General features: G+C 49.2%; 1 protein-coding gene and 1 pseudogene across 1 annotated transcript; one reads left to right on the top strand and one right to left on the bottom strand.

Moving 5' to 3' along the window:
* Positions 1-9864: 9864 nt before the first annotated feature.
* Positions 9865-11140, bottom strand: LOC110130642 (methylosome protein WDR77 pseudogene; annotated as a pseudogene).
* A 9129-nt stretch (positions 11141-20269) lies between these two features.
* On the top strand, positions 20270-36430 carry SERINC2 (serine incorporator 2). Its single transcript, XM_020882762.2, has 10 exons — positions 20270-20351; positions 28170-28331; positions 29431-29621; positions 30070-30149; positions 30483-30620; positions 31232-31401; positions 33127-33217; positions 33508-33649; positions 34486-34704; positions 35846-36430. Exons 1-10 carry the CDS (start codon positions 20313-20315, stop codon positions 35979-35981), a joined length of 1368 nt encoding a protein of 455 aa, XP_020738421.2. The 5' UTR covers positions 20270-20312; the 3' UTR covers positions 35982-36430.
* The last annotated feature ends 30380 nt before the right edge of the window (positions 36431-66810 follow it).

Genomic DNA, 66810 nt, shown 5'->3' on the forward strand with positions numbered 1-66810 from the left:
CTGGGCATCCAGCTCGCCTCCTTAAATATCACTAAGAGTCTGCACAGCCTCGGCTCACCCTCTCCACTCAGTGTGGCCCTCGAGGCCCGGTCTGAATCCTTGGCCCCGCCCATCCATACCCCTGGCCTTGACTGATTGGTCCAGGAATGCCTACACACTCCAAGCCAGCCAATCAGATCCTTTGAGAATTGTGGCCCCGCCTGTCAACCCACTCAGGATGATCTCTGACCTAAGAACAGGTAAACTTGTAGACTGTAAACCAGCTGCCTTCACCTTCACTGCTGTTTGCACAAAAGAAAAGATGCAGGAAGCTGTGTACAGGGGGAGAGAAGGATGACGTAGCCTCCAAGGGATGAGTGGAGGGAAAGGGGAGCTTCCCCTTCTGCTAATGGCTGTAATTTCTCTAACCTACATTCATCCTTAGGACAATTCCTGCTGTCTAGTCAGTTAGCTTGAGAAATGGCTGTTACGTGCAGTCAAATAGCCTTATTTACGTTTAAGCTGGAAAATGGCAAAGTACCACAAACCCCTGAACGTGTTGGTCTTATTGTCGTTGTTGAAGAGGACAGATCCCAAAGTCACAGAGCTACCCTATGTCCTGGGAGTGTCCCCAATGGAAGCATGAAGTCATCTGTCTTTTGTCTTGAAAATGCTTCCGATTGTGGAGAGGGCTTCCCCAAGTGAAAATGAAGCCACGTTCCCTTACCGAGTTTATGATTAATCTCTCTATCCAAAACTTTATTCCCTTTCTTGTTACCTCTGACCTCAATCCTGTGCTAATTGAACACTCAACAACCAGAGTCAGATGACTAAAACTGCTGTCGTCAATAACATTTTGTTAATGTACTACAGTTCCCATTACAAGATATGCTCATTAATGTATAAATTTAGGTTGTTTTTCCAGGGTAAGATGAGTCAACTGACCCCTACCTCCACCCCAGCTGTGGATCACCTGGTCAAATAATCATAAACTGGAGACATCTTGGCTTCCAAAACCACAATTAATTAAGAAATGCTACAGGACCATCACTGAAAGTGAGAGTCACTCTGTCATGTCCGACTTTTGCAATCTCATGGACTATACAGTCTATGGAATTCTCCAGGCTAGAATACTGGAGTGGGTAGCCTTTCCCTTCTCCAGAGGATCGTCCCAACCCAGAAATCCAACCCAGGTCTCCCACACTGGAGGTGGATTCTTTACCAGTTGAGCCACAAAGAACCTTCACTAGGCCATGATTAATCCCAGCCTTTGTTCTTCCGCTTTAAAAAGAATCCCTAACTCAAAGACCATGTTGGGGTGGATCTGAGTCTTGTCTCCCCCTCCTTCTTGTTGCCCTGAAATAAACCCTCACTTTGCAGCAGACTTCCTCTGTCAGAGTTTGTCTTTCTGCATTGCTGGCACACGAGCCCTTTGCTTAGTTTCAGAAATGTGCTTTGCAAAGGACTTTATTAAACTTGGGCTGTCCAAGGGTGTGCCAGCAAATATTTGACAACTGGTTCTTCAGAAATCCAAATGTATACATTGTATACATGTACACTTATGTTTATTATAAATTTTACTGATAAAATGGAGGTGCAGAACACAATGTACAAATAACAGCACAGTGTAGAAACTCTTGATTGTAAATTCCATGTAGTTAATTGATTCTTCAAGTTTTAATTTTTGCTGAACTCTCATATGTCTAGTTAACCTGTAGTTGCAATTCAACCACAGTTTGAAATGGAGCTGCATTCTAGTCTGCTGGGCTAACTGTCCTCCCAATAAATTTATTGTCATTAAATCTGATATGTGATCTACTGTTATACTATTCTCTCTCTCTCAGTCCCCTCTAAATACATTCATTAAACCGAGACTTCTTTCAGCTTCAGCACTTTTGTTAATATTTTGTCCATCACTTTCTTTAATCTAGAAAGTCAACAAAACAGCAAATCAAGTCCCAATTTGTAACATTTGCCAATTCCCACTGTGGCCAACTTCAAGTTACCAACGTAATGAATCACCAAGCCGACTTGGAAAGAGGTGTGCGAAAATACATCTTTATGCTAGAGTTCCGCTATTCAGCTACAGTGGATGCAGATAACCTTAAAAGAACAGTAAAGTGTAGTAAAATCATTAGGAAGTCATGAGTTTTGAGTATTATCTTTATTTTAACATTTCTTCTTTTTAACTGAATTGTAGTTGATTTACCATGTGTTAATTTCTGTCATGCTGCAAAGTGATTCAATTATATATATATACATTCTTTTTCATTGTGGTTTATCCCAGGATATGGAATATAGCTCCCTTTGCTATACAATAGGACCTTGTTGTTTATCTGTATTTTAATATCTCTTAATTGTAAATTCATATCATTTAATTTTTTAAAAAATGACTCTTCAACAACCTGAAATTGCAAAATTCCCAAATCTCTAGCAGCTGACTCCTGTGAGCCTGGTGTGAGCTGGTTTGGTGTACTGCTTTTCTTGTCTCATCCAAACACATCCCATGGGACATTGCCAACAAAAGAGGCCCCATGACTAGACAGACTGTGGTGAAGCTGTTTACCCTGGAAAATCTGAGCTGGTTTGTGCCTTGGAGCAGAGGAAGAAACTTGAAGCAATGACTCTCTCAAATTCAAGGCCACACACACGCAGCTAGTTTGGCTTGGCCATTTTGAGTCCTTCAAATCAAAATATGAGGTTTCTCTTTTATTGTTAAGGCTCACCAGACATCTCTGACCCTTGACCTCAGCCCCTATCTGCATCCCACTCTGTGTCTTAGACTCACTTCACTTGTCACCGTCTGTTGATGCCTATTTTCAACTTAGGCACCCAGAGAAGAAGCCCTTTTTGTTTGTTAGATTTTTCTGTCTCCATCAACAACTTGCTTGTCCCTCTTTCCCAGGGAAAAGCAGAATTTTCACTAAGATCGCTATCTTTGCACAAGCCGATGTGACAGGAAAAATTGTTTAATTTTAGAATTCAGCACCTGTTTTACTCATCCTCACCTTTCAAAACCCTGCTCACATGTCACCTCCCTTCTGATGTTTCATTTTCCAACACTGCTATGGCTATGACTTGTCCATAATCTTATGGTCCCTGTTCAGACAAGAGTGTGAATGTTTGCTTACTAATCAGTGCCCCTGACTTGGCTGTGAAATTTTCCTCAAGCGCAAGGATTGTGTCTGTCTTGTATGCTATCGTGTGACCAGTGACCAGTACAGGATCTGGTCCTAGGTGAGAGTTTTTTCAGTAAATATGTCAGATTAAAAAAAACCTGATGGAGTAGGAAATGGCAACCCACTCCAGTCTTCTTGCCTGGAGAATTCCATGGACAGAGGATCCTGGTGGGCTACAGTCCATGGGGTCGCAAAGAGTTGGAGACGACTGAGTGAATAAACCTTTGAAATAAGCAAAAAAATAAAATAAAATAAAATAAAAAAAACCTGAATATATATTCAATGCCATGTGACCCTCTATAAGCCCTGGGAGATAATTTTTACCTAGTCCTTCCTTCTAGGAAGCTCTCCTCGGGGCCCCTTGCACCTCCTTTTAATCTCCCTAAACACGTGTTTCCCACTCAAATCCCTAAATGTCAGAGCCAGAGAGGTCCTGAGACCATTGGTCCCATCAGCTTGTTGTGGAGATGGGGAAACTGAAGCCCAGGGAAGTGCAGGAAATTGCCTGAGCTCACATGGCTCATTAAGAGTTTCCCAGGCGGTGCTAGTGCTCAAGAGCCCGCCTGCCAATGCAGGAGACATAAGAGACACGGATTCGATAGGGTTCAATACCTGGGTCAGGAAAACCCCTGGAAGAGGCCGTGGCAACCCACTCCAGTATTCCAGCCTGGGGAATCCCATATACAGAGGGGCCTGGTGGGCTATGGTCCATAGGGTCGCAAAGAGTCAGACACGACTGAAGTGACTTAGTACACACACACACACACACACACACACACACACACACACACACATACACACACAGCTCCTTAGAAGGATGGAAACCAAGCCTTATGCTTCCCAAATCAGGCTTCATCCTGTAACTCCCGTCCTTAGAGATAGAGAAGCAGGTCTAGAGAGAGGAAAGTGAGCACAAGCTCACACAGCGATTCAGGAGCAGAACCAGGGCCTGGGAATTCTCCTGCCCCATCCAGATCTCCTTGGGACCTTTGCCTTCCTCTGAGGCTTGACAGTGAGACTTGTGGGTGCCGCCTCTACCTACTCAGGGTCAGGGATCAAGACTGGGGAGGGGCGATTCTGCAGGTTCTCACCTGGGAACTGGCGGAAGCATGCGTCAGTTTGTCCACCAGGGGGCAATAGAGAGCCCAACTAGGAGAGCGGCCAGCTCACTGAGCCTCCCGCCAAGGTTCTTGCGTACTTGAGCCGGGTGGGAAAACTTGCAGAGGTCACTCTGAGCGCCAGAGGCAGAGCTGGCACTTGACCCGGCCTTCCTGAGACCAGTCAGGTGCCTTCCCTGGGCAGCTGACTGGGGCCTGGAGGGGGCGAGGCTTCTCTGCCCTTTTGCTGACCACTCAGACCAGGCTGGGCCGCGCCACACGCCCAAGCGGCAGACAGCGCACGTCTCCCTGCAGCTCACCGGCCAGGGCTGAGTCACACTCCGCTCCTTTCCTGCTCTGCACGGGGCCACCCCACCCCCCCGCTGCCTCCTGTCCCTAGCACAGGTCTTTGTGGTTTAGAAAACATTGTCACTCTCTGCTTACCCAGGGTGGGCCTGGGGTTAGGTGAGGCGGATTCCAGTCAAACCAGCCCCTCCACCCCCACACCAGGTTTGTTTTGTTACAAGTCTTTTTGGGCCTTAGTTCCCTTATCTGTCAGGTGGAGAATATAGTAGTTCTTATCTCTCAGGAGTTTTGAGAGGCTTAAATGAGATAGCACATAAAGTTCTTACACACTTTTTATCAAGCCTAGAAACTGAATAGCATCTGGGAGAAACTGCCTCCCCCTTACAGACGACAGACTGAGACCCAGAGAGGTCAGTGAGCCGCAGTGATGCAACTTCCTAGCTGACGGCCAGGTACGGTTGCCAGGCCAGGACTCAGGGTGTGAGAAGTAGAACTTTCTCTTTCGTTAGCCCAGGGTTGTGTCTGAGTTGGTGTTGGGGAGAGGAATGTACATAGTGCTAAGGCTTGGATAGGCCTGTGGGTCTCCCAGCCATGAGTCTGCATGGGTCACCTTGGTGACACCACTGTCCTTTTTTGCTTTGAATGGCCTTCGGGGGCCAGCATCCCTCTCCACTTTTTCTGTGGAGGGCACAAGAATCGTTCTGCTGAGTTGGGGTCACACTGTGGTCTGGGGGTCATTCTGGTAGGTCCTCCTTTGGGCTCTGGCTGCCACCTGCAGGGACCTCTCAGCACCCACGATGTCTCTGCTCTTGTCACTGTCCATCCTTCCTCTCATTCTAGCCTTGGGAGGCCTTTAGTCTGCTTAACAGCCTCTCTTGCATGGGGAGTGGGGAGAATAGGAAAAGGGAAAAATATTAAGAGAGAAACAAAGAGATCAGTTACATCAAAACCTATTGCTGAAGTGGCTTTTCTGTACCAAGCACTCTTCTGGGCCCTGGGGTTGCAGCTATGAGCAAGCCAGACACAGGCTGTCCTCTCAGGGGGAGTTGGGGCATGTAGACGGTGATGGTCACAATAGCTACCATTTAGGGAATCCTACTATGTGCCTGTGTGTCTCACTTACTCCTTCCAACAACATAATGACATAAGTGTTATTATTGTCCCCATTTTATAGATGAAGAAATAGAAGCAGAGAGGTTCAGTAACTTGCCCCAGCTAGTAGATAATAGGGGGTAGGATTCTGAGCCTGGCAGTCTGAAAATTAAACAAGTCATGGAGTGGAGAAGGTCTGGCCATGTGTCCAGCTGGACTGGACCCTTCCAGAGTTCCTGAGTGAGGAGGTGGTGTTTGAGGCAAGACCCCACTAATGATAAGAAGCAGGCAAGCTTGGATCTGGGGGATCCAGAACATTCCAGACAGAGAGAACAGCAAGTGCAAAGGCTCTGAGGCGAGAATGAACTTGACTCATCAAGGGCCGGAAAGAAAGCCACGGTGGCTGCGAGGTCTGGAGGTGAGGGGAGGAGCAGACGGACCCAGGTTGGCAATATTAAACTCCGTGGGACGGAAGTGGGTTGCAGCCTTCTGGGCCTCTTCTCTTGAGCTTGGCAGGGCCAAGTTCTATGCCCATAAACCCCAAGAGGTCATTATCTCCTGCCCCTGCAGGCAGCTGGGGCCCCCTGCCGAGGCTTATTCTAACCTCTCACTAGTCCTGGGACCCTGAGGACTATCTAGCTGCCAAGGGTGGGCTGGACTGGGGGACCCAGGGCCCCAAGAAGCCTTATTGCTTCTAGGGCACCAGGCAAGAGGTGCAGAGCCCTGAGTCAAAGCCCTGAGGTTGTCCCAGTGGTGGCAAAGGCATTTCCATTGGAGTCATTAAGATCACTGAGCCTTGATGGCCTAGATTTGAGCTGCCCTGGACTTCCTGGCCTGACCTCTCCAACCACCCATGACAGGAGAGGTCCCTCCGGAGGCACTATTTAGCACCCCTCTTCTGGATTCCAGGGCTTTCTCCCTGCCCCCAGTCAGGGAAAGAGCTTCTTTCAGAGAGCAGCCATTGCCTCCCCCTCTCCCCGCCATCCCGGAATCCTGGGATTCAGCTGAGGCCAGTGCAACCACATTTCCCAGGGCCTCCTGGTCCTTCCTGCCCTCCGGGAATTTTCACCCATGGGTGCCTTTGCCCACACTGTCCCCTCGCTTGGAATGTTCTTTCGACTTCTGTTTACACTGAAAATTCCTCCTACCTTATTCCTCGAGGTATAACAGATGAATTCCTTTCTTTCTTCGTTCGTTCCTTCCTTCCTTCCATGCCTTCTCTCTTCCTCTTTTTCTTTCCCCCTTCTTTCCTTTCTTCCCGTGATTCTTTCATTTTATTCGTGCACTTTGAGTAGTCATTCATTCAGCTTCCACCAGGCACTAGGGCACGAGAGGGTAGGGCAGATTCTGAGGTCAAGGAGTGTGTTAACTTGCATTAGAAGCGGAAGGTAAACAAGCCAGACAGACTACATAATGGACAGGTCCCGGTGCCAAATAAACACATGAGACCCTTTGTTAAAAAAAATCATTCAGAATTTCAAAGTGGGGACATCAGAGCATTAAACCAATTGAGGGGCCCTTCCTAACCAGGGGTTCTTCTTCAGAGGTTGTGTGCCCAGGAAGGTGGCCCCGAGAACTAGTGATTCCCTCAGACTGTGACGGAATTCACAGATTCCATCAGTGAATCCATCAGTGAGTCCATGCAGTGGCAGGTGAGCCTGGGCGTCATCCAGGAGGAGGTGTTGTCCACAAATGGCCAAAAGCAGGAGAGAAATGGAAGGACTCTTGGGCACAAGATTTCTTTTTGGGGGTGCTGAAAATGTTCTGGGATTAAATAGTGGTGGTGATTGTACAACCCTGTGATTGTACTAAAACCCACTGATTTGTCACTTTAAAACAAGTGGATTTTATGGTATATGGAATATATTTCAATAAAGCTGTTTTTTAAAATCATGAATATATTAGAGTGAAGAGTTAGGGTGACCAGCTGTCTCAGTTTGCCCAGAACTAAAGGTTTTCCTGGGACATGAGCCTTTTAGTGCTAAAAACCAGAAAAGCCCCAGGCAAAACAGGACAAGTTGGTCACTCTGTATAGAATGCAAACATTACATTTATTTGAATGATCAAATGTGAGAATTTAAAGACATTTCCTGAGAGGTAAATCAGGGGAAAGTTTAAGGCGCACTGACCTAAATGTCTAACAACAGGAGGTAAATTCATTCATTCGTCCAATTCATTCATCCGGTTCATTCATCCTTTCATTCATTCATTCCCCAGTGACATGTAAAGGTTTTTGTCTGTTTTATTCACTGCTGTGCTCTGAGGAACTAGGACTCAGCCTGGCACACAGTCCATGAATGTTTGATAAGGGGAGCTGCATGCTAGCTGCCAGCGGTCCATTAGTTCCTCTTGTCCTGGGGCTTAAACTGCATCATGGCTAGTTTTATAAGCAGGCAAACAAGACACAAGTGAAGGGGACTTCCCTGGTGGTCCAGCGGCTAAGACTCCAAGCTCCCAATGTAGGGGGCCTGGGTTTGATCCCAGGTCAGGGAACTAGATCCCACACGCTGCAACTAAGACCAGGTGAGCCAAATAAATAGATAGATAGATACATTAAATGCATTTAAAAAGGACACTAGGGGACAGATAAGGGACTAAGAGAGTTTTAGATAGTAATACACGTCATGAAGAAAATAAAGTGATTGAGTAAAGGGCCACTTTAAGCTGAGTGATCCCAGGAGCCTTGCTGAGAAGGTGACTTCTGAGTGAAGGAAACCCACAGACAGAGTCACTCTCGGTGCTGTTAAAAAAACATCCTTTCTTTGAAAAACAAAAAACAACAAATCGACTTTTTATTTCACTGACCAGAACTTCAGATTCTCTCTGGTGCTGCATTTAAAATCTTCAGAGTCCCCCCAGATAGCATCCAGGCTTCCTGTATCCAGAGGCAGAGGCCCAGAGGCAAAGAGGATCAGGGCCCAGGCAGTGGCAGACATTCCTGAGCAAGTCTGTGTCCGTTTTTAACTGAAATGCCCTTAAGCTCTCCATCCTGAGACTTTTCTCAATGGCATCTGTGGCAGAAATACACTTATCTCTTTTGAGGGTATACACAACTCCATGGGAGTAAGGGGTGGACATTTCACAGGTGCCAGCCAAACTTCTTATTTAGCCAGAAACTAGGCTTCTGGCTCAGTTTAACAGCAGGAAGATGAGCAAAACTGTGGTGAGTGTCCTGGCTCTTCTGCAAGGTGAGCCGGGCTGAATGTGAATGGAAGTACTGCCTGTAATAGAGCTGAATTCGACTCTATAAAAAAAAAATAAAGTTGCTCCTATCTCTATGAGTAGTCTATGAGCTGCTTCCAAGAACCCAGGCATGCCCACATCTCATACTCCATCCAGACATGGCCAGTTCCTCATGCATAGCTACATATGAAGCAAAGAAACCTTCTGTTGAGACTTCCCTGGTGCTCCAGTGGTTGAGACTCTGTGCTTCCAACACCGGGTGCATGGGTTCAATTCCTGGGTAGGGAGCTGAGATCCCACATGCTGCACGGTGTGCCAGAACAAACAAACAAAAAAAGGTCTGAATTAAAAAAAATCTTTTTATTTAGCAAAACAAAACCCTTTTTGCTGACTTTGGGGGGTGGGGTGGGAATTGGGTCTGGGAGAGATGCAGGATGGATTTTTTTATTTCCCCTGCCAAAAAAACCTATGTATCTACCCATACACATACATATCCATGTTCAAGGATGTCTTTCTTCTGTGACTACAGGACCCCAGAATCTAGCCCTCCCCCAGTCTGAGAGATGACGCCTATTAACTGCACAGATCTGGCATATGAACATACTGTGTAGGGCTTCCCTGGTGGCTCAGTGGTAAAGAATCCGCCGGCCAGTGCAGGGGACACAGGTTCAATCCCTGGTCCAGGAAAATCCCACATGTGGCAGGGTAACTAAGCCCATGAACCACAACTGTGCTCTAGAGCCTTGGGGCCGCAACTTCTGAGCCCACATGCCACAACTACTGAAGCACGTGTGCCCGAGAGCCCATGCTCTGAAACAGAAGAAATCATTGCAATGAGAAGCCTGGGCACTGAAACTAGTGAGTAGCTCACAGCAACTGGAGAAGGCCCACACACAGCAATGAAGACCCCGGAATGAAGACTCAGCCATAAGTAAATAAATCATAAAACAAAACCAAAAATCACGTACTATATAAGGCTCTTGTGTTGTCTCACAAGCTGAGAGGACAGGGGCAAAGGGAGTGGATACTCATGGGGGATTTGCTTTCTGTCTAAAATCCAGTCTACCTGGCAACACTCTTAGGAGGGGTTCTGTGGGCAGGATATGGTGGGTGACCTGATGGTCCCAGCCCACTGCAGTAAGAAGGGAGTGACTGAGCAGGGACCAAGTAGCACTGCTCATGAAGTCTCTGTGGGCTCAGCTTCTAAACACCTTGGAAAGGTGAGCAGTCTGGGTGAGCAGGCTTCACTGACAGAGGCCAGGAAGGGGGCCCTGTGTGGGGAGAATGCCAGCCCTGTGATGCCCTGGGAGTGTGCACCTGTGCTGGGGACCAGCTTACACTCTTCGTGTCCACAAGGGAAACAATTGCTTCTTATCACCGGAGACAAAGACTTCTCTCTGCCAAGGATATCAAGCCAGGGAGGTAGGAAGGTAGGCTGATGCTGCCTTGGGACAGGGGTATCCCCAGTAAAATTCTACTGTCCTCACTGCATGAAAGAAACACGGAGTCCCTTGCTAGAGTAAAGGGAAATATGAAAGTTACTATGTATCATGAATACACTAAGAGTTCTCTCTGTAATAGCTCAAAACTGATCTATGGCCAAAATTAAAACCACAGTGAGCATATCATAAATCTCAACTATTATTGGGTTGGCTTCTAATTCTGCTTGAAACAAGGCTTCAAATGCTATTCAGAATGATGTGAGTTACCAATAAATGAAAAATAGTTAAAAGAAAAGAAATATGGAGTCCTTGTGGGGAGAGGCCGCAACACAAGTGACCTGCCCAGAGTGAACTCGGTCTGGATTCAGAACCATCTGCTGAGCAGGGTTCCAGATCTTGATGCAGAAGTCTTTGTTTCCTCTGACAGCGTGTGTGCCACAGCCCAGGACCCTGTAGACACGAGGTCATCTGCTCATACTTGTAGAACTTGCTGCCAATGAATGTCTCATTCTTATCCAGTGCCCACAACTCAACAGCACCTGAGCTGGAAGCCGCTAGCATACCTCTGACTCTGATGGTATCAAGTGAGTCAGCTACTCTGGCCTCTGTCTGGACTCCAGTGGAGTAGAAATCTTCCTTGGGGGCAGCACAAGGGTCCATAAATGGCCAGAGGGAGCCAGCTCAGCAGCTGGCTGCTCAAGTTAGAAACTCAAGCTGGAAACTGTAACAGGAACACCCGACCCGACCAGTACCTCCCAGCCTCCAATGGATGCTCCATACAGGCAGACACGTTAAGGGGAAGGTTCCACTCCCAGGCCGCCAGGGGCACAAGGCGGGGTCAAGTTTCCTTCTGCAGCTCCATAGTTCCAACCTAGCCCCCAACTGGAGGACTGCCAGAAATTCAGCTTCCACCAGACCCCACGTGGTCTCTCCCCAAGAAAACATCTTAATGACCAGGAAAATGCTCATGGTGAAATGGTACATGAAAAAGTCAGGACACAAAACTATTCATGTAGTGAGTGCTGATCTTTCTTTAAAATTGTGTTTAAGTGTTAATAGCGCTTAGAATAAGATATATTACATTAAAACAGATACATGCATCCTTATGTTCAATGCGGCACTATTCACAATAGCCAAGACATGGAAACAGCCTTAATGCCCATCCACAGAAGAATGGATAGAGAAGATGTGGAACATACATACAATAGAATACTACTCAACCATAAAAAGAATGAAACGACGTCATTTGCAGCAACACGGATTCAGCTAGAGGTTATAATACTAAGCCAAGTGAGTCAGAAAGAGAAAGACAAATATCTTATGGTATCACTCATCTGTGGATTCTAAAATATGACGCAAATGAGCTTATCTATGAAACAGAAATAGACTCACAGACACACAGAATACACTTGTTGCCAAGGAGGAAGGGGATGGGAGAGGAATGCATTGGGAGTTTGGGATTAGCAGATGCAACCTAGTATATATAGAATGGATAAGAAACAAGATCCTACTGTATAGTATAGCTCCTCTGTCCATGGGATTCTCCAGGCAAGAATACTGGAGTGGGTTGCCATACCCTCCTCCAGGAGATCTTCCCCACCCAGGGATCGAACTCATGTCTCTTAAGTCTCATGAATTGGCAGGCAGGTTCTTTACCACTAGCGCCACCTGGGAAGCCTGTATAGTATCAGGAACTATATTCAATGTCCTGTGATAAACCATAATGGAAAAGAAAGTGGAAAAGAATGTGTCTGTATATATATAACTGGATCACTTTGCTGTGCAACAGAAATTAACACAACATTGTAAATCAACTATACTTCAATAAGATAAATTTAAAGAAAGAATAAGATACATTAAAGCATGTTGAAGGTGGGAGACCACAGGTGATTTCTTTTTTAAAAAGTACTCCTGTATTTTCCCAATTTCCTAAAATTCATGTGTTCAACCTGGGTCATGTCCTGCCTGATGCGAATCTGGGAGATGGGATCCTGGGGTGAAACAAACAGATGAGGTCCCTCTTTCCTGTGGGACAGGAATATTTTATAACTGGGAGGAAAAAACCTGGAGTAAAGGAGGAAAGTTTTTTTTTTTTTAAAGATGGAAGAAATTGCACTGGAAGGGGTGCCAAAGAGCCAGCTGGAAGCTGCAGTCAGGTTTAGGAGTTGGAATGGGCAGCTGGGGGTAGGGGTGGGGGTGAGAGTGGGGCTTGCCTGGGAAGGAACAGAAAGTTAGGGGGCGTCTCTCAACACTCACCCTTTGTGTGCATGCGTGTAAGTTCCTTCCACATCTCAGCCTTGGTTTCCCCACTTGTTAAATAAGAGCAGACACTAGATGTGTTTTTTTGTTTGTTTTAAATAACTCTTCATTGCCCTCTCTCCCCAGCCCCTGGAAGCTCCCATTTTATTTTATGTCTTTATGACTTTGACTATTCAAAGGACCTCATATAAGTGGAATCATATACTCTTTGTCCTATGTGTCTATTTCATTTAGCATGATGTCCTCAAGGTTCATCCATGTTGTGGCATGTGTCAGAATTTCCCTCCTTTTAGAGACAATAAAATCGCACTGTATGTATTTCTATACATTATGTGGTTCTGAGTTTCCTTCAGCTCCAACATCACAGGATTCCCAGTTCCAAGCGCCCGTCCTTGCTGAAGCTGATGGCTGCCTGGTGGGGTGAGGCCCCTGGCTTCAGGCAGACTTTCCCCACTGCCTGTGTCCCTAGGCAGCTGGGAGACGGCCCTGAGAATGAAGGGCTTTGACTAAATACCTGTCGCCTTCTCTCTGGGGTTTCAGGAGCCGGGTCAGGGCCTGGGGCAAGGGAGGGGAGCTAATGATGGCCTCCCGGAGGCTTGGTCGTCTGGATGAACCAGACCCTGCTCCATGGCCCGTCCTGATTACAGGGTGTCCTCCGCTTCCCCTCCCCAGGGCCAGGCCTGGCCTCAAAGCAGCCTCTGCTGTTCCCGAGCAGATGCAGAGACAGGCAGGCTGAGGAATCTGGGGTAGCAGCTGCAAAATGCCCTGGCTTTGGGGCCAGAACAACAGATACAACTCACGGAGAAGCCAGCTGGTTTATGCGTGGTTCTCATCTGGGGGTGACTAGTAGTAACAGCCATTGTTGCCTGAAGTTTTTTTTTTTTGTGTCTGTGTGTGTAATTTTGGCCGCACACTAGGTCTTCACTGCGGCGCACAGGCTCTTCATTGTGGCATGCAGGGGCTTCTTTAGTTGTGGGGTGCGGGATCTAGGTGCTCGGGCTTAGTTGACCCATGGCACGTGGGATCTTAGTTCCCCAACCAGGGATTGAACCCACATCCCCTGCCTTGGAAGGCGGATTCTTAACCACTGGACCACCGGGGAAGTCCCTGCCTGAAGTTTTCATCTGTTCTTCACGTGTCAAGCACTGGCTGTGCCTTATTTCATTTAACTTCACACAGTCCTAGGAGGTTGACACTGTTTAAGCCCCTTTCACAGAGGAGCAAGCTGAGGCTTGGAGAGACGTGCACAGCTGGTAAAGGGCCCAGCCTTGTTCTGTGCCGGAGCCTGATCTCTTAACCCTGGTTCTGCGATTGGGTGGGGCTTCCTTTAGCTCCTCGGTGGAGGGGAAATGAGGGGGTCCACGGGTTGGATACTTATTTGCCATCCCTGCATATTGATTGGGGCAGCAACTCACTTTGCTGCTTGAGGTTCTGCTTCCAAATAAGTGAAAGCCACTGCCGTAGTTCACCTAGAGCAGTTTACAGGAGAAACTGAGGCCCTGGGAGGGGTAGGGAGCTGTCCAAGGCCATTTTGACAGGGTCTATGGCAGAGCTGGGCTTAGCACTCAAGTCCAGCCTCCCAGTCAGGCTGTCTCTGGTACCCACGTGGCCTCCTGGATCCTGTATGTGATCCACACAGGCAGAGGGGCGTTCTAGGGCCTTCCATGCTGGGCCTGGACCCCCACCTACAGTGACTGCCCCTCCCCTCTCCCCCTCCGGAAGGTGGGACACGCGGAGGTGGCCGGCAGTGGCGCAGACAGGACACAGGCTGGAGCTCAGCTCTGACTCTGCTGCTACCTTCCTGTGTGGCCTGGGCCGCTCTGCTCCCTCCAGGCCTCAGTCTCCCCTTCTGTGCAATGGGAGCTGCTGACCGTTTGAGCCACAGGCGCTGCGCAGCGGAGGAAGAGCGGTTGGACAGGAGGCAACAAGAGTGTGGGGAGGAAGGGAGGCGCCCCGGGGCCGACGGACACCCTGCCTCGCCCCGCTCTCCCGGGGAAATGCCTCAGCTTCAGCCGCCCACACTCCTACTACTGGCCAGGGGACGCCGCTTGGCCTGAGCGTTTCCAAGCCTTAGATGACAGAGTTCTCGGTCCCCAAGGCTGCCCTGGGGCTGGTGGTTGCCCTTCCCTTCTCCCGGAACAGTGTTGGCTTCATGGGGGTTTCGAGGAGGCTGAGCTCCTGGGTGGGTGCCCCCGTGGGCATTAGCCTCACCCACCCACGTGCACTCACACCCCTACATGTGCTGGTATGCACACGCACACGTAAGCCCACACGCACACGCCACACAGCAGGGACTCTCACAGGCTAAGAGAGGCCCGAGCCTGACGTTTGAGGCTCTTGGGTAGTTAAAAATGAAGACATACTGAAACAGGTTGGCCACAGTCGTAATGTGCTACACACGTTTTTATTTAATAAATTAATATCTTTAACATGCACAAACACACAAATCCAATGCAACTGAGAGATTCACAAGATAATTGCAAGAGTTATAAAAGATGAGTTCACAGTGCTGTGTGGTCTGGCGATGGGAAACAGTTTCAAATTGTACGATGAGAGTCCTCTTCTTTCCATCTTGTGCACAAGTCCCTGGAACTCGACATCCAGCCTTCTTGGTGTGTACATTGTTTTCTAACATTCTATTATGAAGAATTTCAAGCATCCAGAAAGATTGAAACCACTGTACAGTGAACACCAATATCCTCCCCTTCTGAAATCTACAATGAACATTTTGCAATCTTTGCTTCATCACAAATCTATCTCCCTTTCCATTCACCCATCAGTCTGTCTGAATCCATCCACCCATCTGTCCATCATCTCTCTCCCCGTCCACCCACCCATCTTTTTTTGATGTATTTTGAGGCTCATGAATGTGAGCCTGGGTCGAATGACACTCTTTTCCCTCCTCCTTCTCCCTGACAGTAATAGACCTTGCTGTCCACACACTCACGTACACTCACACACACACCCCTACATGCGAAACCCATATACACACACCACATACGATTCTCCCATGTTCTCTGATTCAAGCATGTCCTCTCCTTACTGACATGAACTCGCATATAGAAATATCACACATAACCACCTGTGCACACACACACACACACACACACAGTGCCTCCATGTGCATTGTGGCAGACTTTTGATATCTGTGAGGGAAGCATCCAGAGACTTTTCAGACTTGTAACCCTCGGAGAGTCCCTTACCTCTGGCCAGTGTCAGGGGGTCCCCAGTAGCTCCTCGCCCGGAATGTCCTGCTTTTCTGCTTTCCCCCCAGTCTTGTCCCTTACCTTCCAGCCACATCCCATGAAGAAGACCTCCCACAAAGTCTCCTTCTTCAGTGTTGCCAAATTTGGGTACAAAGCCACCAGACTGTCGCTACAGGAGGGCATGGACTGTGTTGACCACACCACATGCCCTGACCTGTTACGCAGCAGGCCCCCTGGTCAACTGGAAAAGGAACAACAGTGGCAGAACAGTGCATCTCCGGGCAACCTCAGGGGCATCTGTGTCACACACACTCACTGCCAGGCACACACAACACATTCTACCTGCATCCACACCCTCTAGACTCACAGGTACACTGTGTGTGTGGGTGTGTGAATACACACTGTGTCTCACACCTGTCTCCTTGTCTTCCCATTATCCAGATGGAGTTACTTCCAGCACCTGAGCCCTTTTCTAAAGCCTTGGTGATTGAAGGCTTGGTCACTGAAGACCACTGTGAGCACATTTGCTGGAATGTGAGGTCCAGGTGTGGCCCCATGACCATGTGCTCCTGAGCTTGGCCCCAAGCATATGTGTGGCACATGTTAAGAGTACCAGTTCTGGAGTCTGACAAAACCTGGATTCCATCCTTGCTCTGCATGTAATCACTGTGCATGTTTCACATATGACTTATGTGAGTGTTACTTCTTGGAGCATCGATTTCCTTATCTGTTAAATGGGAAAATAATTCCCATCTTTAAAGCGTCTTATAGGAGATACCCTTAGTGGGGTGCCTGGTATGTTGTAAGCACTTAAAAATGGTTGCTGTGGATATTATTATTGTGGTTACTTCAATCTTTGCCTCAAACTCCCAAGCACCCGTTGGGAGGGAGGGCAGTCTTGACAGGGGGCTGTGTGTGGGGACAGTAGGTGGATGGTGTCTCGTTAATGCCTCTCCCCAGATCCTAAGCCCTCATTACCTACATGAATATTCATAAGGGATAGCTTCAGCCTTCCTCTGTAAATGGGTCAGAAGCAGGAAGTGGAGGCCAGTGCAGACAGCGAAGGCAAGGGGACAGGAGGCTCAAAGCCAGAGTGCATCTGAGTCCCCATGGACGGGAGGATGGTGAGAGAGATGGGAAGGATGGTTGGGAGGATACTAGGGGGCACCAGGGCTTGATCAGGGGATTATGCCCATGTTGCACATTTGAAAACTGAGCCCCAGTGAGATCAGATAAGAGAACTCTTGGGGTGAGTGGCCCAAGAAGCCAGAGCCTGCTTCCTTGGAATCTGGAGAGTTTAGCATCTGTCTCGGCTGGGTGATGGGCACAGGGGGATGGACCAACTGATCACTGCAGTTTTCTCTCAATGGACATAGTTTACATGGCATTATATGGTTGGAAGAGCTGTAGTGATCCTGAATCCCAACCCTCCAGTGAGGCTCCAAGAGAATGGGTGATTTGCCAGAATCACACAGCTGCTGACTCCAATCTTGCCCTTGGTGGGGTGGGTGGGTTGGTCAGGATACCGAGGAATGAAGCCTCTTTATCCACCTCCTCACTAGTCCCCTGAGATAACTGCAGCAGAAACAATTATCTCCATTTTACAGATGAGAAGGATGAGGCTGACAGAGGAGGAGGCACCAGGACAAAGCAACACAGTGAGTTTATTGCACAGGGTGGGGAGGGGTCTGCGCCTCTGTGCAGGGCAACTCAGGGATGTCAGAGCCCAGTTTGCCTCCCTTGTGGGTAGGGTCAGGGCACGGCCTCTGTTTTTCCTGTTCTGCAAAGTTTCAATCTAAAAAAAGTCAGAAGGGACTGTCTCTCTACACTTGCAAGCATATTAATCCCTCCCTCTTTTCAGATGACTGCCTATTTCTTAAAATGCTTTCCAGACACTCACAACTGTTCTATGAAGTTAAGCAGGATAATCACGCCCAATTCAGAGAAGTGATCTCCAAGACGGCAGAGGGTATGAGAGGTGGTGACAGAACCCGGGTGTCAGGTATTGCTTGCTGAGGTCTTGGGCGATTTCTTTTATATTTATTTATTGTTGGCTGTGCTGGGTCTTTGGTGCTGCACTAGCTTTTCTCTAGTTGCAGTCAGCCAGGGCTACTCTTTCTGGCAGTGAGCAGGATTCTCTTTGAGGTGGCTTCTCTTGTTGCAGTTCCCAGGCTCTAGAGCACAGACTCAATAGTTACGGTGCCCGGGCTTCGTTGCTCCGAGGTCTGTGGGATCTTCTCAGATCAGGGATTGAACCCGTGTCTCCTGCATTGGCAGGCGGATTCTTTAGCACTGAGCCACCAGGGAAGGCCTTCTTTTTCTTTTTTTTAGAGAATATTTTTATTTACTTATTTGGCTGTGCTGAGTCTTAGTTGCAGCTTGTGGGATCTTTTCTTTGTGGCATGCAGGATTTTTAGCTGCGGCTTGTAGGATCTAGTTCCCCAACTAGGGATCAAACCAGTGCCCCCTGCATTGGGAGCACGGAATCTTAGCCACTGGACCACTGGCAATTTTCTACTAGACCGGGTCTTGGAAAGGGAGGGATTGAGGGATGGAAAATTTGACCCTTGGGGCATAAGTATCAAAAGGAGATGACCCTGGGGTGGATGGCCATGAGAAGGATTCACTTCAGACTGCTGAGTGGCAGAATGAGGACACTGGGTTTGTGGGAAACATTCAGAATGAGTTCATTCATTTGGGGCCCTTTCACTGCCTTACTGTGCCAGGCCTGTGCTGTGACCAGGTCAGGGGAGGGACCCACCAGAGGTGAATCAAACAGTTCTTGGGTGGCTCAAAGTCACTTAAGGGTCTCAGACTAGGGCTGAAGACATGATTGGACAGAAAGAGGCACACTGGGTATTGTCACATCTGCAGTAGGCAGATGGGTGTCAGGGACAGGCCTTGGGTTCTGAGATTGGGGCCAGACTGGGTGGTCTTCTAGCGCTGCCCTTCTGAGCTGTGTGGCTTTGAGTAGCAATAGTAGCAACCACAATAGTCACAGTTGATTTTTATTAGGTGCTCAGTTTACATCTCACATGTCACTTTACTTCTTTGAACCTATTTCCTCATCTGTAAAATGCAATGAAGTGGGAGTTAATCTATTTCTCAGGGTTACTGGAGGGCATGAATGGGACCGTGTAGGTGGGAGAGTTTAGGGCTTCCAGGTGGCTCAGTGGTAAGATTCCACCTGCTGATGCAGGAGCCACAGGAAACACGGGTTTGATCCCTGGGTCTGGAACATCCCCTGGAGGAGGAAATGGCAACCCACTCCAGTATTCTTGCCGGGATAATCCCATGGACAGAGGAGCTGGCGGGCTATAGTCCATAGGGTCACAAAGAGTCAGACAAGACTGAGCATGCAGCACGCAGGTGGAAGAGTTTGTCATGAGTAACTGTGTGGTAACTTTAGTTATTTGTGAGGCCACAGAGGAGTCCCATGTTTTAGAGATGTAGGAGGCTAGTTATCCCTACTGGGGCCAGGTAGTGTTTTCAGGGCGGTGGCTGCCCTCTTCACCAAGAAGATACGGGATAGGACCAAGAGTTTGAAGGGTTGAGAGGAGGATAAAAAGGACTTTTCAGGGGGAGGGTAGCCTGTGAGCAAAAGTGTGGAGGAGGGAAAGTGTAGGGTATATTTGTAACACAATGAATAGCTCAGGCTGGCGCCCGGTGAGTCATCAAAGATGCAGGCAGGCCCAGATCTCTGACCCTGGGGCCAGCTTCGAGGCACACAGATTTCCTCCTTAACATTATCCCATCCGTGGTTGGGTGAGGAGAGAGGGCTGGAGGGTGAAGCGAGTGTAATTACAGAGCCCTATTTCTGGGTTTCTTCCACCTCTCTGCGGGATGGTCTGGCAGGAATGGGACCTACTCATCCCTCTGAGCTCCTGAGCTGGGGGCCAGGTTTGGGCGTTACTGGGGAGTGATGAATCACCAAGTGCAGGGGGCTCTGGGGAGCACGTGGCCCAAGCCAGGAGTCAGTCAAGCTCGAAGAACAGGTGGATGGAGGGGAGGACGGATGAAAGAGTGCGAGGCTGCGTCCTAGAAGCGGGGGCGGGGAGCGCACACCTGGCTCTTTGAGGAAGGTATCCTCATTTCACAGACGGGGAAAATGAGGCTCAGAGAGGGGAAGTGACTTGTCCATTTCTTTGTCCAATCATGCAACACTTCGGTATTGGGCAGAGGCTCTATGCCAAACGCCGAGGAGTCCCGTGTGACCAACTCTTGGGGTAGGGAGAAGTGTTGTTGAGGTCTTGTTTGCGGCCTCGCCGGGAATCGAACCCAGGTGTCCCTATTTCCAAACCATCACTTTGGATCCGGACGTGAGTCCAGCTGTGCGGCTTGCGCGGCAGCTGGAACCCCCGGTACCCCCACTTTCCTTACGGTCCCGCCCAGCGCACCTGCCCCAGGTGAGTCCCGGGAGGCCCCGAACACCGCCGGAAAGCGGCGAGCGGTTTCGGCAGGTGGGGCGGAGCCGGGCCGGGGCGGGGCCGAGGGGCGGGGCCAGCCCCGGGCGCCTGGAGCCGGACAGGAGCCGGCGCCCCTCGGCCCGCGCCCCGCGCCGCCGCAAACATGGGGGCCTGCCTAGGCGCCTGCTCCCTGCTCAGCTGCGTGAGTCCTGACCCCGGTGCCCGCTCGCGCCGCCTGCCCCTTCTTCGGGCTCGCACTTTTGTCCTATCTTCTTCCTCCAAATAGTTTCTTCTTTTTCCTTCCTCCAAACTTGTCTTTCTGGGCCCGCACCCCGCCTCCTCGCTCCTCGGGTACCCCGGCTCATCGAGACCCCCCACCCCCATCCCGGGCCCGCGGGCCTCGGAGACGGCTGGTGTCCGGCGATCAGGTCACCGCGGGGGAAGGGGTGGGGCGCCCCGGGGCGGGAGGAAGGGAGTGCCCTGGGCGGGCGCCCCTCCAGGGAACTGGGGAGACTGAGGCCCAGAGCCCGGGGCGGGGATGGGCGCTGCAGCCCCAGCTAGCCCAACTAGGAGCCGTCCTGGCCGTGCGCCTCTCGTCTGCCTCCCCGACGCTCTCTTTGTGTGCCTGCAGGTCCCTGCCCCTCTCCGCCGGTGTCCTCTGTCTGTGTGTCAGTCAGGCTGTCTGTCCCTGCCCGTCTGCCTCGTTTGTCCCTTTGTATGTGTCTGATATCTATCCGTTCGTTCGTCCGACTGTCTTTGTCCGTCCGAAGCCTCTTAACATCTGTCATTGTCTGTCTTTACGGTTCCGAGTCTCTCTGCCCGCCAGGGTCTGTCTGCCCGTCCGGTCTGTTAGTCTCTCTGTGCCTTGTCCCTGCTTTTCAGTCTGGCTCAGGCCAGACTCCTGGGCACTTTTCCAGTGAACCCCAGACCTTTCCCTCCTAGGCCCCAGGGCCGAAGTGGGGGGTGGGGAGGAAGACCCTCTCTGCCTTTCTAAGCCGATCTTGAGCGAGCTTGAGTCCGTCTTGCCGGGTACCGCCAACACCGGCCCGACTCTGGGTGCGGACACCCAGGAACCGAGGGAGGTGGGGTCTGGGGGGAGGGACTACCTGGTCATCTGCTCGGGGACCCGGGGAGCAGCCAGCCCGGGTAGGCGCTGCTGCCGGCAGAGGGGAGGAGCGTCAGCCAGACCCCGGCGGGGAGGCCCCTTCTCCTTTTCCCAGGCCCCTTTCCTTTCCCTCTTCCCTTCATTAAATCTGAGGTTCATTCAGGCAGCCCCCTCCCCCTCTGCCCTACACAAAGAGGAGCCAGAGGAAGGGGGAGGGGGTTCTGGTGGCTGCTGAATCCCAGACTTAACTTTCCTTTGTCCCCGATGTGTGTGAATGATAGGATGGGGTGTAGGGGCCCACAGCTGGGGATCTAGAGAGATGTACTTTACAGCTATTTTCTGAGAAGGGTATCTGCACCGAGAGGCCATAGACGGGGTCCCTGGACCCTTGTCCCCTCTGGGCCTCCATGTCCCCACATGTGAGAGAGAGAGAGTGTGTGTGTGTGTGTGTGTGTGTGTGTGTGTGCAGGAGCTGATTCCTGAGATCTCTTCCTGCCCTTGTGAGGGTGTGTGTGTGTTGAGATCTCTTCCTGCCCTTGTCCCCTCTGGGCCTCCATGTCCCCACATGTGAGTGTGTGTGTGTTTGTGTGCAGGAGCTGATTCCTGAGATCTCTTCCTGCCCTTGTTCCCTCTGGGCCTCCATGTCCCCATATGTGAGGTGTGTGTGTGTGTGTGTGTGTGTGTGTGTGTGCAGGAGCTGATTCCTGAGATCTCTTCCTGCCCTTGTCCCCTCTGGGCCTCCATGTCCCCATATGTGAGGATGTGTGTGTGTGTGTGTGTGTGTGTGCAGGAGCTGATTCCTGAGATCTCTTCCTGCCCGGTGACACCAAGTTTTGAGTTGGAGCTCTGGCCAGAAAGGGTTTGCTTCCTGGTTGGGGAGGGAGAGTTTCCTTGGAGTTGACTAGAATTCCTTCTGGCTGGGCTAGCCTGGGGGTGGGGGAGGTTGTTGAAAGGAGACCTGCCATTTCCTGGTACCTCTGTTTCTCCATCTGCCTCCCTCAAGATTTAAAAGTGCCCCACCTTGTTCTTGGCATATAGTAAGCTCTCCAAGCAGGAGCTATTGTTATTATCATTTTTAAAAGGTGGGTGGAGAATTCCCTCTGGAACCAATTGCTGGACTCCGAGTCTGGCTCCTGCAATGCTGAATCAGAAGGCACCAGACAGGCCTGCGCCAACCCATGGGTTATAGATGAGGAAGCTGCAGCCTAGAGAGGTTAGCCGACTTGCTTAAGGTTTGCACAGCAGAAGGAGGAAGATCTGCACAGTCAGGATTAATATCTGATCCCTAGTCTAGGCTTCTGCCCACATCTTCCCTCCCTTCATATTCTGGGTGCTGAGGGGCAGGGTTGGCCCAGAGTAGAATCGGGAGGTTCGGGAGGTTGCAGGTATCTAATGTCTGCAAGGGACCTGCCCCTCCTGTTAAGAGCCTCCCCTTGGCATTCTGACCTCTGATGTTTACCGGGTACTTACTGCATGCCAAGTGGTGTGCTGAGCCCTTCACCCGTGCCATCTGATTACCCACCCACCCCACCCCCACCATGACAGAGTTAACTTATTTTGCAAATTGTGATACTGATGATAGCCACCATTGACTGGGTCCTTACTGTAGGCCCGGAACTCAGAGCCCAGTGGTGTAGTGAGCATTTTGTATATATCCTTTCATTTAGTCCTCACAGCGACCCCAGTGAGGAAGTTAATATTATTCACAGCTGAGAAAGCTGGATTCAGAGAGGGAAGACAATTTCCCCACAGCCACACAGTATTAAGTGGTGCTGTTGGGTGCTGTTGGGTAACCAGTAGCAATGTTTCAATGGACACTTGCCTGAGAGGACTGAAGTTCTAATGAGGGAGTTGCCAGGCATCTTTAGGGGGAACATTTTGGCATACGTGGCTCCCCTTGGTCAGATGCAAATCTGTCACAGCAAGTAGGGAATGCAAGTGGCTGTCTCTTTTATTAAAAAAAAAAAAAGTTTTATTTATTTATCTATTTTTGGCTCTGCTGGGGCTTCATTGCTGTGTGGACTTTTCTCTAGTTGCAGAGAGCGAGGCTACTCTCTAGTCACCGTGTGAGGGCTTCTGATTGTGGTGGCTTCTCTTGTAGAGCTTGGGTTCTAGGCAAGCGGGCTTCAGTAGTTGGAGCTCAGTAGTTGCAGCTCACAGGCTCTTGAGCACTGGCTCAGTAGTTTTGGCACGTGGGCTTCGTTGCTCCGTGGCATGTGGAATCTTCTCCGACCAGGAATCAAACCCGGGTCCCCTTCATTGGCAGGTGGATTCTTATCCACTGCACAACCAGGGAAATCCACAAGTTGCTCTCTTGGTTACTGTTTGTGCTGGACTGAAGGTGAGTCCTGGCCGGGAGGAGATAAGATAGACCCACTAGGGATGGGAGTCACCAAGCAGGTCAGCACAGGGCGAGTTGGACAGTCAGCAGATACTTAGGGATGGTCTACAGGCGAGGGAGTGTGAAAGGTGTTCGCATCAGACAGATTGGTCTGGGTCCTGGCTTGGTCTGTTCTCAGCTGTGTGACTGAGAACCTCTCCCTTGTCTGAAAAGTGGAGAGAACTGTGGTACCAACTCTCAGCATGTCGGGAGGGTTCTGTGGGACTTAGCCTGAAGCTGGTGTGTAAGCTGCTCTGTAAGCTCCCGCCAGTGGTAAAGCACTGGATACCACATTTGAGGAAGTGGGGAAGCTGCTAAAACCCATGGCTGTCTGATGGGCTCCAAGCTGCTTCACTGCCCTGCCTGGAAGCCCATTTTATAGCTGAGGAAACTGAGTCCCACAAGGGTGAAAAGAGACTTGTCTAAGGTCATCCTGCCAACTGGAGGCAGGGACACGACAGGGCCCTCTCCTCTTCACACTGCGTCGGGGAGAGAAGTGTGCTTGAAGTAGTCTTGGGCTGCCCTCTTGGGTGGCTCAGCCAGTTCGGGGGTGCCACGGAAACTTTCAGCTTATTAGACGCTCAGGCCCAGGGTTTCCTGAGTTCTGAGTTCTCCTTTCTGAGAATCTGGCTGGGGCTATGAGTCTACTAGTCTAAGTTCTGGTGCTTTTCCATTGCTGCCTTTCCCCTGCGTGCATCTGGGGAGGGGTGTGTTGTAATCTGAGTGTAGGAATGGTGTAATAGTCTACCTTGGCCTTTCACTTTGCATCCCAAGCATAGCCTGTGTTGCTGTCAATCTAGGGATTTTCATCTTTCCTGTTTCTGTACCATTCCATGGGGTTAGTAGTCACCACTGTCCGCTGGTGTGGGGCAAAGAGGTCATTTGCGGTTTCTTAATATTCTGATAAGCTCATGCAACTTAAAGCTTTGTGCCTATTTTAGTTTTTTCTCTTAAAGTTTTTCTTTTTTTAATAATAAAATCAACCTTATTGGGGTATAATTTGCATTTAACTATATTTAGTTTCCCAGGGACGGCAGAGCCTGGTGGGCTGCCGTCTATGAGGTTGCACAGAGTCGGACATGACTGAGTTGACTTAGCAGCAGCAGCAGTTTCATATACCTATTTAAGTGTTACCAACACATCAGCAGAAAGATCCCTCTTAAGGGAGTACCATGGTGCAGTGATGGGCATTTAGTTAATTTCAGCTTTCCCCTATTGTTTTCCTCGTGTGAACAGTGTCACTGTGCGTGTGCGTGTGTCTGCTTTTACTCCATGGGCTGGTATTTGTGTAGGAAGAAGTTGTGGTTGGAGTGATCCCCAGAGGTGGGGAGTGGAGATTAGGATGTATGAACAACTGCAAGGATGCTCCAGAAGCAGCCAGGGTGGGAGGAAGGGGCTGTGTGTATTTCTGTCTCCCAGACCTGGTCTCTCTGGTTACCAGCCAGGTCTTTGGAAACCTGAGATTTCAGGTATCAGAAATACCTGGATTTTGATCTCTAAGAACCGAGTAAATTGAAAGGCCACACTCCCTGACTGCAGTGTGGCAGCTTTTCTTGTGTCTCAAATGTCTCAGATGGAAATGGTAACAAGCCAGAGCCGGGCCTTGAGCTGGGTACTTGGGTACTTGGTTCCTGAGATCAGTGCCTGTTGTTGGTCAGCTGCTCAGTAATGTCTGACTCTTTGTGACCCCATGGACTGCAGCACACCAGGCTTCCCTGTCCTTCACCATCTCCCAGAGCTTGCTCAAATTCATATCCATCGAGTCGGTGATGCCATCCAGCCATGACATCCTCTGTTGTCCCTTCTCCTCCTGCCTTCAATCTTTCCCAGCATCAGGGTCTTTTCCAATGAGTTGGCTCTTTGCATCAGGTGGCCAAAGTATTGGAGCTTCAGCTTCAGTGTCAGTCCTTCCAATGAATATTCGGGACTGATTTCCTTTAGGAGTGACTGGTGGGATCTCCTTGCAGTGCAAGGGACTCCGAAGTCTTCCCTAACACCACAGTTCAAAAGCATCAATTCTTCAGCACTCAGCCTTCTTTATGGTCCAACTTTCACATCCGTACATTATTACTAGAAAAACCATAGCTTTGACTATATGGACCTTTGTTGGCAAAGTAATGTCTCTGCTTTTTAACCCCATGAACAGTGCCTGTTGGCCTCCCTTGGTTTTCTTGGGCACTGGAGGGATTGTTTTCATCACTGGGGTGTTTTGAAATTAAACGATACTGCCATCCATGACTTAGCAGACCCTGGTGCAGACAGACTTGATCTCAAATCCCAGCTCCTCAGCTTACTTGTGACGTGACCTTGGTTGTGTCATCTCCCTAAGTTTCAGTTTCCCATTTGTAAATGGGGGTTACAGCATACTTCATAGTGTCAGTGAGGCTTAATCTAGACAAAGTGCTCACCAGTGTCTGGGACAGAGTAGCTCATCATAAAGGGAAGCCATCACTATTCTTACTGCCATCCATTTGCTGTGTGATTTCTGGCAAGTCTATTAACCTCTCTGATCTCAGAATGCTCTTTAAGGTTTATAAAAACTATTTCTGGCATTTGCTTATTTTCACCCCCCCCCCCTCGCCCCCCGCCCAAATAGCCATGGATAGGAGTCAGGGCTCTGGGCAGCGTTTGCAAGATACAACCCGAAATTGATGGATGGGTGGATTGTTATGATTTGGACCCTGAGGGAGAATTCCATTCTGCAGGCATTTCATTTAACATCCATGCTGTGCTTGGCTTTGTGGATGAGAGAGATAGGTTACAAGGAGCATTCCCAGGGGCCTTTCCAGTCTAAGGGGAGAGGAGGGAGGAGTCAGGAAGGCAGCTGCACCACAAGCAGAGTGTGCGGTACCCCTGTGACCAGTCCAGAAAGCAGGGGACAGGGTCTCAGAGGAGCAAGGGACCCTTTCAGCCTCTCTCTGCAAAGCTGGTCACTCAGTAGAAGGCTGTTCTGGTCCCTCTCCACTTTGGGAGGTGGTGCCCAATGGCCATGGAGGCCCGTTGCTCATAGGAAGAACACCAGGGTCCTGTACGTGGCTGCCAGGCCCCAGCAGCCTGGCCCACCTTACCACCCACTTGCTCTTGAAGCTTTGGCCACAAGGCCTTCTTTGCTTCCTCCAACACTCAGCTCCTGCCCACCCCCAGGGCCACTGCAGGCTCTCTTCCTTTTGTCTGGAACACTTTCTTCATCTTGGCCAGGAGAGCGAGTCCTCACTGTTCAGCTCAGCTTGAATGGCACCCCTTCAGGGCAGTGACTCGCCACCTCCCGTCTAAACGAGGCCCCCGTCGGTCACTCTCATGGCAGCACTTACCCTGACAGGTGTAAGAATGTGGTGAGTCTCTTTCCTGCCCTCAAAAACTCCAGGAGGGTGGAACCTGTGTCTCTTGCCCTCCTGACTCTCACATACCTGAGTGAGGAGTCAGAGCTGTTTAGAGGAAGAGAAACAGTGACCCACAGACATCTGGATGTGGGCCCGTTTCCTCCAAGGCTGGGCTGTGGAACTGGCTTCTGTGGGGTGAGGCTACAACTACGAATGGAGTGGCATCACCAGCCCCTAAGCGATTTCAGCCAACCCCCGGAAGGGAGGGGCTGACGGAGGGCAGAGGCGCCTGAGACAGAAGGGGTTGGACGCCTCTGCTGTCCAAACTGGTGCAGCACCAGGCCGGGAAGCCCACCCTCTCATATTCTTCATTCTGTTCATTCAGCAGATGTTGAGTGATCAGCGCCTGCTGTTTCTTGAGGTCTTAACATATGTCTGGTACCATGCCAGACACTTTACACTCGTTCAACAGATAGTCCCTGAACTCCCGATGATGTGTCAGGCCTGGTTCCCATTTCTGGCACCTCCACGGTGAACAAACGGACAAACCCCCCTGCCCTGGTGGAGCTCACACGTTAACAATGAGAGGCAGGCACCGTGGGTCAACTGTGAAGCCAGTCAGGTGGTTGTCTAAGTCCTATGGAGAAAAATAAAGCAGGGAAGGAGGACAGGGAGCCTGAGGGAGGTTAAATTTAAAATCCTGATTTTATTCTTAAGACTGCCATGTGAGAACCAGGTACCCTTCTGATTTCCATTTTATGAAAGGGGAAACTGAGGTTAAGAGAGGGTAAGTGAACTGTGTAAGGTTACATGGCTAGCTAGCGACAGGATTGGCCTTTTAGATTTTCTTTTTCCACTCTGCTTCATCTGAAATAAGAAACAGTGTGACCTCAGCTCTCTCTCTGGGAAGCCACAGTAACCCCTGAGGATAGATCTAGGTTTGAATCTGCATTCTGTTGCTTGCTGGCTGTGCGTCCTTGGGCAAGCTAGCCTCTTCCAGCCCTGGTCTCCTTGGCCTCTCCCTTGGGCTTGAGAGTTAAATGGTGTGACATCTGGGGAATAGGTATCCCTCCGTGGCATGGCACGGGAGGGCTCTACATAGGTTTGGAGATACTGACCAGGCGGCAGGCAGTGGGCCCCAGGAGGATGCTGCATGCTCGGGCGGGGAAGAGGAGAGGAGGCAGAGAGTAAGGGCCGACCCCGCCCTCCCCGCAGGCGTCCTGCCTCTGTGGCTCTGCCCCCTGCATCCTCTGCAGCTGCTGCCCCTGTAGCCACGACTCCACGCTGAGCCGCCTCTTCTTCACGGTCTTCCTCTTCCTCGGGGTGCTGGTGTGTGTCATCATGCTGAGTCCTGGTGTGGAGAGCCAGCTCTACAAGGTGAGCCGCCTGCGGGACCTGGCCTTTGGTGAAGGCTCAGCTACCAGAGGGCCCAGCTGATCAAGAGGCGGGCAGGACAGGGAGGGTTTGGAGCGAATCACAAATGGAAACCAGGGGACCACTGAGGATGAAACCCTCTCCATGTTCCCCAAAGCCCACCTCCCGCTTAGCACCATTTGCACATCCCACCCCCGCCCTGGCACCATCCGTGGTTGTTAGCCCGTCTGCCCATAAAGGAACACGACTACCTTGTCAATTACTAGGGAACCTGGAGACACGCTTTAGCCAGACACCCTGTTTTCAGGAAACACCAGTTTGATGTTTGGTGGAACATGTTAACCTTGAGCCCATGGTGCACCTGCTTATAAACAAGCCAAAAAGTTAAAAAAAAAAAAAAGAGAGATGGGCAGGAGTGTCCAGCACACTGATGATCCAAGCTTGACATTAGGGCGGTTGTTTCTTCACATTGGGAGGAGGGTTTGATCCTCCTCATTTCTCATAAGCCATGGTCCCCTTGGGGAGTCTCATGAATCATTATTGCTCCCGCTCCAGACAGTGGCCCAGGGCAGTCTCTTCCCACTTCGATGCATAAGACCAGTTTTGAGGGTCTTGTCTTTCCTTCATCTCAGTGTTTCATAGTCCGTGGCACAATGAGGCCAGAGGTTCTGACACGCTAGTGTGCACGGAGGCATGAATCCCCTGGGGAGTGTGCTAGAAATGCAGAATCTCAGACTCTACCTCAGAGACTCTAGTTCCGTAGGAGAGGGGACCCCAGCGGATTCTGATGTAACTGGTGGGTGGAGAGCGCTTTGGAAAATCCTGCCTTGGACAGTGTGGTGTAGTCCTGGGGTTGTGAGATGATAGTAGGGAAATTAACAAGATCTAACTGGACGTCTGTCCCTGGGGGGCTCACTCACAGGACTTGAGGCAGAGGTGGGTGGGAATGGAGATGGGTGGTGGATGGAGGTGGGAGGCACAGACTGCCGTCCAGCCCAGGCCTCCTGGGAGAACCTCTTGGCTGGCGTGGGGAGGCCTGGGCAGCATCACCCTGGGTTCGGGGTGGGGTGGGGTGTTCCAGCTGCCCTGTCTGTCTCCACAGCTGCCCTGGGTGTGTAATGAGGGGACCGGATCCCATGTCGTCTTGCAGGGCCACATCGACTGTGGCTCCCTGCTTGGCCACCGCGCCGTCTACCGCATGTGCTTCGCCATGGCGGCCTTCTTCTTCCTTTTCTCTTTGCTCATGGTCTGCGTGCGCAGCAGTCGAGACCCCAGGGCTGCCATCCAGAACGGGTGAGGAGGGGCCCTACCCGAGGCCCTCCCGCAGTGGATTTCCCCATCCTCTGCCTGTCTCCGGCATCTCCAGACCCTACCTTCAGGCTCAGGAGCTGCGGAAGCCAGGAGGACGCAGCTCAGAGATCAGTTCATTGAGCAGTACCCACTTCTCAGATGAGGAAATAAAGCCCAGGAAAGACAACAGCATGCCTATGGTCACACAGCAATTTAGTGGCACAGTTGGGGCTAGAACCTGGGTGGCCATCCTCGCCCCTAATTGGTCCTTCCCTCTGCCCCTTGGGACTTTTTTTAAGGCCAGGACAGACTCTCTGTTCCCATTAGACCATTGGAAAGTCCCTGCCATCTCTCCCAGTACCTGTTCTGTGGGGGTGGGATTCTGGGGGGCCAGCTTTTCCTCTCCCCCTACTCAGCTGTCTAGTCTGACCTACCCATTTCCCCACCATAGGTTTTGGTTCTTTAAGTTCCTGATTTTTGTGGGCATCACCGTGGGCGCCTTCTACATTCCTGATGGCTCCTTCTCTAACAGTAGGTGGCCTTGGTGGGGGGGATGGGGGCTACCAAGAGGAAAAAACACTGGTGGGTGCTGCTGTTTGCACCCGGGAGACAGGTCTCTGCTCCTTGGCCACGTGGCCTCCGGGGGTTAAGGGGACCTGCCTTGATACCCAACCTGTACCCTGCCACAAGGCATCTCTGTGTGTGGCCTGGGGCTCCCTGAAGGAGGGGACATCAATACAGGATGTGGCATGAATGACTGTTGAATGTATGAAAGTGAGTGTGAGAAGAGACCATGGAGGGTGCCTGCCCCAGGCTGCTGCCCCACGGCTGGACCCACTTCTTCCCTCCCCTCTCCCCACCCAGTCTGGTTCTACTTCGGTGTCGTGGGCTCCTTCATCTTCCTCCTCATCCAGCTGCTGCTGCTCATCGACTTTGCGCACTCCTGGAACCAGCGGTGGCTGTGCAAGGCCGAGGAGTGTGACTCCCGCGCCTGGTACGCAGGTCAGTGCTACCCCGTGGCCTCGTGCAGGGGCTGGGCTAACTGAGGAGGGGGGTCCCTGACGGACGGCGGCCTGGAGGGCATCTCAGGCTGCCTCCTGCCTTAGCACCGGAACTGAGCCGTCCGTGGCAGATGGAGAGAAGGGTATGTGTGGGCAGGGCGGTTGAGGTGGGTCAGGCCCCTGGAGGGGCCCGGTGGAGCAGGCCCTGCAGAATTGACCACACCCAGCCAGACCAAACTTCAAATGACCCCTGGTTATTGAATCCCCAGTAGCAGAATGGGTCCCTTTTCAGATTGATTTTCTGAATCAGTCGAGAAGAAAGGCTCACCACTTGGGATTGGCTTGGTTGTCACACCTCCCTGATCACCATGCATCTAGTTCACTCTGAAAGACTGTTCTCTATTCATTGTCTTTATATTTATGGTGAGCTTATTTGCGGCACGTGAATCATTTTAGTTCAGGGTGGGGCGGGAGCTCACAAAGGCTGGGTGCGGACGGAAGTTTGGCAGACACTCCTTGGAGGAATCTGGGGCCCGAGACCAGATGACTGCCCGATGAGGGATGGGGGTCCTTGTGCATCCAGACCCACCTGCTGCTGCCCCTCCCTCCCAGGCCTCTTCTTCTTCACCCTCCTCTTCTACGCGCTGTCTGTCACGGCCGTGGCGCTGCTGTTCGTCTATTACACCCAGCCCGGTGCCTGCTATGAGGGCAAGGTTTTCATTGGCCTCAACCTCACCCTTTGTGTCTGCGTCTCCATAGTTGCTGTTCTGCCCAAGATCCAGGTGAGAGCCCTGCCTGTCTCTGCCCAACCTGAAACCAGGCCCCTCGGTGTGTGGGACTCCTTGTAGGAAACTTGGGGGCTGGGGGCCAGGTCTTTCCATCTCTCTCTCTCCCAGAGACTTGGGCCAAGAGTGTGGGCTCCCAGGTCAGCCTCTCTGGGTTAGTCTCAGCTCTTGCATTTACATGCTGGCCGTCTTTGGGAAAATGCCTTAACCACCCTGTGCCTCTCTCATCTCAGATGTTAAATGGGGACAATAACACTTTTTGGAGTTATTCTCAAGATGGAGACCATGTTTGTGAACACAGAACAGTGCCTGGCCTATTGATAGCCATCAGACATTGGCTATTGTTTTCATTATTCCAATGTTATCAGTTTTTATGCAAATCAGGAGAATATTAGGAAAGGTCACTTAAGTGGCGATTCCTAGACACCTCAAGAAGTGGTGTTAGAAGGTGCAGTTCCACAGTTTCCAGTCCCAGACTATCTGGGATAATGGGTGGGGGCTGCCAAGGCAATCTTTTGTTCTTCAGAAAGGAGGCCTTCTGAGTCCAGTGGTATTTCATCTTGGGATATCAACCCATCAGTGGTTTTAGAGGTAGCTTAGATAGTCTTTGAGGGTCCTCAGCAGAAAGGTTGGGACCCTTCCTTTGGGCCAGAGCTTCCTTTTGCCAGCAAGAAATTAGAAGCCCAGAGAGGGTGATGCCTTTGTTCCAGGTCATGCAGCAATCAGTATTCATTCAGCACATACCTCTTGGGATCCACTGTGTGCCAGGCACTCTTCTAGATGTTGGGGATACAGTAAGAGGAGGAATAATAATAGCCGACAGTTAACAGCATCCATTATGTCATTTAGTCCTTGCACCATCACCATCCCCACTTTCCAGATGAGGAAACAGAGGCTTAAAGGAAGGATACCTTGCCTAAGGTCACATGGCTAGTAAGGGGTGGAGCTGGGATTTGAACCCAGGCAGATAGGCTCCAGAGCCTGTGCTCTTAATCATAGAGTTCAGATTCATATTTTCAAGTATGTGTGGTGGGAACTGGGAAAGAACAAGCCAGGTGAGGAAATGAAGCTAGGTGAGATAACTTTGGGTAGTAAGTGCCATGTAAAAAAATAAATAGAATGTGGGCTGAAAGGGAGGTGAGCTGGCAGGGCCAGGGGCTTCTGCAGTCAGGGTTTTCAGGGCCTTCTGGGGGGTCCTGTTTAAGCAGAAGCTTAAATCCTAAAGAGGGGCTGCCCGTGCAGAGATATGAGGGAGGAGCCTGTTGGGAAGAGGGCATGGTGAGTGCAAAGGCCCTGAGGTTGGAGAGGACTTGGCAGAGGCTGAGACAGAGAGGTGGCCACCGTGGCTGAGGAGTAGTCGGCAGGGAGGAGGTGGCGGGGACAGGGCAGGGGGAGTGGGTGGTCAGGTGAGGATGAAGGTGGGGTAGAGGGAGGAGAGCTTTAACTCCAGTGTGAAGAGATGCCGCCCTTGAAGGGTTTTCTCGGCGGGGGAACGAGTCGGGTCATCTGTTAAGAGAAAAAATTAGGGCTTAACCTTTGGGTGGGCAAGGTTAGGCAGTGGGTGGCCCAGATGGTATGTTCTCCCAAAGGGTATGGGGTGGGATGGCCCCAGGTGGTGGGGGTTTCTGAGGCCCCCCTGGTTGGGTGTGAGTGGGCTAGGTGGGAGTGGGGTGGGGTGTACCAGGTTCGGCAGGAGTCACACTGATGGACCGCTCTCGCCAGGATGCCCAGCCCAACTCAGGTCTGCTGCAGGCCTCGGTCATCACGCTCTACACCATGTTTGTCACCTGGCTGGCCTTATCCAATGTCCCTGGTGAGTAGAGGCCTGGGTTCCGGGAGGCCTGGTCTTCTTCCTAGGCTGGGGACCTTCAAAGATGTCAGGGACACCCCAGCCTCTGCCCGTTCCAAGACTCAGTCCTTCTGGGAGGTGGTGGGACCCTATCTGTTCCCGGCGCTGCCTCTGTTGTTTTGTCTAAGTGCTATCGCTGGGACTTGGATGGTTGGTTGTGTGTCTGTCTGTCCATCTGAGCCCATCCTCTGGGCTCCCTGGCTGCTCAGACCTGGCCTGCGGTGGGCTGAGGGTGACCGTGCTCCCATCCCCAGACCAGAAATGCAACCCTCACCTGCTGACCCACTTTGGAAACGGGACGGTCCTGGCAGGCCCCGAGGGCTATGAGACCCACTGGTGGGACGCGCCGAGCATCGTGGGTCTCGTCGTCTTCATCCTGTGCACCGTCTTCATCAGGTAAGCGGAAGGTGGGGGTAGGGACTGGTCTCTGGGAAGGACTCATGATTGGGAGCCCTGAACCACAAGTGAGGGGAGGGTGTGGGAGCCAGGACACCAAGCTCATCAGGGGGTGCTTTCTCAATTTGATGGAATGGGCTGCAATCCAGGTCTTCATTCACTTTTTTCAAGATATGCGTTGGGTCCTCAAAATTGTATATGTGTCTCAAACTATTCAGTATAGTTAAAAATGTCAAGACCTCATTATAGAAAAGCAATGATAAAAAATCATCACTGTTATTTTATTATGAAGAGGAGGCAATAGGTAACCCTACTTACTTAAAATGAATAAAAGGAAACCAAATGTAACAGCAGGTGAGCATTATTGTGAACACTATTAATGAATATAATACCTGTGATGAGCCTTTGCAATACTAGATTCTCAACTCATGCTTATTGAAATGGCAGATAAACAATCAGAATAACAGGGGCTGTTATTTGAGGCACAGTGCTACGGGTTCACAGCGATATTCCATTTAATCCTCTCACCACCCCTGTAAGGGAGGTACTGTTATCTCTGATTTTATAGACAAGGAATCAGAGGCTCAGAGAGGTTAAGTGTCTTGCCCAAGGTCACACAGGAAGTAGGGGTAGAGTTGAGAGTCAAGGCAACTTGTTAATTCCACAGCTGAGGGCCTAACCACCAGGCCACCGGCTCCCAAGGCTCGGGGACCCTGGTGCCCAGGGTCACTGTGACCAGTGCCGAGGTGTGTGAGGCCCCCTGGAGCTGCTCAGTTGCTCAGCTTGGTGGTGATGGCCCGACAGCTGTACCCACACTCTCCCCCCTCCTCCCACAGTCTGCGCTCCTCGGACCACCGGCAGGTGAACAGCCTGATGCAGACGGAGGAGTGCCCGCCCGTGCTGGACACCACGCAGCAGCAGCAGCAGGTGGTGGTCTCCGAGGGCCGGGCCTTTGACAACGAGCAGGACGGTGTCACCTACAGCTACTCCTTCTTCCACTTGTGCCTGGTGCTCGCCTCTGTCCACATCATGATGACGCTTACCAACTGGTACAGGTGCGTGGACGGAGCCTCAGCGCCCACGGTGTGTGAGCCGCGTCCCTTCCCCTCCAGCCCCGTGCTGGGGCTTTCCTGGTGCCTCTCGAGACTTGGGTGGGGAGGTGTTCTCTAGGACCCTTCAGGGAGCCTGCCCCATCTCTGCCTCACTTTCCCTGTCAGTGCCCCATCTGCTCAGTAGCTAGTACCTTCGCTGAGGGCCTGAGAAGTGGGGCTCATGGGAGGTGAGGCTGGGTCTGGGCAGGGCAGACCAAGTTTGCAGATCAGGTGCAGTGTTTGGGGTTGTGGGACCACATTTGGGATTAAGTCACAGGGTCAAAAACAGGGGTCATGAAGTTGAGAGTTGGGACTGGAGCCATATGAAGTCACAGATTTGGTCATTTGGTTAACATTGGAGTTTCAAGGCCAGAAAGCCAGCACTGAAGCAGTCAAGTCAAAGAGCGAAGATAAGAGTAACAAGGTCAGAGGCCAGGACTCTGGGGACAGGGCCAAGGGTCAGAATTGAGGTCAGAGATACCAGAACTATGGTCATAAACTCAGGTTTGGGATTATGAGATTGAGGTTCAGAGTCAAGACTAAAGTCAGGTGCTTCAGGGTCCCAAAATCAGAGACCAGGAACAAGGTCACAGAATCAGGATCACAAGGTTAGTGACCAGAGTCAGGTCACAATATTACATCTAGGACTAGGGTCAGGGTTGTAACTGAGGTCAGGATCAGGTCTACAGTACAAGGTCAAAAACTGTATTTAGGGTCTTAAGGCCTGAAGCTGATGCTCCAATTCTTTGGCCACCTGATGCGAAGAGCCTACTCATTGGAAAAGACCCTGATCCTGGGAAAGACTGAAGGCAAAAGGAAAAGGGGGCTGCAGAGGATGAGATGGGTAGACAGCATCACCGACTCAACGGACATGAGTTTGAGCAAACTCTGGGAGATAGTAGAGGACAGAGGAGGCCTGGCATGCTGCGATCCATGGGTTTGTAGAGTCAGACTTAGCAACTTAACGGCAACCACAACAAGGCCAAGTGTCAAATATATCAGAGATAGGACTAGAGCTACAGGGTAAGAACCAGAGGTGAAGTCAGGGGTCACAACTGGATCCTAAGGTTGGGGCCAGGCTCACTGGGATGATGGTGTGTTCCAGACCCGGTGAGACCCGGAAGATGATCAGCACGTGGACCGCCGTGTGGGTGAAGATCTGTGCCAGCTGGACGGGGCTACTCCTCTATCTGTGGACCCTGGTAGCCCCCCTCCTCCTGCCCAACCGCGACTTCAGCTGAGGCAGCCCCCTGCAGCCGGTCCAACCTGGTGCCTCGGGGCTCGTGACAGCAGGCCGAGCCCCCGCCCCACCTCCAGGGCTTGCCCCTGAGCTGGGCCCCTCTGTTCTTAGTGCCTTCAGGGAGGATGAGCATCAGATTCCCCCCCTGCCACTGCCCCCAGCTCCCCACTCCAGAGCCGCCTCCTCCTTCCCCTTGCCCCTACTTGCCCACACTCACCCTCTTGTGAAACAAGGGCCCCTTGTTCTAAGGCTCCCCAGGAGAGGGTCTTGAAGGAGAGAAATACTGAGAGCCGCTCAGAGCGGAAGTGCTCACTGCGAGGGGGTGCCCAGCACTGAGGCCCCGATCTTCCTGACCACGCACCCCAGGACGGCCCACCCCCTTCCTGGACTCCGTGCCTTACTGAGTCTCTCAGACTCTGCCAATAAAGAAGCCAGCACGTGTGCCTCCCATGTCTGTGCCCCTTCCCCCTCAACAGGGGCCCCTTCCTGATTGGGGACCACTCTGGCAGCTGGGAACAACGTCAGGGCCGAGGGGGCTGAGGGGCCAGACCATGGGGGACCTCAAAGGTCAGACAGAAGGCTCCTGGCTCTGCATCTGGGTCATGGAGAGCCTGAGGGTGGGGGCTATAAAGGAACGAGGGGCTTTGGGAAAAGGGAACCTTAGGGGGTCAGAAAAGGGGACCCTGGAGCAGTGTTAAGTGATGAGGCCAGAGTCAAGATGGGAGGGGTGGGTCCTGTGGGTGGCTGAGAGGCTGGTCTTTGCCTCTCATCTTACCAGCGCCCACCCTGAGGTCTTCCAGGGTCTGCTGAAGCACTAGTCATCACGCTCCACTTCTTTCTGCTGTAGACTTGACACCTGCTCTGGGCCCCAGGGTGCAGTGGGGAAGAGTATGTTCTCTGACATTGGCCAAGCTGGCCTGGATCCGCTAAACTGCAAAAGTCATGGGGCTTCTGTGGGCTTGGGCAAGTCATTCCCCTGTAGGCCCTGGCTCCTCATTCAGCAGATGGAAAAGGCGGCTGTCAGGCTCAGAGGAAAGAGCCTGCTCATCTCTAAAGGCACACGGCCAAGTGCAGGGGGATGAAGAAGCTCCTGGCTGGGGGCCCCTGAGTCTGGTTCTTGCCCTTGTGATGTCCATCGCCAGGTCATTGGCCCCTTTCATTTGTGGGGATAACAGATAGATATTGATGTGCTGGGGTGGTTCATTGGGGGCTGGGATGTGGTGGCCAGGGACGCAGGCCAGTTCTAAGGAGCTGTAAGTCTATGGGGGCAGCATCAGTGCATGAGTGCCCCAAGCAGGTGAAGCCACGGCAGCTGTCAGGACAGCGGGAGTCGGCCGGATCAGGAGTGAAAATGCCCACGAGAGAGAGGACATGGCGTGTGAGCCAGAGAAGGAGAGCAAGGTGTTTGAAGACCAGTGAGAAAATAGGCTGGTGTGCTGAGAGCATGTGAGGGTCAGGAGCGGGTGTGGGCTTTGGAGATATGGGCTGGGCTTGAGTTGCACAGGAGACCAGACAATGTTCTCAGGGTAGAGGCGAGCCATGGAGGGTTTCTGAGCAGGGATGAGGCGGTGAAGGTGTGAGCTGTTCAAGGGGTGGTGCTGGAGAGTGCGGAGCAGAGCAGAGCAGTGACATCATCAGATGGTTATTCTGGGAAGATTTTCCAAGATGAAATGGAGGGTGCAGCCGCTGGAGGCAGGTACCAAGGTCTGGGGCGGAGGCAGAGGGAGCCTGGAGTGGGGCAGGGGCTGAGGAAGCCTCTCACCCTTGAGACACGCCTTATGGATGCTTTTGTCCCTGGTAGCTTTCAGCTGAAGGAGACTTCTCCCTGGAGCAGCCTGGCCTTCCTCCCCACAACACAAGAGATTTCATTTCTTTCCTTATTTCAACTTCGGGAGAAAAAGCCCACATTGTGCTCCTGATAGCCTTTTTCAAGCGTTTGTCGAAGTGGGCACTTTTATCCTGCTTTTGTATCCCTGTTGCTCAATTATTCATTCAACAAACACATACTGACCATGAGTTGTCCCAGGGTCTGGGCTGGGGTGGACCTGGCAGGGAAGGAGGCAGGAGTGAAGAGTCTGAATGTTGGTAAAGGAGTTCCAGGTCCCAGTTTGGCTCTGAGAAGCCACTTCTGATTCCCCCCAGGCGGGGAGGGCTTTCCTTCCGTGTTCCCTCAGCCCCTGCTCTCTCTGGGGAGACAGTGGTCACGCTCCACTACCTGATGGTTGATGTGGTGTCAGGTCCGAGCCAGGGCCTGCCCAGGGTTTGGAAGTCCACTCGGCCTATTGGCCTCTTTTCTGTATCCCCCTCAGCCCCTGCTGCCCAGCACTGGGGCTTTCTCTCATCCTCCCTCCCCCATCTTCCCGACTTCTCCATCACCTCCTTCCTCAGGTCCTTCCTCTTTTTCTTCCTATCCTCTCTCTCCCCTCTCACTCTCCTTTGTCACTTTGTCAGTCTGCGGGGCTGGGCTGGGCTTCCCTGCTGGACTGCTCGTGAGGAAGTGGCTGCTCTCAAGCCCCAGGGCCTGTGCTTTGTCCCTGGACACTTGTTGCCCAACACCTGGGCTGTGGTCCCTGCAGAGATACCAGCCGCAGCCTCAGCCAGCCTGCCCTGGAGCAACCTTGGACCCAGTTTTAGAACAAATATCTGGGCAGAGCGGGGGCAGGGCTCACAGATCACATGGGGAAACAGGCAGGGTGGTAGGCTGGGAAGGGCTCTGACTCCAGTTCTGTCTCCATGGCTGTCTTGTCACTATCTTACTGCCTGAACTTAGGCAACTCTGTTCTCTTTGGTCCTCGATTGCAGCTTCCGTAAAATGGCAGTAGTAGCTGTTTTGTAAACCACAAAACATGGTGCTTTCATGAGCCAAACGCTGTGGTTAACCAACAGACATTCCCAAAACCCTTCTCCCTTTCCTGTCTCCTCACAAAGGTGAGGAAAGTCAACTGTCACTTTGCAGTACCTGAAAATACTGGCCTCCAGGTGGTGCTAGTAGTAAAGAACCAGCCTGCCAATGCAGGCTATGTAAGAGACGCGGGTTTGATCCCTGGGTGGGGAAGATCTCCTAGAGAAGGACATAGTAACCCGCTCTAATATTCTTGCCTGAAGAATCCCATGGACAGAAGAGCCTGGTGGGCTACAGTCCATGAGGTCACAGAGTTGGACACGACTGAACTGACTTAGCATGCACATACGCACCTGAAAATATTCTGGCTAATTAGACCCAGGCTGGGTTTAGGCCAATGCCTCGACTTGCAGTGTGGAGGACAAAACTTAGGGGAGGATGTAACTCCTCTGGCTTTGTTTCTCTCATCAGTAATATAAGGGAGTAAGACTAAACCACTGGACAGTTAAAACCTGTTCTCCTGCTTTGGCAGAATGGCCCTCAGAAGCTCTGGTCCAGGTCCTCACAGAAGAAATGCTTGTGACGGCTTCTTTGATAATGCCTCCTTCTTCTGGTCTTGAGGGTCTGTTGCTTCTCCAGCTGTGTGTGCCCCATCATACATGTGCACACATGCACACAAGCATGCACACACATGCACACATGTAACTGACAGGCACAAATGCACACATATGCAAACAAATACACAGTACACATACATGCACGGGCACATATGCATGCACACAGTGATGCATACAATGGACTGTCACTCAATATCCATTCACCCTCCCTCTCTGGCCCTGCTCTAGTGTGGGAGCTAGAAAGCTGAAAACACGTTTCCCAGACTCCCTTTCTCTTAAAACTAGAGTTCTGGGTGTGACTTAGCTTCAGCCAATTGGAGGCGCTTACATGACCTTTGGAAGGTGGAAGTGAGTTTCTGCAGACAAGCATTGTCTACAGATGTTGGTTTTTTTCTGTGGCTGTTTCCAGCTTGCGGGCACCAGGTTTCAAGACAGGGCTGGGCAGTGCTGCTGGCAGTGGGTCAACTAGTGGTGCCAATCCGTGGTGACAGGCATGGCGTGACTTTGCAGTGGTGACTGCAGGGGCTCCCCGATCCTGCTGGCTTCAGCAGGGGTACACAGCAAGGGCAGCTCTCTTGGTAACCTGGTTCCATGGTGTGATTTTGGGAGTTAGTCCTGAAAGCTCAATCTGAAATTTGTTTATTTCAGGTCTCTTACTTAGGGCTTTTCTTGTGGCTCAGATGGTGAAGAATCTGCCAGCAGCGAAGGAGACTTGGGTTTGATCCTTGTGGGGAGGATCCCCTGGAGAAGGGAATGGCAACCCACTCCAGTATTCTTGCCTGGAGAATTCCATGGACAGAGGAGCCTGGCAGGCTACAGTTCATGGGTCGCCAAGAGTCAGACACGACTGAGCAGCTATCAATTTCACTTTCAGTTTCCTGATTATTTATAATATATAACACTCTGTAATAGATTCTTTTCAGTTTAAACTAGCTAGAATATTTACTTTCTGATCTCTGTACCTAAATCTTTCAGGTCTTGGCTCAAAGGTCCTGACCCCCGGGTTAGACTGAGTCCTCTGTTAGGTGCTTCTCATTCTCCAGTGACACTTGACATCTGACTAATGTCTGCTCCCTCAGCCTGGACGAGTTCACTTCCTCTCAACAGATTTAATGGCTCTGTTCTTGGTGCTGGAGATAGCAGCCCTTCACACTGTGGGAATGAATAAAGGAAACCTCACGGCTTGGAGGGCTTCCCTGGTGTCTTAGCAGTCAAGAATACGCCTGCAATGCAGCAGGTGCAGGAGCTGCGTGTTCAGTCCCTGGGTCAGAAAGATCCCCTGGAGGAGAGCATGGCAACCCACTCCAGTGTTCTTGCCTGGAGAATCCCATGGACAGAGGAGCCTGGAAAGCTGCAGTCCATGGGGTCACACAGAGTCGGACACTGAAGTGACTTAGCACCGCACAGCACGGCTTGGAGTTGGGAGGCCAGAAGGGGGAGCTCTCACAGTACCACTTCAGGTCAATTACAGAACACTCTTCAATAGGGAAGCATCATCAATTACAGGCCCCAACAGGAAAAGATGTACATTGCGTCTCCTAGAACAGTGGTCCCCAAACTTGGCACCAGGCACTGGTTTCATGGAGGACAATTTTCCCATGAACGAGGTGAGGGTGGGGTGGGGTGGTTCGGGCAGTAATACTAATAATGGGGAGCAGCAGTAGAAGCTCTCCTCGCTTGCTGTGTGCCCCGTTTCTAACAGGCCTTGGGGGGATACCAGTCTGTAGCCTGGGAGCTGGGGACTGACCCTTGTCCTAGAAGAAATCAACTACTGGGGCTTCCTGGCAGTCCAGTAGTTATGACTCCATGCTTCCACTGCAGGGGTCACAGTTTCGACCTCTAGTCAGGCAAATATTATCCCACATGCTCTGTGAGCAAAAAAAAAAAAGAAAAGAAATCAACTACTCCAGCAACTCAGCCAATGAGAAACCATCATCTCCCGGAACTCTCACTTTTTTCCAGTGGACTTTGGTTCAAAACAACCCCTCCTACTTTCCTCCTTTATAAAGCTCCTTTCCTTTGTCTGTTGGATTTGCCTGTGGGTTTTGCTGTGGCTTGATTATCCGGAATTGCAATTCTCTGTTCTTCCCACATAAACCCACCATTGCTGATAAGAATAGATGACTGTTTGACTTTCAAGTTCAACAATGTGATGACACAAAGTAGGGGCTCGGTAAATATTAAGGAAACACGCAAGCAGGTCAACAGGTTCCCAAGTGAGGCCAGTGGTAAAGAAGCCGCCTGCCAATGCAGGAGACTTAAAAGACGTGGCTTCAATCCCTGGGTGGGGAAGATCCCCTGGAGGAGGGCATGGCAACCCACTCCAGTGTTCTTGCCTGGAGAGTCCCATGGGCAGAGCAGCCTGGTGGAATAGAGTCCGTAGGGTCGCAAAGAGTTGGACACGACTGAAGCTGCTTAGCACACACACACGCACCTTCAGATGATGAAAAGCATTATGAAAATAGAACAGAGTAAAGGAACAGATGGAGAGTTGGAAAACTGTCTTCCTGAGCCAGGGTTAGGAAGGAGTTAGGGGAAACCTCTTTGAGGGAGTGACATTTGAGTTGAAACCTGAAGGAGAAGAAGGCAGGTAAAGGAGGATCTGGGAGAGAGAATTCCAAGCAAGTGTACAGCCCCTGAGGCTGGAAGGAGCTTGGAGTGTTTGAGGTAGAGCTGTCAGGACAGTGTGGCTGGGGAGGAGTGAGTGAGAGGGGAGGGGATGACATAAGCTTGGTGGCATCAGGTGGGGCCTTGGAGATCATGCTAAAGTATGAAAATAAAATCACATTTAAATGATTTAATTCATGTATTTAATCACATTTCTGTACCTAAAATCAGAGGCCCTTAAGCAGAGGTATAATGTGACTGGTTTGTGTTTTATGAAATATTTATTTTTATTTATTTATTTGGCTGCACCAGGTCTCAGTTGAGGCACGTGGGATCTTTAGTCGTGGCACGCAAACTCTTAGTTGCCGCATGTGGGATCTAGTTCCCTGACCAGGGATTGAATCCAGGCCCCCTGCACTGGGAGGATGGAGTCTTAGCTGCTGGACCACCAGGGAAGTCCCTGGTTTGTGTTTTAAAAGACAGCAGGATTTAAGGGGTGGAAGAAGGTCAGAGTCGGAGCAGGGTGGCCATTTGGAAGGTGACCAGAGTAGTCAGGGAAGGCGGTGTCTAACTAGTGTGACAGTAGGGGAGGTGGCGCAATGTGAGCTGAGCTGGGCAATGTTTTGGAGGAAAAGCCAATAGAGATTGCTGATAGGTTAGACAAGGGGGTGTGAATAAAAGAGAACAATCAAGGATGAGTCCTAGCTTTTGACCTAACCAACTGGGTGAATGTCATCTACTGCAGTGTGGGCGACGAGTTGGATTCAGAGAGGAGAGGACATCACATTTCCGTGTGGGATGTTAGAACGTCCAAGGGGAGCTGTTGAGAGACTGAGTAGTTCAGGCGTGGGGAGCAAGGGCTCTGGAGCCAGACTGGCTGGGTTGGGTCTCTGGCCATTTAATAACTGTATGGCCAAGTTACTTTAGCCTACTTTAAAATAATCCCTTACTTTTATCATCTGTAAAGTGAGAGTAATTACGGTACTCATTTCAGAGGATTAATGAGAGAATTTATGTTTAGTGCTTGGGACAAGTATGTATTATATGTGTTATTGTTATGATGATGAGGCCAAGGCAGCAGTTATTAATAGATGTGAGTCTCAAGCTTAGGAGAGAGGCCAGGGCTGAAGCTAATGACTTATAAAAGGTACATGCATAGTTGCTAGACTGGATGATTCTTTCTGGGGGTGAATATAGAAAAGCACATGGACATGCACGCTGTTGTATTCACCACTGTGTCCCCAGTACTTCACACAGTCTGTATATAGTAGACGTTCCATGAATATCTGTTGATCCTTTGACAGAAGACTCCTCTATGGCTAGACTGACAATGTCTGACCATGTCATTCTCCCAAAGGGAGTCCCCACTTCCCTTGGCCATGGAACAGGGAACATTCAGGCATGTGGGTCCTTTCAATGCTATACTCCCAGGGCTTAGCACAGGACTTGGCACATAGTAGGCACTCAGTGAATCCCAGCAGCAGTTGAACAAGTGAAAGGATACTTACTGATATGCCCATCTCAGGGGTGGTCACAGAGTGGGCCTGGCCTTGTAATCTGTGCATGCACTTGACTGTTAGCACCTGGCAGCCACACTACCCCAGTCTGTGTTCTTGCTGGGTTCCTGGTCTCTAAGCTCAGGAGCTAGATGTTCCAGACTCTTCTACTGGCAAGATAATGAGTACGATTCAGAGTGTCCTGAAGAAACATGCTCACATGATATTTGGAAGGTGGAAAAGGGTGGAATCCATCCTTCTTCCATTGGTAGCCGTGACAGATATGTAAGTTTCTGCAGATGAGTTTTTACAGCGACTGGATGACTCCATCCCCCGTCAGTCTCCCACCTCGGGTCAGCAGGGCAGCGCTGACTGCATCGTGGGCAGGATGCCCTGTACTTCTTGACTCCAGGTGGCAGCACCTACATTCTAACTCTTCATATCTAGCTATACAGTGACTCTTGACGCTAGAAGCTGGTGGCATCTCCTGTCTTTACTCCTGAGTTCTTTGCAAACACCTAATTCTCTGTGTTAAATTCCTTTCTGCTTGAAATTCCTAGAGTGGCTTTTGTTTTCTAGATGGAACTTTGGTTGCTATAGCAACCTTCAGGGAGTGACAGGGTTGTGCTGCAGAAAGAGCTGGGGACTCTGGAGCCAGGCAAGACTGTATTTTCATCCAGGCTTGTCCAGTTTTTAGCTGTGTCAAGTTTGGGGCAGTCACCTCATCATTCTTTGCTCTCATCATTCAGTCTCTCCATCTCTAAAATGGATAGAAAATCAAGTAGTTAATAATAATACTCACTTATTGAGTATATAGTATAAAATGGGGACTTTTCTAAATGCTTTGAATATATTAATTCATTGCATGTTCCTTAATAATGGCCATGGTTGGATTTTAGATACTTAAAAATTTTAAATTGAGGTAAAATTCATATAACAGAAATGAACAATTTTAAGGTTTATGTTTCAGGGACATTTCATACATCCACAAGGTTGTGCAATCATCACCTTTATCTAGTTCCAAAATACTTTCATTTTCCCCAAAGGAAATTCTGTCCCCATTAAGCAGTCACTCCCTATTCCCTCCTCCCCTCAGCCCTTGGTAACCACTAATCTGCTGTTTGTCTCTATGAATTTATCTATTCTGGACATTTTGTAGAAATAAAATATGCAACCTTTTGTGTCTAGCTTCTTTCACTTTAGCATAATGTTGTTGAGGTTCATCCATGATGTAGCATATGTCAGTACCTCACTTCTCTTTACAGCTGAATGATAGATATTCCAGTGTATTTATGAACATTTGGATTGTTTCCACTTTTAAACTATTATGAGTAATGTTGCCATGAGCATTCGTGAGCAGTATTGTTTGAATAATTGTTTTCATATTTCTTGGGTATATACACACATGGGAGCAGGTACTAAAATTGTGTTTGTGAATGTGTGAATGTCCCCCTCTGATACGAGGCTGCACCATGCCACTGGCTGTCCAGAGAAAGAAGACAGGACTCCACAGCCTCATGCACCACCTCTCCTCAGGCAGTGAGCCAGAATGTATGCGGGGTAAGTCTCCTCTCTGAGTTGAGTCCTAAGATCTTACTAATGCCTGGAGATAGGCCTGACTGAGCCCTGACCTCATCTTACTGTACTGTTCAGAGTTTTCTAAGAATGCTTAAGATCACCCATCACAGTCTGAGTAAGATGCCGCCCCCCAGCTAAGAGTCTTCAGGACATTCAATAATGAGGCAGGACAACTGATCCACTCTCTAGGAGGATCCTGAGGTGTGTAATGAGCACAGGTGAGTAAGGTGATTGTAGACACATTTCTTGAAGAACTGGAGACACAGTTTCTCACCTGTAAAATGGCGATGATAATGACTTCCTCATTCACTCACTCACTCACTCATTCATTCATTCACTCATTCATCTACCAGCTATGTATTGCGCACCTACCCTGTGCCTGGCCTTGTTCCAGACACCGAGGGAACACAGTGGTCAGCAGCAGACGTCATGCCTACAATCCCGTGGCTGATAATCCAGTGGAGGAGATGGACATAAACCCAACAGCCGCATAAACACATGTGGAGTTGTAAATGTGTCAAGGGCTATGGTGGGAAGTAGCCAGAGAGATGAACTTTGATGACAAGAAGAACCAAGCTGCCCGGAAGGGGGTTGGACAGCTTCTCTGAGGAAGTGCTTGCTCCTTGAGTTGATATCTGAAGCAGAAATGTAGTGGTATCACGTGATCTTATTTTACAGTTTCCTGATGACCAGTGATGTTGGGCATTGTTTTATTTGGTTACTGGACAATTTTTTTTTTGAGTTTTGGTGTGTCAAGAGAATTTTGAAAAATGCTAAAGATCTGGTCCATATCGTCCCTTGCGTTGCTACTCCCTAGGTATGTAGTGTAAGGAGACTCTTTGTGACACCAGGTGCCCTGGTTCCCCACCCTCTCTGGGGTTCCCCACAGCTTCCTCTCTCCTGTTCTGAACAGTTCAGGTCCTCCCTGCACTTGCTTCTGCAGAGGAAAAGCCTTGTCTTTACCCATGATCAAGCATGCTTGTGTTAGTCGCTCAGCTGTGTCTGACTCTTTGCTCCCCCTTAGACTGTAGCCCACCAGGCTCCTCTGTCCATGGAATTCTCCAGGTGGGTTGCCATTCCCTTCTCCAGGGGATCTTCCCAACCCAGGGATCGAACCAGGGTCTCCTGCACTGCAGGTGGGCTCTTTACCATCTGAGCCATCAAGTATGCCCCTCTCCAGAGTAACTTAACAATGCATCTTTTCCAATCGCTCCAATGTGAGTTCCGGGAAGGAGGAGACTTTGGTTTGTTCACTGCTTTATCCTCAGTGCCTACCCTGTTTCAGGCCCATAGTAAGTGCTTGATAAATATTTGTTGAATTAATTGATTAATATAGGCTTCCCTGGTGGCTCAGACAGTAAGGCATCTGTCTGCAATGCAGGAGACCTGGCTTTGATCCCTGGGTTGGGAAGGTCCCCTGGAGAAGGAAATGGCAACCCACTCCAGTACTCTTGCCTGGAAAATCCCATGGACAGAGGAGCCTGGTAGGTTACAGTCCATGGGGTCGCAAAGAATTGGACATGACTGAGTGGATTCACATGGTCAATTGATTAGTATATGAATGAACAAATGAATTACATATTGTACACTCCTGCATAGTAATTCTGCAAATACTATGTGCTTAACTTTATCACATGTTCTGTGGTGTTTTAGTCCCCTTTAAAAATCAGCAGCTTTCTGACTGGTCAATCCCTGGGACCAGATCTGAGCATCCCCCACCATCCTCTGTCAGCACAGTGAAATCAAAGGAGGTGTGTATGGAGATGAACAGTCTAGCTTAGGCTGCAGTAACAATCCTCAAACCTCAGTGCTTAAAGGACAAGGTTGCTTTCTCTTCAAACTGTATGTTCAGGAAGGGTTGGCTGGGGACTCCACTCTGCACTGTTCTCGCTTTGGCCCCTAGATGTGGAGTAGCCAGCATCTGCTGATTTCTCAGCAGAAAAGATGGTGATTTGTACTGGCTCTTAAAGCCAGTAACATATCACTTTAGTGCACATGTCATTAGCCAAAGCAAATCATATGGCCTAATTTCAAAGCAGTGGAGACTGTGATGGACTGTATTATTGCCAAGATATTTGTTGTCTTGCCCTGTGGAAGGATCAGGATCTTCTCCCCATTGACATCAGGCTTAGCCGTGGGATTTGCTTTGGCTACTGATCTTTGAGTAGAAACGTGCCTGCTCCTTCAGCCTGAATCCTGGATTGATGGGACAGAGCCAGAGCTGAGCCATGATGGGAACATAAGATGAACAAGAAACAAATCTTTGAGTTTATGAACTTGTATGATTTGGGGATGGTTTTTTTATTGTGGCACAACTTAGCTTAAATGGATTGGTTCTGTGGGGAAGTATAATTTTACTGGTTATAAGAGGAGAATTGGGAATGGCTGATGGATCACTCTAATGACTACCACCCAGAGCCGTGTGAGTTGGACACTGGAGATGAACATTAGCTTAGGAGGCTGGAGGGGAAGGGTTTCAGGCAGCTGGAAATTTCTGCAAAGGTTTGGAACAGAGAAGGATGTGATAAGTGGGTTGAGTGGGACTGGAGAGACTTCTGGTATCAGGTGGGTGTTGGGAAGGAGAGACTGGCAAGGACAGAATGCCATTTTAGTCCCCCAAGATTGACTGTTTGCCCTGATCTTCATCAAACCTGGATCTGAGGTCATCCTTGCGATGATTTCTGTGAGTTCTGGAAGCCATTTGGGTGAGGTCCTGCTCCTTTCTGACCTTCAGGCTTCCATCTGTAAAACCAGCATCATAATTTTCACTTTGCAATGTTGTGAATATTCAGTGAGTTTACTAGAAGTGGGAAATGCCGGGGCTCTGGAAGCAGACAGACCCATGTTTGAATCATGCCACTTCTGAGAAACTTGGGAACTGAAAACACACACACACACACACACACACACACACACACACACACGTGTGATTTGAAAGCCTCTGATTCCTCACCTGTAAAATACAGATGGTAATCAGTGCTTCATAGGGTTGTTACAAGGACTATAAGAAATAGTGAAACTATGTTCAGAAAAATACATGCACCCCTGTGTTCTTAGCAGCACAGTTCACAATAGCCAAGACATGGAAGAAATCTAAATGTCCATCAACAGATGAATGGATACAGAGATTCGGTACATATATACAGTGGAATACTACTCAGCCATAAAAAGAATGAAATAATGCCATTTGCAGCAACAAGGATTCAACTAGAGATGATCATACTAAAAAAAAGTAAGTCAGAAAGAGAAAGACAAATACCATGCGATATCACTTATATGTGGAATCGAAAATCTAAAAGAGGGCACAAATGAACCAAGCGACAAAACAGAAATAGACTCACAGACACAGAGATCAAACTTGTAGTTGCCAAGGCAGGGTGCGGGGGAGGGATGTACTGGCAGTTCGGGCTTGGTAGATGCAAACCATTACATTTGGAGTGGATAAACAGCAAGGTGTTACTGTATAGCACTTGGAACTCCATCCAATCTCCCAGGATAAACCATAATGGGAAAAGAACATGTATGTGTGTATAACTGAGTCACTTTTCTGTATAGCACAGATTGGTACAACATTGTAAATCAACTGTACTTCAATTAAAAAAAATAAGTCATTTAGCCTTCTTTCTCAGTGATGTCTGAGTCATACTGGCATTGGTAGGATAATCATTCTTGTTTCCATAAATATTCATAAACCCCTCTGTGGGAATCATAGAAATGTTGGGTCTGACTTATCTTCCTTTGATTCTAGACTTGCTACAAACCAGATGGCTTTGGTATATTTAAAGCAAGAAGCTTCCTGAAGCTTCATGACCTTTAACAACACAAAGACTGTCTGAGGTATCTTGGCATTTATCCACATGGCCACTCCAGGATCTAATAGGACTTAACCCCAGTTATTCCCCTTACATTCCAATTCCACTCTGAGTTCAGAGAACCAGACTTGTTCCTTTGTCCACAGCAATGTTCCAGAAGAAATGTGCAGATTATGTGGAACGTCATGTATTCATCTGACCTCTGCACGTGCAGGTCCCAGCCTGCAGAGGAAGGCAGGGTGGTCAGAGCCATCTGCGGAAGACCTGCTTATACTAAGGTGTGTATCAGCCTTTAGAGGCCAGGTTATGCCCCAGAAATGGTCCTCAAATTCCACTAATTTAAACCAACAGAGTTTAAGTTAAGAGCTTGATTTGGATTGTCTCATTTAATCCTCAAAACAGCCCTAGGGTCCTATCCTAATATTATTTCCATTTTACAGATGAGAAAATAGAGGATCCAAGAGGTAAAATAATTTGACCAGAGATGGAATTCAACCCATCTTAATCTTTGCATTATACTGCTTCTTGGGTTTTACAGTTGACTCAAAACCTGAGAGGGCAGACTTATTCGAGTCACATTGCTATGTTAGCTAGTCTTCATGTCAGTACCACTTCACAGGTCTCCTGATTTCTGGAAAGAATGAGTTCTGAGTTTATGCGTGTACATAATTTATAAATCAGATGCCATCAAATCTGAATGTTCACACTATGATCTCTTTTGTCACATCCAAGCTTAAAGCATCACCCTCCCCCAAATATATGACCCTTAACTGACTCTATATTTTTAATATATTTTATGTATTGTTTAAAAACATATATTTGAGTCTTTAAATCATGTCACATTTATATTGGTTAGAAGTGAGGTTATAAATACATTTTATTTTCCATATTGCTCATCTGCTGTCCCAATACCAGTTGTTCTACAAAAACTTGGTTTTCAGGGCTTGATGGTATGTGAAATGTTTTATTCTGAGTTTTGTTTCTGGGTTGTCAGTTCTGTCCTATTGATTTTTCTCTTCTGGATCCCAAACAGGTTGTAAAGCAGACAGACCTTGATCTATATCCTAGATCTCACATATCTTAGCTATGGCATCCTTTATTTACTTATTCTCCAAATACTCCCTGAAGCAAATTCTGTGCCAGGTCTTACCCTAGAGGGCATTACTAGGGACCCAGAAATACAGAATATGCGGTCCCTGTCTTCAAGCCATCATAGTCTGGTGAAGACAGTTCATAGGGACAGAAAGGCAAACACAGATACCAACAGTCATAGTGAAGCACTTATGTACATTATCTCACTTGATCCTCATCATTGCCCCTTGAGGTCACTGACCCTCACTTTTCAGATGAGCAAACAGATTCAGAGCTGTCAGATAATTTGCCCACAGCGTCACAGTTAGTGAGTAATAAACCAGGGTGATTTCAAGCCCATGAGGTTAACCCCTCTGCTATACCAGGCCACTTGGCAACAAGAGGAAAGGGAGAATACCGTCCAGGTCACACAGCAAGTTGTTTCTGGGCGGAGATCAACTTCTTTGCCACCAAGATGTCGGAGACTTGCCATCTCTGCTATCCTTGGGTCCTCGCCACCCTCTGCCCAGGCAGGGCTAGCAGAAGCATCAGAGAAGGAGCAGGCTCCTGGCTGAATTGCCTTCCTGGAACAGGCAGGAGAGGCTCTAGTCAGAGCACAGAGGTGGGGTGTAAGCCCGCAGGAGGGGTCAGCAGACATCCCAGGGGTAATGCAGTCCCAAGGTGGTGGCTTTAGCCTGGGAGGGCCAGCAGGTCATAGAGACCTCAGCAGTCTACACGGGGGCAGGGGGGGGGGGTCGGTGGCGCCAGGGACGGGGGATGTGACCTGAACACTGAGTGATGAAGGAAGTCTCATTCTTTCCATCTATGAGGGTTACTAAAGACACTCTTTCTGCAGCTCAGCAACTTTTTTTTCATCAAGGGCTAAGCTCCACCAAGGAAGCCAGAAAGGCTTGCAGCCTCTTTTTACCTTGGACACATACCTCCCAGAGGGCATAAATTACAGAAATAGCCACTGGCATCAGTGAGGAGGAGAGAAGAGGGGAAAAAAATAGACAACATCTCAAAATAGATTGATGTACAGGTCTCAGCTGAAGACGTTTATTCTTGGGATTGAGTTCCACTGTGCTGCTTCCCGGCAGTGAGAACTTGGGGGAGGTACACCAGCCCTCAGAGCCTCAGTGGCCGCATCTGCAAAATGGGAATAATTTCTACAGTACTTCTGCCCCCTGGCACCATGCCTGAGCACATGTTGCATGAGTTCATACCTGCATCTCTTGGGTTCAGCTAGTAGAAGCTTCACAGGGCAGGGATTTTGGTTTGTACTCTTCACTGCTGTTTTCCTAGCAACCAAGCTGGAGCCTGGCACAGACTAGGTGCTGGGGAAATCTTTGTTGAACGATTGTAGAATAAGCAGCCTAGAGCATCCCCTGGCCTGACAGATCCCCCCTTCCTACCGAGGAGAGGGGCATAAGTCAAAAGACAATCGAGAAAAGTGGTTAAAAGCAAGCCCCTGGACTTGGAAACCTGGATTCAAATTCTGTCCTTGCCATGTAGTTGCTATGTGACCTTGAACCAGTGACTTCCTCTTTCTGAGCCTTTGTTTCTCCATCTTTAAGATAGGATGTACTTCACAGAGTTATCGTGAGGATTAGGTGAGACAACCCACTACCCAGCTTCTCTCCCTCTTTCCCTGTCCTGGCAGGACCACCGAGACCCCTTCACGGTGGCCGACCTGGGCGGGCTGGCCAGTCGCCATCAGGTCTTCTGCTAGGTACTGCCGCGGTCTCACCCTTCAATACAGTGAAGAGCAGCAGCAGCCTCTGGGTGCCATGGGTCCTGGGTACCTGTTTGGACTGTACCAGCCCGGTGAGCCTGGGCCTGCTGAAGGTCAGAGTTGACCAGCCAGGTGGAGACTGAATCCCACTGAACTGGGGGTTGTGCACAAACTTCCCTGTGTCCCATCGAGCACTTTATGCGCTCACACTGTGTACAGGGCTTGTGGATCGCTCTCCTCCACCCTCCGTACAGCTCCACACGGTGCCAGGGGCATCCCCACTTCAGGGAGGGGAAGTGAGCCTGACCCAAAGGCTGTACTTCTTCCTTACACCGGGGAGTAGAACATTCTGGAGATTTCTTAGCAGAAGGGGATTCAGGATGTTGAGAGTGGTTGGTGCAGAAGCCCAACTGGTGGGAATGACATCTCTGGAGATGGGGATATTTTACTAAGCCTCCCTCCCCCCATTTCTGAGAAGCCCTTGGCTAAGCAGGATTAAATGCACCAGCTGCCTCCAGGCAGCTACCCTGATTTCTTCTCCCAACAGAGTTTATTAGAGGGGGCCCTGAGCTACAGCTATCAGGACCTGGAACAATGCCTGGCACACTGCAGGGACTCATGGGCACCTCATGGCCCCATCCAGGGTTCTTGCCTGAAACTGGGAGTGGGGGAGTGGCTCACAGGTCAGGCCCTTGTCCACACCAGAGGGAGCTGGAGTAGGTGCTGGGCCTCTTGGCTAAGAGATGGTCCCCCACCCCTAGACACCCTGTGCCTCCCTAACGGGGAAGAAGTGAGTGTGCTGGACCCCAGAGACTGGGACTTCCCTGCTAATTAGTGAACCTACTAATTAGTGAATTAGGACACACACATGCACACAGCTTGTAGTATTTGCAGCAGCTGGTGATATGGGCCTAGTGAGGCAAGATGGATGGTCACCAGGATGTACCAGTGGACCTGTTTTCTGGAATATTAAGATTCTTCTCCAGTGGTTGTTAAATAGCTTTTCTCGGTCTGGGTCCCATGACCCAGAAGCCAGAACCGCAATATCTGACCCAGTGGGGCCTCTGAGACCCTCCTTTACCTGAAGGTAGTTGTCCCTTCTGATGGGATGACACTCAGGCCACAGTGTTTGTAAATATTTTGACTTTCACTCCTGGCCAATGATTGTGTTAGTGTGTGCATAGATTTGCTTGTGTATACATGTGTGTCTATGTGTGTGTGTGTGTGTGTGTGTGTCTCTGGGTGTCTCTGGACATGTGTCTTTGTGTGTGTATTTGCCTCTCTTCCCACTGAGCTCACATGCTAAAAATAGAGGTGCCCTATGATCAGAGGTTACAGACAGGAGATCTCTGGATGTGTTTGGGTCCCACAATAGTTACAAGTTTTAATCTATTTTAAATAGACATATTTCACAAATGTGTGGATTTCTCAGGCCCTCTCAAAAATTTGAGGGATCTGATGATGCAGAACTGCGGTCCATCATGGCAACAAGTAAATCAAATTTATAGCACACATCCAGCATCTGATGGATCCACGGGACCGAGAGAGAAGTTGCCCTCCCTGCTGAGTCATTGACTTTCCAGTTTGTTGTAAGACTTAGCTGGCCCATTTTCTCATTTATGTTACCTGTTTGGCCCCTTAGGTAACTGAGTTTTCAACCTCTGCCTTACAGTAATAACTGGAGCCGACAGTTTCATATTATATAGACGAGGCCCTGAGGCCTCGTGTGTGGGCTGGCCTGACTCCACCAGGCCGTGCAGTGGAGGAGTGAGTCCCAGCCATGCACATATCTATGCCCCTGCTAGTGCTCTGAAAGCTTCTGGGTGAGTAGGTGAAGGGGAACGAGACTTTCTGGTCTTTTCTGTCTTCCATCCCTTTCTTCCCCTCCCCTGTGTCTCTGTCCCAAGCCACCCCTCTTCCCCAAGCCACCCTTCTTCTCCTGCAACCTCAACGGCCCCACGTGTGATCCCTTTGACAAGCTCTTCTTGGAGGAGGTCCTGCTGGACGTGGGCAACCAGCTGTCTTCCCCTTCGTGGGTGCCTGGCCTCCATGAGCCCCACCTTCAGCTGCTTGCCTCCCACCTCCATCTGTGGTGCCATGGGACCCGAGCTCGGGTGACGGAAGCTTAGACCACACTAGTTGGAGCTTGGGTGAGGAACTGAGGGAGTCCTCTCCCCCTGGTGACTCGCCAAAGTCAATGTGCATCTGGCCTTGACTCTGACCTGCCTCTGGACCCGGTCCAGGGAGGAGGAGACTGAAGCCTGAAGCTCTATGGCAGCAAAGGAAGGCAGCGGAGGGTCCCAGGCCCTCTAGCCACCTGGCTGCTCCAGCTCCTGCTTTGGCCCCCCCAGGACCCCCAGCCTGCTGTGCTCTGCCTCCAGGGCCCGCTCCCTGCTCTCTGCATGCAGCATCAGGCTGTGGAGGAAGGGGCATTTAGGCCCCCGGTCACCCTTCCTATAGGAGCCTTCCTATAGGAGATGCTGGTGCTAAACCCAGAGCCCAACAGTGCTTGGAGGGTCTGTGATATGTAGTCCTCAGGGGGACTGTTTTGAGACAGGAAGACAGGGAGGAAGGGGAAAGTGAATGTCACTTAGTCGTGTCTGACTCTTTGTGACCCAGGCCAGAATTCTCCAGGCCAGAATACTGGAGAGGGTAGCCTTTCCCTTCTCCAGGGGATCTTCCCAACCCAGAAATTGAACCCAGGTTTCTCGCATTGCAGGTGGATTCTTTACTAGCTGAGCCACAAGGTAAGCCCAAGAATACTGGAGTGGGTAGGCCTTTCCCTTCTCCAGGGGATTTTCCAGACCTAGGAATTGAACTGGGGCCTCCTGCATTGCAGGCAGATTCTTTAGCAACTGAGCTATGAGGGAAGCCTGGAGGAAGGGGAGGTTTGAGTAAAACTCCAATCATATGTGGAACTTCCACAAATATCTGTGCTCACATTGGGACTCAAGTCTTACACTAAATTTTCTCTGCACTGTTCTGACCTGGCCATCCCCCTGCCCCTTCCACCCTACCTCGCCTTTCCCAACCGCAGGAGGAGTGGTTGAAGGGGACATAATAGAAGATACTCCCAACAACAAATAAATGAGCCACTGGTCTTTTATATTAAGTGATGCATCTACGTGCCTGCTCTATTTCTCCCCTAAACAATTAGCATTTAGCATTGATCTACATTTCTAAATTCATCTATCCTCTCCTCCTTTTTCTCTCCTCTTTATTTACTCAGGCCCTGCCTTGTTTGAGAAAAAGTGTGTATGAAACGTATGACATACCATAGTGGTAAGGAACCAGGGGTTGGGACAAGGCAGGCCTGGCTTCACTTCTGGACACCACTGCTTGCGAGCTCTGAACCTGGACAGGTTGACTAACTTATCTGAACCCTAGCTTCTCTTTTGTGAAGGAGAGCTAACTTCCCCAGCGAGTTTGCTGGGAGCATTGACAAGTAATGAATGTTCTCACTAAAGGTCAGCTTTTCCTTAGGCCTACTCTGTTCTTGCTGGCTCTCATTCTGGAGTCTAGATATGCCTAGAAATAGGAAGGAGGTCTGTGAGGCTGGAGTTCACTTCTTAGATCAAGACTATCTGCCTCCTGACCCCCTCCTTCAGGAGTTACCCCTCTGGCTCTCCCCCGGAGCCTGAGGCTCCCGCCTCAATCCCTGGACGACCTCAAGGGGGCAGCAGTGTACAGAGAATGCCCGCCTGGAGGCTGCCGGCCCGGCCAAGGCCTTCTTCCTCAGGGACTCTGCTTTCTGCAGCTTCCTGACCGGAAGCAGGTTTATCACAAAGTGAATGAAACTTAAACCTCAAGGTCCTTCACTCCGTTAAGCCACTTGCAAGGCCCAGGAATGGGGCTCACGGCAATTTTGCACTAATAATTTTGCATTTGCTCCCTTAAATCTTAAGGAGGATCCCAATCTTTCTAGCTTCAGATCCCACCAAATCTCCCAGGGCTCCAGGGGTTTCTGAGGAAAGTGAGGTCCCGAGGGGCCTGCAGTTGAGCCAGTGAGGGCCTGAGGGCTTCCTGGTGGGTGAAGACACTGGCCACAGGCGGTGCCAACCAGCCAGCATCAGCCTCTGATCTCGAGGCCCCCACGCGGAGGGCCCTGCTCATCCCCAACCGGGCTCCGCTGCCAGTCGGCTCTTGGTCCTCAGCGAGGCACTTTCCTGTCTGGGCCTGGGTCTCCGCTTCAAAGTGAAGCCAGAGTGAGGACACCAATGAGAGAAGTGGCCTCCTCAGCTCCTGACGGTTTCCCACTTACTGGTTCCGTCTTTCCTGGGGTCTCCCTGTCCTGCCAAGAAATCCCCTTTGAGGAGAGAATGGGTACGTGTGTGTGTGTATGGCTGAGTCCCTCTGCTGTCCATCTGAAACGATCACATCACTGTTAATCAGCTATACTCCAATACAAAATTAAAAGTTTTTTTTTTAAAGAAAGAAATCTTTTAAAAAGAAAGAAATCGAAGTCAGTGAGTGTGAAGATGGTTTTCTTGTAACCCAAAGAACTAAGAGGGAACATGAGATCTGCTGTATCTCTTAGCAGGTTTTTGCTGCTACAGAATGCGCTGAGCAGAGTGTGCGTGCATTAGGCTGCCCAGTGCGCAGACGCTGGGAAGATGCTGACTGCTCCGTGAGTGGCTCTTCAGAAACCATGAGGAAGCTTGTTGACAAAAAATATTGCACAACCTAAAAGTTGAGAATTAGGTTTTCTTTGATGGACATGCTAGGGACCTCAAGCCCTGGACACAGCATCTCAGATAACACTAAGAAACTGTTTTGAAAAAGCAAGGGCTAGGCGTGGGGGTGGGGAGTGTGGCTGGTGGTGTGCCCCGATATATAGGAGTTTTTGCAACAAAACATCAGTTGGTTGAACCCTCAAAAGACTACCTTTAATAAAAGAAAATCAGAAGTCTCAAGTCAAAGAATTTAACAGTTTTCTGTGTATGGGAAAAGGCAAGAGTTTGGGCTCACTGCAACCCTTCCTTTAATATGCACCTCAGCTATCTGGGGCCAGCATCCTCTGCTTTCTCACCCTGAGTCTCCTCAGGGTGCACGTTGGGTGTCAGTTCAGTTCAATTGCTCAGGCGTGTCCAACTCTTTGTGACCCCATGGACTGCAGCATGCCAGGCTTCCTTGTCCATCACCAACTCCTGGAGTTGGCTCAAACTCATGTCCATCCAGTTAGTGATGCCATCCAACCGTCTCATCCTCTGTCAACCCCTTCGCCTCCCGCCTTCAATCTTTCCCAGCATCAGGGTCTTTTCCAATGAGTCAGCTCTGTGCATCAGGTGGCCAAAGTATTGGAGTTTCAGCTTCAGCATCCATCCTTCCAATGAGTATTTAGGACTGATTTCCTTTGGGATTGGCTGGTTTGATCTCCTTGCAGTCCAAGGGACTCTCAAGAGTCTTCTCCAACACCACAGTTCAAAATCATCAATTCTTCGTCTCTCAGCTTTCTTTAGGGATGACTGCCGTAATTGACTGCTAAATGGTAGGCATCCTCTTTCTATCCTGAATTCCCTGGGAGCGTACCATCTAGGAGGCTGAAACACAATGGCTTGATGGCGGCAACATCCTTTGATTCCTGATATGGCCGGAAATATTTTGCTTACAGGCTGAAGAAAGCTGGAATGGTTGAAAGGATTTGCAAGCTTGGACTGACTCATTCCACTTTGAATTGGTTTGGGCCATTCTGAGCTGGTTAAATCTGATTGGACCCCATTCCGTACAGATTCATCAGGCAGAGGTGAGTCTTGGCAGGTTTAGACAAATTTTTGCCATTTGAGCTGATGTAGGCTGGTTTGAGCCAGCTGTTCATCCATCACATTGGCAAAAAACATTTAAAGCAAGAACCTTTGGGAGGGATACAATTTGGCAACCTCTACATGCCAAAGCAAGTTGGCAATAGTTATAAAATTAAAACTGCAGATGCTCTTTGGCCTAGCAGCCCCACTCCTGGAATCTGTATCACAGAAATGAGAATGCAAGCATAGAAGGGCTTATGCACAAAATATTTTTGTTGGCAGCATTTTTTGGTGATAGCAAACCTGGAAACAAAATGCGTGCTCATCTAGGGAGGAAGAGTTAATAGTTAAGTAAATTGTAGTACCTCTTTACCGTGGAATATTATGCAGCCATTAAAAACAATGAGTTAGGACTTGATCTATTGACAGGAGGGATTTCCATGCTCTTTTCGGAGAATAGTAAGACATGGAGAAATGCATACTTATAAATTTTTTTTATTAAACAAAAGAGCCAAGCTATATATGTATGTATGCATGACATGGAACAACAGACTGGTTCCAAATAGGAAAAGGAGCACGTCAAGGCTGTATTTTGTCACCCTGCTTATTCAACTCGGCCTATATGCAGAGTACATCATGAGAAACGCTGGGCTGGAGGAAGCACAAGCTGGAATCAAGATTGCCGGGAGTAATATCAGTAACCTCAGATATGCAGATGACACCACCCTTATGGCAGAAAGTGAAGAACTAAAGAGCCTCTTGATGAAAGTGAAAGAGGAGAGTGAAAAAGTTGGCTTAAAGCCCAACATTCAGAAAACTAAGATCATGACATCCAGCCCCATCATTTCATGGCAAATAGGTGGAGAAACAGTGGAAATAGTGGCAGACTTTATTTTTGGGGGCTCCAAAATCACTGCAGATGGTGATTGCAGCCATGAAATTAAAAGATGCTTATTCCTTGGCAGGAAAGTTATGACCAACATAGACAGCATATTAACAAGCAGAAACATTACTTTGCCAAGGTCAGTCTAGTCAAGGCTATGGTTTTTCTAGGAGTCATGTGTGGATGCAAGAGTTGGACTATAAAAAAAGTTGAGCACCAAAGAGTTGATGCTTTTGAACTGTGGTGTTGGAGAAGACTCTTGAGAGTCCCTTGGACTGCAAGGAGATCAAACCAGCCAATCCCAAAGGAAATCAGTCCTAAATACTCATTGGAAGGATGGATGCTGAAGCTGAAACTCCAATACTTTGGCCACCTGATGCACAGAGCTGACTCATTGGAAAAGACCCTGATCCTGGGAAAGATTGAAGGTGGGAGGCGAAGGGGTTGACAGAGGATGAGACGGTTGGATGGCATCACTAACTGGATGGATATGAGTTTGAGCAAACTCCAGGAGTTGGTGATGGACAAGGAAGCCTGGCATGCTGCAGTCCATGGGGTCACAAAGAGTCAGACATTATTACTGAGCGACTGTACTGAACTGAACTGAATTGATGCATGATTAAATGAGCATGAAAAAATTATGGAAACATACATACCAGTTGGTTAAAGTAAATTACTCGGCATGGTGGGAGAAGAAAGAAAAAATGAGAAGAGGATAGAGGAAAGGGAGAGAGGAACAAAAAGGCTGATTTTTAAAAGATGTTCATGGTACAGAGTGCACCCAATTAAAGTCCCAGTGATGGGAGATACATTGGGTTGGCCAAGAATTTCCTTTGGGTTTTTCCATAACATCTTATGGGAACACCCATCCCAAAGGCATCTGTTGGTCTTCCTGAGCCAGAAGTGAGTGACAGGGAGAAGGCAGCGCAGCCAGGACCTGCCCTTGGTCCTTTAGGTGTACTGACTCAATCAGTCCTCATGACAACTCAGAGAAGTGGCATCTGTTAGTATCCACATTTGATAGAGAAGGGACAGGCATAGAAAGGTCAAGTACTTGCCCCAGACAGCCGCAGAGTCTGCACAAACCTTGGGAGTCTAGCTGTGGGGTCCATGACCTTCACTTCTGCCACTCTCCATGGTAGCTGTGGGACCTTGGGCAGCTCATCTGAACTGTTGGCCTTCAGTTTCCTCATCCATAAAGTAGAGCTGAATATCCTGCCCTCCGTCCCCCAGTGAGTGTGTGCGTACTTGACTGAGCTCATAGAGGTGTTTTATGGGTGTATAATTACATTACAGTGTTTTGCTAGTTTCTGCTCTACAACGAAGTGCATCAGCTATATGGACACATTCGTCCCCTCTCTTTCGAGTGTCCCTCCCACCCCACGTCCATCCCCACCCCTCTCGGTCATCACAGAGCACCAAAGTGAGCTCCCTGTGCTACGCGGCAGCTTCCCACTGGCTATCTGTTTTACACACAGTAGTGTGTATATGAAACCTGCCCTCAAAATTTGTCTCACCCTCCTCTTCCCACCCTATGCCAGCTTATCCATTCTTTTCATCTGAGTCTCTATTCCTGGCCTGCAGACAGGCTCATCTGTACTATCTTTCTAGATTCCATACATATGTTTTCATATATGATATTTGTTTTTCTCTTTCTGACTTACTTCCCTCTGTATGACAGATTCAAGGTCCATCACTACAAACAACTCAATCTCATCCCTTTTTATGGCTGAGTACTATTCCATTGTATCTATGTAACACATCCTCTTTATCCATTCATCAGTCAATGGACATTTAGGTTGCTTTCATGTCCTGGCTATTCTAAATAGCAACACACAGACTTGAGTCTCCTTGACCCAGCCCTCTTCCTTCTTTTCCACCTGATCCTGCACCCCTGGACCTGGCTCAGAGCTGGACAACCTCGTGTTTGTTCCTATTGCAGTATGCAGTCACACACCCCAGAAAGGCAAGGACACATAGATACTAGTGTCAGGCTTGGCTCCAAATCTCAACTGTATCAGCAGTGTGCCTTGAACAAGTCATTTATCCCCTTAACCTCGATTTCTTCGTCTACGAAATGGGGACAGTAATCTCCCTTTGGCCACGTTGAATGTGTTCATGGAAGTACTATTTGCTGCTTACTGACATATGTAGGAACATGGCCCCAAGAAGTGCTGAACAGAAGTCCAGAACAGAGGTGCTGCCTGGGATGGGGCAGGGTGGCGGGATCAGCTCCGAAGGGGTGTCCTCAGGCAGGAGTGTGGGATGATCTCTCAGGGAAGATTCTGTCCAGCCTCCCTGCAGGGTCACCCAGGGCCCTGAGTCACGGCGCCAGGGAGTGCACGGGCCCTGCCCTGAGAGGCTGCTATTCAGCTGTCTGTCAAAGTAACCCCGAGTGTCACCCTGGGCTGTGACACCTTCTCTCTGTGTGACTTTAGGCAGGTTACGTAACTTCCCAGGACTGAAGGAGGGGGGCAGGCCAGTGGGAACTGGGGGCGTTTGGCCAGGGAAGAGCTACCTGGGGGGACAGGAGCCCTGTCTGCTGATGGCCGAAGGACTGCATGGGGGAGGCGGTTTGTGAAGGTCACGTACTCTGCAAGCGTATTTTTTCAACACTTTAACGTCTCAAAAATTTCAAATCTCACACCTGGTAGAGACTCCTGAACACACCTCCCCTCTTTCTGGTTTTGCCCCCAGAGGCTATTGATTTGAACACTGTTGGGCAGTTTTTCTGGCATTGACTTCAGCATTTCCAGAACAAACTTGTGATGATATTTTATGATTTAATGCATTAAACATCACATACTTAATTTTTAAATGAAGTTCTATATCTCCCCACTTCTCCTCAGTCTTCCCAAGATATTTTATCACAATTTTATTTAAATCAATCATTCCTTACATTATCATGACTATATAAAATGCTGTTTATTGCCTTTCATCTATTATCTTTGAAATTATTGGGAATACCTAGAGTTTCTTTTTAATCAAACAGATCCAAGGGGATCTCAGTAGTCTGAACACCTATTTTTGTCCTGTAGAGCCCGTAATCAGCTGGCTGTAGCAAGGATTCCTGCAGACCTAACAGTTCTGATCCCACTGGAGCCCTGCTGTCCATGATGGTAACCGTGTTGTCTCAGAGGCCAAGTGTTGCTTCTTGACCTGTACTATCTTCCAGGTCCCCCCGCCCCATCTCATCTTTCCCTTTGAAATCGGAAAGTCCATTTCCACAGTGGAATTTCCCCCTTTATCTCTGGCTTACAGAGTGGTTTTTAAAGATGCTAGTATTCTCTTTGCTGATGTGATTCTCAGTCCCTTGGAGAAGGTGTGGTCTTTTGAACCTCTATAAGAAACAATAGTTAAGTTTTGGCTCAGCAGCTTATGTGTTCTCCCTAAATCTCTGGATTCCTTCCTCTGAATGAATTTGTGGCTTTCAGCCTCATTTACCCCAGGCCACCGCAGAGTTCAGGTTCATCTAATCAACAGAGCAAACATTTAGAACCACTCCCAGAGGTAGAGCAAGCGTCTTGATGGTGATTGTGGGTAAAGTAAACCCATATGGATAAAGTGTGTGTGTGTTAGTTGCTCAGTCGTGTCTGACTCCCTGCCACCCCATGGACTGTAGCCTGCCAGGCTTCTCTGTCCATGATTTCTCCAGGCAAGAATACTGGAGTGGGTTGCCATTCCCTTCTCCAGGGGATTTTCCCAAACCCAGGTCTCCTGCATTGCAGGCAGATTCTTTACCATCTGAGCCACCAGGGAAGCCCATGGATAAACTGATCTGATCTAAAATTATGTTTCTCCCTTCTTGGTCTGATACAGAGTCCATTCCTGGACAAATTCTACTGGTTTTTGTGACTGTAAATTGGATGAAAACTTTAGATTGTTTTGGCTTGGCACTGTTCCCCTTTAGGGTTTGACATTACTGGGGTGCCCTTGGGATGTGTTGTTAAAGAATCTGAAGCAATGGGGGGGTGGTGGTGCATGAAGAGATTGCTGTCACTTGCAAGCCTCCTGAGAGGTTGTAACAGGGATCTTTAGAGAGTCAGAAACAGCCTGATCAGAGCCAGGGAAATGGGTTAACTGCGCTGACAAGGGAGTCTTGATATACTCTGTAGGGTTGGGGCACTTTGAGACAGCTAACTCCCTGATATATCCTAATTACAATTCTTAGGGTCCATGCTTTCCAAGTCAATTCTTCCATTTTTATATAAGACACCAGAGGGTTGATATAGCTATGAAAATTTTAATCTTAAAATTTCTTCAGCTGAATGAAGTCTTCGCAAGTGGCTCAGTGGTAAAGAATCTGCCTGCCAATGCAGGAGAAGCAGGTTCGATCCCTGGGTCCAGAAGATTCCCTGAAGAAGGAAATGGCAACCCATTCCAGTATTCTTGCCTGGGAAATCTCATGAACAGAGGAGCCTGGTGGGGCTACAGTCCATGGGGTCACAAAAGAGTCAGACATGACTTAGCAACTAAACAACAACTGAATGAATATACGTATATATATGTATACATAAATACACAGAATATATATGTACACATATATGCACATATACAAAGATGAATATATATGCAGATGACCCCCAGCTTGAGATGGTTTGACTTAAAAGCTTTTGACTACATGGTGTGTGAAAGTGATACATATTCAGTAGAAACCATACTTTGGATTTTGAATTTTGATCTTTGCCTGGAATAGTATATTCAGTACCATACTGTTTTGTGATGCTGAGCATGGCAGCCACCACAGCTCCCACTCAGCTATCAGTCACAAGGATAAACAACTGATATATTTACAGCCATTCTGTATCCACACAACCATTCTGCTTTTCACTTGCAGTACAATATTCAGTACGTTACACGAGGTATCCAACACTTCATTATAAAGTCAGCTGTGCTATACGATTTTGCCCAACTGTAGGCTAATGTTAGTGTTCTGAGCATATTTTAAGGTGAAAGTGAAAGTCTCTCAGTTGTGTCCAACTCTTTGCAACCCCATGGACTATACAGTCCATGGAATTCTCCAGGCCAGAATACTGGAGTGGGTAGACTTTCCCTTTTCCAGGGGATCTTCCCAACCCAGGGATCGAACCCAGATCTCCCACACTGTAGGTGGATTCTTTACTAGCTGAGCCACAAGGGAAGCCCAAGAAATTGGAGTGGGTAGCCTCTCCCTTCTCTAGGGGATCTTCCCGACCCAGGATTCGAACTGGAGTCTCCTGCATTGCAGGCAGATTCTTTACCAACTGAGCTATCAGGGGAGCTGATTTTAAGGTAGGCTGGGCTAAGCTCTGATGTTCAGTGGGTTAGTGTATTAGATGCATTTTCAACTTGTGATGGGTTTATTGGGACATAACCCCATTGTTTATGTATATTTTGTATCACCACTGCTATAAGATATAGGACATTTCCAGGGGAACAGAAGGCTCTCTCCCACCCTCTCCCTGCCCATAGCTCCCAACCCCGAGGTAAAGACTTGTCTGACTACTGTCAGCATAGATTAATTATGCATGTTTTTGAACTTCATATAAATAAAACCATAAAGTATGTGTATATTGTTACTTTGGACTTGCCTTTTTTTTCTCTACATTATGTCTGTGAAGGTCACTCATATTTTTACATTTAGCATTAGTTTGTTCTTTTTCATACTGTGTAGTGTTTCATGGAATATATACAAATTTCTTTATCAGTTCTATGGTTGATTGACTTTTAGATTGTTTCCAGTTCAGAGATATTATAAATAAATGTATGAACATTTTCATATCTTTTGGTGGACATATTTCTATTGAGTATTTCTTATATCTTTTCGGTATATACTCAGAATTGGAATTGCTGGGTCATAGGATAGGTGCATATTTAGTTTTAGTAGTTGTGTGTGGGGGAGTGAGGTAAGGCTGTAAATTTAACTGATGTTGTAATATGGCAACTTGCATCCTCAAACTTTTATTTCTATTATTGGTTCCTTTATCTCTTCAGCAGCAAGACGTAAAAGATTCATCACAGCTTAGTCATATAAATTTCCTGATTCTCTGGCCATGTCTGTGCCAATAATGTCTCTGAGCTTGCCATATTATTTCCCTAAATTCCCCACGGCAGGTAGAAGTTACTCCACCCCCAATCCTTGTATTCCTCCTGCCTCTTTTTTGCCTTTTTTTTTTTGCACTAGACATTTGGTCCCTAAAGCCTTACTTTCAGTGGGAACTTCATTTCAGTTGACAACAGGCAATAATTTAATTAGCCACTACTTCATCACTACACACTATGGCTGCTAGAGGCACTTTGGTAAACTTGCCAGCCCTCATTGCCTTCAGTCCAGTCTGATAGGGCCCAGGGCAGATTTCACACATTCTGGCTACAAGGGGCCCTGGGAAAGTTGGTTTCTTGCTTCGACAATGGAGAGATGAGACTTCCAGAAAGTATGCTCAAAGTTGGTGGGCATCCACAAGACAAGAAAAATATCCACTTTAGGGTTCATATTTCATTTTTAAGACAGAATGTTTAAAATCTCTGGTTCAGATGATCTCTAAGGCCCTTATCATGCCAACATTATTATCATGATTATAAACTACAGTTTGAGGACTTAACCAGTATAATGAAGGCACTATTCTGGGCTTCACATGCATTATCTCATTTGTTCTCCATGATCCTATTAAGTAGATTTATTATTATTCTGCCTCTCCCTGCCTTGGTTTCATCATCTATAAAATGGGCATAATAATTATAACTATATCCATAAGATGTTTTAAGTATCAAATGATTTGATACCTGGCAGGTTGCTTGGCAGTAAGCACTTGATAAATAATGACATTATCTATACCTCCCCCATCACCATCGTCTCCATTTGGCACATTAAATTCTATGTTTTTCATCACTGAGTTATGCTGCCTTTCATTCCTGGGAACAGAGGCTCTAAGTTCAGCAGAACTGGGTTCAAATTCCTGCTCAATCTTACCAGCTGTATTGCTACTACTGCTAAGTCACTTCAGTCGTGTCCGACTCTATGCGACCCCATCCCTGGGATTCTCCAGGCAAGAACACTGGAGTGGGTTGACATTTCCTTCTCCAATGCATAAAAGTGAAAAGTGAAAGTGAAGTCGCTCAGTCATGTCCAACTCTTAGCGATCCCATGGACTGCAGCCTACCAGGCTCCTCCGTCCATGGGATTCTCCAGGCAAGAGTACTGGACTGGGGTGCCATTGCCTTCTCCGACCAGCTGTATGGCCCTGAGCAAGTCTCTTCACCTCTTTTAGTCTGAATACAATGGGATTTTTTTGATGGTGGTCTTTCTGACTGGTGTAAAGTGATACCTCATTGTAGTTTTGATTCACATTTCTCTAATAATTAGTGATGCTGTTCATCTTTTCATGTGTCTTTTGGCCATCTGTAGTTTTCTTTAGAGAGCTGTATATTTAGATCTTTCACCCTGAAAATCTTTATATTTTCTGATTATTTTTTGATATTGAGCTCCATGTGCTGTTTGTATATTTTGGAGATTAATCCTTCGTCCATTGCTTCATTTGCAAGTATTTTCTTCCATTCTAGTGGGTTGTCTTTTTGTCTGATTTATGGTTTCCTTTGCTGTGCAAAATCTTTTAAGTTTAGTTAGGTCCCATTTGTTTATTTTTGTTTTTATTTTCATTATTCAAGGAGGTGGGTCAAAAAAGATCCTACTGTGGTTTATGTCAAAGAGTATTTTTCCTATAAGAGTTTTCATAGTGTCTGGTCTTACCTTTAAGTCTTTAAAGCAACTATACTCAGATTTTAAACAACAACAACAACAATAGTGGGAATACTAAGTCCTCCATTCTGGTCTCTGGTTGTCTACATATTTATAGCTCCCACAACATTGGGGACTGCTTGTGAAAAGAGAGCCTGTTTCTCTATCTTTCTGCTCTTCCTGGGACTGGCATAGGCTTGCCTGATGGCTCAGTCAGTAAAGAATCTGCCTGCCATGCAGGAGGCCTGGGTTCGATCCCTGGGTCGGGAAGATCCCCTGGAGAAGGGAATGACAACCCACTCCAGTATTCTTGCCTGGAGAATTCCATGGACAGAGAATCCTGGTGGGCTATAGTCCATGGGGTTGCAAAGAGTCAGACACGACTGAGCGATTAACCCTTAGGATTGGCATAATTGTTGGATGTTGGTGGATTATTTCAGTTATGCCTCAGAGAGACTCAGGATACAAACCTGATCAGGGAGGCTGAATGAGTTGGAGGCTCAGCCTGGTGAGGGATCCCTGATGCTGGGTGCTGTGTTAACCTTGATGTCTCTCTGACCAATCCTGTACTCATCCCCAAACTAGGAGCCAACATTCAAAACTTAGTCAGAATCCCAGAGAAGAGCCAGGGCTGATATATTCTGCCGTCTCTCATAGGAGCTCTGGGTCGATAGGCTGGGTCCCCCAACTCCCCATGTGATCTCTCACTTCCTGGGTTACCTGCAGTGAATCTC

Source organism: Odocoileus virginianus, chromosome 30 (genome assembly GCF_023699985.2).
Source record: "Odocoileus virginianus isolate 20LAN1187 ecotype Illinois chromosome 30, Ovbor_1.2, whole genome shotgun sequence".
NCBI classification, from domain to species: domain Eukaryota; kingdom Metazoa; phylum Chordata; class Mammalia; order Artiodactyla; family Cervidae; genus Odocoileus; species Odocoileus virginianus.

Coding starts and splice junctions, on each gene's coding strand:
- SERINC2 (XM_020882762.2), top strand. CDS start 20,313: ATGGGGGCCTGCCTAGGCGCCTGCTCCCTGCTCAGCTGC. Junction 28,332..29,430: donor TGGAGAGCCAGCTCTACAAG/GTGAGCCGCCTG, acceptor CTGTCTCCACAG/CTGCCCTGGGTGTGTAATGA. Junction 30,150..30,482: donor TGATGGCTCCTTCTCTAACA/GTAGGTGGCCTT, acceptor CTCCCCACCCAG/TCTGGTTCTACTTCGGTGTC.